This window comes from Phocoena phocoena, chromosome 7 (assembly GCF_963924675.1).
Source record: "Phocoena phocoena chromosome 7, mPhoPho1.1, whole genome shotgun sequence".
NCBI lineage: Eukaryota > Metazoa > Chordata > Mammalia > Artiodactyla > Phocoenidae > Phocoena > Phocoena phocoena.
The window spans coordinates 87,102,430-87,173,142 of NC_089225.1; the positions used below are offsets into that span (position 1 = coordinate 87,102,430).

The following is a 70,713-nucleotide window of genomic DNA, read 5'->3' on the forward strand; positions in this document are numbered from 1 at the left end:
AGGAGGCTGCCTGGGGAGCCACAGAGCCAAACCACAATGACTCAGTGGGGAGGGAGCTCGAGGAGTAAATACTGTGACTTCATTCACTACCCCCACCCCAGCCATGGATCTCTTGCTGCTATCACCTAGTGGCTTGACTCAACCAGAAGTCTCCTGGGGCACAGAGCAGGTGAAGAAAGATGAAGATATTATATGGAGAGATGGATGGGGAATGTTCAGAATACCAATTATTTCAAGCACAGTGTGTACCACATTCAGAACAAAGGGTCTCAAACGCTCCCAGGACGACCCTCTGTAGAATGTAAGAACCTGAGGCTACTCCCCTTCAAGAACATGGACTAGGCAGGAGTTAAGTTACACTTGAATTTCTGTTATCATGAAGCTTTTACTATATTATTATCACCCTAGGAATAAAAGTGTGGTAGATGGAAGATAACTAGAGATTTTTGACACTATTCTCATTGAGAAATGGAACCTATGTCTGCTCCCCTTGATTTCAGGTGAGTTCTGACTGCTTTGATGAGAAGAGTATTGTGGAAATGGCAGTTTCCAGGTGTGCCCTTAAGAGACTGGCAACTTCCATTCCTGTCTCTTGGGACATTGACTGGAGCCCTGAGCTGCCATGTAAGAAGACTAACTGTCCAGAGGCTGTCATCAAATAAGGAAGCCTAAGCTAGCCACGTGAAGAAACCCCCTGGAGAAGGATAGAGGGATCAAGAGAGAAAAAGAGATACCTGATCAGCTTCCAGTTGCTCTAGCCTCCCAGATATTCAACTCACTGCAGGTGAGGTCCCAGGCATTCTGGAGTAGAAATGGGCTGTCCCTTACTGTGCCCTGTTCAAATATAGTAAAAATAAGTTGTTGTTTCAAGCCACTAAGTTTACTGTGCAGCAATAGATAACTTGAACAGAATTTGGTCCTTGGGGGAATTTCCTGGTGGCCTGGTGGTTAGGACTCTATGCTTCCACTGCCGGGGCCCAGGTTTGATCCCTGGTTGGGGAACTAAGATCCCACAAGCCATGTGGCACAGCCAAAAAAGAAGAAGAAGAAAAAAAGAATTTGCTCCTTGGAAGTGGATGCTGTCCTAACAAACACCTAAACCATATGACACTGGCTTTGGGACAGGGTGTCAGGAAGAAGAAGGAAAGGCCATGAGGAGACTCTGGTGAGGGGGTGAAGGACGATGGAGGCTGGAAAACAGAGGACCCTTTAAATGTAGTGGCACAAAGTGTGGCAACACTGTCACCTGTAGGAAGGTGAAAAATACAAAGGCTGCTTAATTAACTCATGGGGTCGGTGGGGGAGATGTCCAAGTGGAATGTATAAAGTGCAAACTGGCTTTTCCTGGTGGCCTATGATAAAATACAAGATGGGAGAGATGATCTAATGCAGAAATCATTCACGTTTTTGGCAGAATTGGAAGGAAACACAAAGAAACTAAGATTCACGGGGTTCTGAGATAAAACTGTCTTTCACCCCCAGTCACTCCCATTAAAAGATTCTTAAACAAGAAATGCCTTCAGGGCTAAGATCAAATCCAGAGTGTGCCTATAAGATGCTTTGTCAGAGAAATTCAGGGCAGGCCTGGGAGTACTTCTAAGAATCTTAAGACCATGTCTCATAGGCCATCTCAGTAAACCATGGAGGTTTCAGGAATTTTAAGGGTCTCAAATTAGGCCCATACCAGTCTCAAAGAAGGCCCTGGATTTCTTGAGTGTAAATGGACAACACTCTACCTCACAGGACTGCTGGGACTATTGAACAAAATAACATTAATTCATTTGAAATATATGCTGAGTGTCTACTCTGTGCCAGGCACTGTACTAGGGTTTGCAAATTCCTGATAGATACTAATCTTCAGGATTCTGGAAGAAGAAATTGGAATTCCCAGGAGTTCTTGGGAATCAAAATCATAAATTATTCTGTATTTTTCCATAATACCTTCTTTACATGTTTTTAAATAATGAATGACTCTATAGTAAACAGTGAACCATTTTTCTGTGAAAGGGTTATACTAAAAGTTTCTGACGTTTTCTGCAAAAAAGAAAAATGTAATAATAAATGCATGGTTTATTATTATGGACATATATATTGATGCAAGATTATACTACATTTTGTAAAAAAAATTAATAAACAGAAACCTCAATTAAAATAGAGTCAGGGGGCTTCCCTGGTGGCGCAGTGGTTGAGGGTCCGCCTGCCGATGCAGGGGACACGGGTTCGTGCCCCGGTCCGGGAGGATCCCACATGCCGCGGAGCGGCTGGGCCCGTGAGCCATGGCTGCTGAGCCTGCGTGTCCGGAGCCTGTGGTCCGCAACGGGAGAGGCCACAACAGTGAGAGGCCCGTGTACCACAAAACAAACAAACAAACAAAATAGAGTCAGGAGACCAGAAGGGAGAGCTGTCATGCCATAGATGATAGCTGAGCCCAACAAGAGGAAGAAAGACTCCTCTCTTTTTCCTGGCAAGAGCTCAGCCAGTGAGAGACTGTCACAACTCAGCCAATGAAAAGCCACTAGACTTCAAACTCTCAATTCCTCCAATGAACTCTTTGTTTACTATCACCCCTCCCCCCTTCCCACCAGCTTCCTTTTCCCTCTTTAAAACAGTTCTCCACTCCACTTTTGCTGGGGACCGGTATGTGCACCGTGGTTGCAGACCCCAAATTACAATTCTTTGCTGACTTCAGATAAACCTATTTTTGTTGGAGGTATAACTGCAGTCTATTTGTTTTAAGTCAACAATTTTAGTGACATGTAAAAATGATCTCTACCTGATATAGACATTTGATAATAGAAAACATTAAAAGAAGGGAATATCACCACAAAACAAATGCCAAATAAAGTGATTTTCGAATTTGAAAAATAATACCACAAACATTTAAATTTTAAGAATTATCATTCTTCTTTTAATTTTTAAAAAAATTATATTTATTTATTTATTTTTGGCTGTGTTGGGTCTTCATTGCTGCCCATGTACTTTCTCTAGTTGTGGCGAGCGGGGGCTACTCTTCCTTGCAGTGCATAGACTTCTCATTGCGGTGGCTCCTCTTGTTGCAGAGCACGGGCTCTAGGCGCACGGGCTCGGTAGTTGTGGCTTGCAGGCTCTAGAGTGCAGCCTCAGTAGTTGTGGCGCATGGGCTTAGTTGCTCCGCGGCATGTGGGATCTTCCCGGACCAGGGCTTGAACCCGTGTCCCCTGCATTGGCAGAAGGATTCTTAACCACTGGACCACCAGGGAAGTCCCATTCTTCTTTTAAATTGAAGTATAGTTGATTTACAATGTTGTGTTAGTTTGTGGTGTACAGCAAAGTGATTCAGTTTTACATGTATATATATTCTTTTTCATATTCTTTTCCATTATGGTTTATGAAAGATATTGAGTATACTTTCCTGTGCTATACAGTAGGACCTTGTTGTTTATCTATCTTGTATATAGTAATCTGTATCCCCCATCCCCTTTCCCCTTTGGTAACCATAAGTTTGTTTCCTATGTCTGTGAGACTGTTTCTGTTAAAAATGAAATTTTAAAAACACATAAAGCATGAATTGCCCTGATTGTCTTGGTCTTTGTTTTATGACAAATATTCCAGATATTGAATGTTCTTTCATTTTGTGTTGACAGTTGAATCGCTGAGAGTATGTCTAGAAGCGTCTTCAAGTTGGTTGTTAAGGTACATGTTGTTTGTTTATTATAAATTCATTCCCTTTTTAAAATGATTAATATATTGTCTTTCTCTGATTTTGATTTTTGCCCTTGAAGTTCATATTATTTTTGCTAATTCAGATTTTAGACCAGTTTCAGACTTCATGATGGTTAGTCCACAAAAATATATACTCTTCTTTGCATTTCTTCTGAGAAGGCATATTCTCCTTCACAAAAGTCTTTCCAGTAATGATTTTGCTAATTGAGCGATTTTGTTCTTGTTTGCCAAAGCAAAAATCTGTCCACCTAATATAAACTACTAACATTGCTTAAATGTTTAATGAGGGGTATTAGATCTCTTTTTCTGAATTAAGCAATTTGATTCTAATTTTTTTTAAGCAGAATTCTGTTTCTGCTTAGAAGTGTTGCACCATGGTTACTTAATGCTTCAACTGCTAATCAAGCCAGTTTCAAGCAATTTAATATCCCTCTCACAATTTCATAATATTTCTCTTTGCAAATAAGTATTCTAACTTCAGTGGTCCTAAAATCATTTTTCTGATTTAGGGCTTTTAAAAATCTCTTGATTATTATTTGTGTGTGTGTGTGTTCCAGAGTGTTTTGCAGTCCAAAATGACCTGTAAGTTGGTTTTTTTTTTCTTCCCCACTCTTGTTGCAAAAGAGAATTTCTCATTGGAGAAAATGTAAACTGTATTATAATTTTTCTTATTCTAAAAACTGTCAGAAGGACATCAGCTTGCAGATCATACTGATTAGCTCCAGCTACGTCATCTGGGTCTGTGCTAATTGCTTTCATCTTTCTCATGTTCAGAATCTGCACTGTGTATGCTTCCTCTGCTAGTTGTTTTTGATGCTTTCACCTTTCAAGGCTTTAACTAAAACACTTTTGTTACAGCCAAGTGAAGTAGCACAATTGCTGGAAACTTTCCAGATTTTTCCATTACTGCCACGGCATCACTAGTTTTTGATATTCCAGATATTGAATGTTCTTTCATTTTGTGTTGACAGTTGAATCGCTGAGAGTATGTCTTCAAACCAGTAACATCTCCATGCAGATTATTAAAGTTTATTTATTGTAGGAAGAATTATAATATTTTCCCCTGATTTCTCAATGGATTTTTCTCAGAATTCAGGAAAATATCAATGCTCCAAGAATTTCTGGAAAAGAATGGAAACACTACACTCCTCCAGGTGCTGGGGTTACTGCAGTGAACAAGACTGACCAGGTCCCTGCTCTCATGTAAACACAAACGAATGAGCTATTTCAGGTAGTAAAAGGGCGCTGAAGACAATAGGGTGGCGTGTCTGGGGGTGGGTGTGGTATGTTAGTATTGAGGTGTGGCACTATGTAATGGTAAAGCTACAAGGAGCAGTGGTGCAAATAAGTTTATTTCTCTCTCATATAAAAGATACCTAGGGGACTTCCCTGGTGGTGCAGTGGTTGAGAGTCAGCGTGCCAATGCGGGGGACACAGGTTCGGACTCTGGTCCAGGAAGGTCCCACATGCTGCAGAGCGGTTGGGTCCATGTGCCACAACTGTTGGGCCTGCGCTCTGGATCCCGTGAGCCATGATTGCTGAGACAGAAGTGCCACAACTGCTCAGGACTGCGTGCCTAGAGCCCACGAGAGGCCCCTCTCACTGCAACTGGAGAGGGCCCGCACGCAGCAGCGGGGACCCAGCGCAGGCAGAAAGGAAGGAAGGAAGGAAGGAAGGAAGAAAGAAAGAAAGAAAGAAAGAAAGAAAGAAAGAAAGAAAGAAAGAAAGAAAGAAAGAAAGAAGGAAGGAAGGAAAGAAAGATCATCTTTTAAAAAAAAAGATACCTAGAGGCTGGTACTGCATGCCCCTTTCCCACCCCACAGCGCCATTAGCTTTCCAGGCCCCTATCTGCCCTGCTTCCCATCCTCACTGCCATCTCAGCATCCAAGATGTTTCCAGAAGCTGCAGTTATTACATCTGCATTCCAGACAGTAGGAGAGAAGAAAATAAGAAGGGCTTCTTTGCTTCCCCTTAAGGAGGCTTCTAGGAAGTCTCACTCAACATTTCTACTTACAGCCCATTAACAAGACACATGGCCACATCCAGCTGCCAGCACTGGCTAGGAAATATGGACCAGTTTACTGGGCATCAAATGGCCCAGCTAGAGATTGGGGTTCTGTGGGGAAGGGCAGCCAGGAGTGCAAGGTTCAGGAAGTCTTCTCCTAGGAAGTGCCAATTCATCTGGAACTTGAAGGACAAAAAGCCTCTTGATAGAGGATGGAGCAGGACATCTCAGGCAAGGGAAACAGCAAATGAAAAAATGAAGTTATGGGAAATGCGGAATGTTTGGTGACTTCATGGAAATGAGTGGAGTGAGACTGGAGAGCAGTAAGGAAAGGAGGAGAGGAGAGGAGTCCCAGAGACAGACAATGGCTGGACCATACAGGCCTTCACCTGTTGCCAGGAGAGATTTGCTTCATTTAAAAAAAAATTAAAAAGATTTTAATTGCCCTGGAATTACTTTTAAAGGAAAGGAGTGCCATGCCTTAAATGCTTACTGGAATGCTTGGGTGCTAAAGAAATCTTACTCATTAATACACTGGAAATGTCTTGGTTCTGATTTCATCACTGATCATTTAATAGGACGTGACAAATTATCGCTTATTCTGCCTTTGTGTGTTGGAAGGCAACAGGTAAACTTCTTTTTGCTCATTAGCTGCCTCAGTAATATCATGTAGCCGATCCTCAGTGGAGTACTTTCTGTAGGGGCCTGAGGTACAGCAGATGTGAGGGACTTGGGTGTGGAAGGTACTAATGAATAAGCAATAGTAATAGCATATCTGTGACTTGTGGGCAGCTCTTTCAGGATATGTACACGCTGAGAAATATTCCTTTAACCATTGCTTTTCGACTTTTTATCTTTTTTCTTTTTAAGGCCATTAGACATTTGGTAGGAATCTGCTTATACTGTTAGGCAAGACTACACAGCAACATTTACATATGTAAATTGACACTTGATTGTTAGTTTCTGTTAGATATTTTGTGTTTCCCTAACACTGTAGAGTTAAAGTTGAGCAAAAGCTATGAGAACTTTTCAGCCTCGGTTCTGGAATTGTCGCAGATGCCTGTCTGTGGTCGCCCTCTAGTGGCCCAGTTAAGCCTAACATTTAAACGCCACCTGACAATCAATCTTTTCTAATATCCTCATCTACCAACAGCTACTCACCCTTCCGGTCTCAGAGAGGCCTTTGCCAGCGTTACCCCTCCCTCCTCACCGTCTCTTATAAATTGATTTGTGTGATTATTTGATTGACATCCATCTCCTCCCCCCTCTAACTAGACTTTAGTGCCTGACCCCATTCTTCAATACACATGTGTTAATTGAACGAATAACTGAGCAGGGCTTGAATGTCAAGAGCCTTTCATACGTCTTCACTCCAGCCGGCTGCAGTCATTACGAAAAAATATAAGTTCAAGGCTTCTGTGCTGGACATTTACCTAAAGCACCTGATGTTATTTAAATGTTTTTAAAAATTAAAGTATAACATATATACCAAACAGTACACAAATTGTAAGTATACAGTTCAATGATTTTTCACAAACTGATCATACCCATGTAACCAGTCCCCGGATCAAGGAACAGAACATTACCGGAAACCCAGAGACACACCTGTGCCTCTTCTCATCACTACCCTACCCAACATATAGGGTAACATCATCGAATCATTTTGCCTGTTTTCCTAGTTTATAAAAATGGAATCATACACTATGGACATTTTGTATCTGGCTTGTTTTACACCATATTACATTTGTGAGTTTCATCCATGTTACTTTTTGAAAATACACTCCAAAGATCAAAAATGACACTTCCAAAAGACTGCTTAAATGACCCTAAGTGACACAGCCATGTCTCTTAAGCTGAGCACAGTCCCCGCAAACACTTGGGCAGCCAAAGAAACAAGCGATAAAAATGAGATCCAGGTTTTTAAAGCAATGACTCAGAACCCTCTGTTCCTCCCCTCAATTCATTTTATTCCAACTTTTTTTTTTTTTTTTAGATGTTGGGGGTAGGAGTTTATTAATTAATTTATTTATTTTTGCTGTGTTGGGTCTTCATTTCTGTGTGAGGGCTTTCTCTAGTTGTGGCAAGCGGGGGACACTCTTCATCCCGGTGCGCGGGCCTCTCACTATTGCAGCCTCTCTTGTTGCAGAGCGCAGGCTCCAGACGCGCAGGCTCAGTAGTTGTGGCTCACGGGCCTAGTTGCTCCGCGGCATGTGGGATCCTCCCAGACCAGGGCTCGAACCCGTGTCCCCTGCATTAGCAGGCAGATTCTCAACCACTGCGCCACCAGGGAAGCCCCTATTCCAACTTTTAAGGCAATTTTTCTCCTAGTTCAAATGCTTGGACTAATGTCGACACTCTTCTCTGAGTCCCCTGAATTTTTTTCCTTTCTTCCTGTCTTTTGACCTGTATGCTTCTTCTCGTGTGTGTGTGTGTGTGTGTCCCATTTCCTGCTTGATGGTGGATGGAGGATTGAAGTGGGAACTGTGAACCTTAGTGTTGGACATAAAGAAGTGAAAAGGGATCCAGGATGGAAAAAATGGAAGCCAGAAATGACATACAGATGAAACAAATATTGTCTCAAGAAATACTTCCATAATCTGAAGGGAAAATAGATTAATTACAAAGGAATAAAAATCCACTAAATAGGCCATAACTATTAAAGGAAAAAATAAGATTTCGTTTCTCTCAAAGGAAGGCAGCCTAAGCCTTCAATGAACGAACTTCTATCCACATTTATGAAAATATTCAAATACGAATAGCTGCCACTTGGGGGAGAGCCTAGGAATGTGTTTGAAGTTGAGTGGCTCTGTAAGCAGCAGTGTTATTCTAGAATAACTCCATGTGTCTACCTTACAATAAAGTAGAACACTTGATAGTTTAAATATTGGCTTCCTGAACATGCTCATATTTGCTTCTCACAAAAGTCTGGTGAGGTAGATAGGGCAGGAATTCTTATAGGTATTTGAGAGAAAAGGAAACAGGCTCACAGAGCATAAAGCCATGCAACTAACAAGAAGCACATTGGATGGGGAGGTAATGGACAGCACGGTGGCTACAGATAATAACACCATATTGTGTATTTGAGAGGTGCTAAGAGAGTAGACCTTAAGAGTTCTCACCACAATAAAAAAAAAACAACGTTGTAACTGTGTGTGGTGATGGACTAGATTTGTGGTGATCTTTTCACAATATATACAAATATCAAATAATTACGTTGTGCACCTGAAACTAACATAATGGTCTATGTCAATTATATCTCAATAAAAACTAAAATAAAGCACATATGAGACCAAAAAAAAAGGACACTGGAAGTTTGAATTCAAAGATTTTTGACCCCAAATCTAAACCTTTTCTTGCTGCATAATCCTACCGTTACAAGCAGGAGCTTTACAAAGCTTTGGTTTAAGAAATTTACAGAAGTTCAAAGTCTGGTTTTCAAAATGATGTAATAGACTAAAGGACCATATTAGGTGTTATGGTTATGGGGAGACCTGGCCAGTCAAAGGAATGCGATTATTTGGCAGCTCACTCTAAGACTTGCCCTTAGGAGATCAGCAAGTTCATTGCCCCTATTTTTTAGACAGTTCATGGTACAACAATCTTAACTTTACCCAATAATTCCATTCCAGGGTCTACTCACTTTTATCAACAGGATAGTTTGTACCTAATCCTAAATCCTTCCAATAGCAAGTTCAAAAAAAAAAAAAAGCATTCTAAATTCCAAGGAAGAAAAAAAATCACATTTTGCTTCATAAAGTCAAAGTTGACAATGCTGACCTGAGAAAGCAAAGGTGCTAGCAATAGACTCCACTCTCAGCTTGTCTTCCTAGTAATGATGGAGCTGGTAGCTAGTTTGCGCATTTGTTAGCAGGGCTGTTTGCTACATGCTGTGCCACAAATTAAGTTACCAGTTTTCTCTGAATTTTGTAGTGGGTGGCACTGGCACCTGGGGGGCAGGCATCTGTGTTTTTTTCCTGCTTGGAATCCATTCCACTTTCCAGTATCCCTCTTTGCTTAGGTGAGCACTTCTTCATTCTCAAACCTTGTGGTCTTGCTCATTTTATCCCTAACTCCAGGGATACGCTCGGGCTTCATTTCAGCCACTGAGAATATTCTATTCTACGGGCCACAGTGACCAGGTCAGGAAGAGGGAAATTAAATCAAACCTGGCCAGTGAGACTCAAAGCAAAGACTTTGTAAGAACTCCCCTTCGGGATTCTGAGCTACAGTATGCTGTGTGCCTGGAGCTGTGCAGGTCCACCACGCGGAAAGAGCCTGTTGAGAGCAAAGCCAACACAGAGGAAAACAGAGCTGAGGAAGACAGAAGGCTACAAAGAATGACTTCTGATGATCTCACTTGAACGCCTGCATGCAGTCATGCCCAAGGCTTGTTGATAATGTGCACCCACACATCCTTTCTGTTAAAGCTTGTGTGGGTGAGTTTGCAGTCACTTGCAATTGGAAGAGTCCTGCCCAGTGCCATATAAGTGATCTCAGTTCAGACTTATCTGCATTCTGACCCCATGCAGGCTGATCTTTCCTTTCCTATTTTGCAAGAAGACAGAAATGTAACCCAAGTATCAGTCAGACATAACAGCTGCTGCTAATCTTTTTTTTTTTTTTTAAAGAATTTATGTATTTAGAGCCTACCTGGCTCTTTGGTGGGGCTGGTGGCGGACTCTGGGAGGACTCACACCAAGGAGTACTTCCTGGAACTTCTGCTGCCGGTGTCCTTGTCCCCACGGTGAGCCACAGCCGCCCCCCGCCTCTGCAGGAGACCCTCCAACATTAGCAGCTTCTACTTTGTCTTTGGATGTGGGGTATCTTTTTTGGTATTTTCTTGGATGGGAGGGGAAATGAAAAATCTGATAGAGAGAAAGGTTCTTCTTCTTGGCTACTGTTGGAAGCTGTGGGTCCTTGAGCTTCTGCAGACTTTGGAAGAGGGAATCCTTAGCTGAAACATTCAAGAACCAGGGGGTGTCCCAGAGAGCCCACAGAACGATTAGAAGAATCTTTGCCGACCCACCAGAGATCCCTGGATTCCACGTGGAGAACCATCCATCTAAAAAGCGACATCTTGATTTCAGAATCCTTCTTTTTTTAAAATAAATAAATAAATAATTTACTTATTTTTGGCTGCGTTGGGTCTTTGTTGTGGTGTGCGGGCTTCTCATTGCGGTGGCTTCTCTTGCTGTGGAGCACGGACTCTAGGCACGCAGGCTTCAGTATTTGTGGCACGTGGGCTCAGTAGTTGTGGCTCGCAGGCTCTAGAGTGCAGGCTCAGTAGCTGTGGCGCGCGGGCTTAGTTGCTCCGTGGTATGTGGGGTCTTCCCGGACCAGGGCTCGAACCCGTGTCTCCCGCGTTGGGGGCGGATTCTTAGCTGCTATGCCACCAGGGAAGCCCTGCTGCTAATCTTCTACTGAAGGCTCTCTGAGCAAAGCTGGATCCAGGATATTTGGGAGATTAAGTGTAAATCATTAAACACTTATCTTTAGCAAGTGAGATATTTGTTCATACAGGCTTCTTTAAACGGTCAGCTTTATCTCTAATTTTAAGTTTAGGTTAGGTTTTTTAAATGTCTACAAATCTCCATTGTTGAAAATGTAGGCTTGAAAACGTCTGCTAAGTTAAAAACTTATTTGCAAGACTTTAAAGGAAGGGAGAGAAATGCAGCTCATTACAAAATGAGCCTTCTATTCTTGAGGAAAAGGCTCAATGAATTTCAGGTCCATATTTTCTGGTTTGAGGATAAATAATGCCAGTTAATTTTTTTCTTCTCTTACTACTATGGGTATCAAAACTAGAGAAATATGAGTTAATTTTTTTAATTTAAAAATAATTTTTAATTAAAAATTTTTAATTAAAATTTTTTTTAATTAACGGAAAGAATTTTTAATTAAAAATAATTTTTTAAATTAACAATAAAAAAATTTTAAATTTGGCAGCACTGCACGGCATGCAGGATCTTAGTTCCCCAACCAGGGATCGAACATGGGCCCCGACAGTGAAAGCTCTGAGTCCTAACCACTGGATTGCCAGGGAATTCCCAAGTTAATCTTTTTATTTTATTTATTTATATATATTTTTTGCGGTACGCGGGCCTCTCACCGTTGTGGCCTCTCCCTTTGCGGAGCACAGGCTCCTGACGCGCAGGCCCAGCAGCCATGGCTCACGGGCCCAGCCGCTCCGCGGCATGTGGGATCTTCCCGGACCGGGGCACAAACCCGCGTCCCCTGCATCGGCAGGCGGACTCTCAACCACTGCGCCACCAGGGAAGCCCCCAAGTTAATCTTTTTAAAGATTATAGTGGTTATTTGTGGTGCTTTGAATCTTAAAGAAACTCAACTTATGAAAATGCGAGTAACGCATTAACCACACAATAACACAATATACAATAATGATAATACAATAGATATAACAGCAATAGAAGCTTACATATGTTGAGCGTTTATTATATGCCCAGTCCTGTGCTAAAGGCTCACCATGCATTATTTAATTCATGCCTCCCAACAACCCCATCAACCATCTTGTGTAATGAGGCACAGAGTGGCTAAATATTCAATAACTTAGCCCTGGCCTCCTGGTTGCTTATTGGGAAAACCTGAATTCAAACCCAGGGCTGTCTGACTGCAGGGCTTAATTACCAAACTATACTACCTGGATTTTCAATCCTTTCTTTGTTCCTAAATGTGCATAAATTTAACTGAGGGTGTTTTGCTTGCCTGATTGTCATGATTTATAAAATTTTAAATCAGTATTACAAATTGGTGTGGTGGGTGGATTGTTAACATCAGAATGTACAGTTTTAGATTTTCATGAAAACTTGGAAGTTCTGGCCACCTGGCCCCTCCTTTTCCCAAGGAGGGAGGCAGGGATTATGTCCAGCTGCCCCCTGTTGATGGGGCAGTTCCACTCCGAGCTGGCCCAGTTCTCTGTAAATGCTCTTGGGGCTCCCCGGCTTTCCTGCTTCCATCCCTCCTCCCAATTGCCTGTCCTTTGTCTTTAAGGAAATGCAGTTCCAATTGCATGAAGCCTGCTGAATGCCTTCCAGTGTCTCCAATTACCTGAAAGCACTTCATACCCTGCTCCACCCCACCGTTTTTTGGTTTTTTTTTTAACATCTTTATTGGGGTATAATTGCTTTACAATGGTGTGTTAGTGTCTGCTTTATAACAAAGTGAATCAGTTATACATATACATATGTTCCCATATCTCTTCCCTCTTGCATCTCCCTCCCTCCCACCCTCCCTATCACACCCCTCCAGAAGACCAACCCTCAGAATGGGAGAAAATATTTGCGAATGAAGCAACTGACAAAGGATTAATTTCCAAAATTTACAAGCAGCTCATGCAGCTCAATAACAAGAAAACAAACAACCCAATCCAAAAATGGGCAGAGGACCTAAATAGACATTTCTCCAAAGAAGATATACAGATTGCCAACAAACACATGAAAGAATGCTCAACATCATTAATCATTAGGGAAATGCAAATCAAAACTACAATGGGGTATCACCTCACACCAGTCAGAATGGCCATCATCAAAAAATCTACAAACAATAAATGCTGGAGAGGGTGTGGAGAAAAGGGAACACTCCTGCACTGCTGGTGGGAATGTGAATTGGTACAGCCACTATGGAGAACAGTATGGAGGGTCCTTAAAAAACTACAAATAGACTACCATATGACCCAGCAATCCCACTCCACCGTTTTAGTGTCTTCTCTGGCCTTTGTCTCCACCCACTCCTTATATTCTGTCCTCTGGCCATGCTGGGTTTCTCACTGTCCACCCAACGCACCGAGCCCTGTCACGCCTCTGTGTGTTCACGCCTTTCTCGTACTGTTCTGCTGCTATCATGTCCGTCTGCTCTTTCTCAATGGTTAAATTCTTACTTATAATTTAAAACCCATCTCCAATGTTATCTCCCCAGGAGACAGAGAATCCTCCTTGGGAATTCTCCTTACTTACCCAGGAAGAACTCACATATTTCTTCTTCTGTGCCTCTGTAGCCCTTCACATCCTCAGCTCCTACCCAGTTAACCACATTTTACTGCATCAAATTAATTGTGGGTCTCGCTTTCCTACTAGACTCTGAGCTCCTGAAGGCGAAAGGCCCCGTCTTGGTCTTCTGTATTCCCAGAACCTGATACAGCGATTGGCACAGAGTGAGGACTCCAGCAATCTTAGCTCCTTCCCCCTATCTCCTTGATGGCAGTGACTGTCTTACCATCTCCAAAATTTCTCTGCTTAACTCAGCAGCACTGGGACCTGGGACATAAAAAGCACTCAATTAACCTGTTTTGAACTATCCATTAACTCTGTGGCTGGCACGGCAGGTCTCAACCTGTGTCTGACCCCATATTGACCTTAGCCTTCTCAGTATCCCTCTTAGTTAATTTCTCCAGCTGCCAGCAATACCTGTGACCTGCAGGCTCTGCCCTTCTAATCATTAAGCCAATGAGGAGGTCGGCAAGCTAAGACGTTAGGAAGCTTGACTACTCAGGAGCCAACATGTGTTATGGCCAGTAGTTTCAGAAGCAATAGTGGTGAACAAAATTCCAGCTTTCCACCCGACCTCAGGCTACTTCTGCCCACCAGTCTGTCTGTCCCTCTAGTGGGAAGTAGGGCTTGACTGGCCTCACTTCTTGTCTGAGTTTCCTTCTGGGACAGAAACCCGGATCGAAGCAGCATCCTCGGAGCTGTGGGTTCCTGGCACCTAGCCGAATTCTCAGCGTCCATCTTCTTTGCTCCCATCATCCCTTTTATTGACGTAGCATCAGGCACTGCTCCGAAAGTTCTGCCTCCATGTTCTTGTCTGGTTTCTGGGAACACGGATGAGAACCCACTAGCATTTGTTCTTCCCTCTGGAACCTGGTGGCATATGCAGTAAGCCTTCCCTTGGAGTGGGGCGCCCTTCCCTGCTCCTGTCCTCGTGACTGCGGCCAGCTCCAGGCTACCTGCTCCAGCCTGAGCTCAGCCGGCCCTCCAGAGTGGTATCAGCTCTGCCCCTGTGTCTTCTCAGGCTCTACTTCCAAGTTGATCTTTTTCCTTTTGTTTTCTGTCTGCTAAAGATTGATCTTGGATTTCCTAGTCCTTCCTGCACCTATCTAGGTACACTTGCCCTTCTATTAAAAAGCAAAAAAAAAAAAGCCCTTTTTATTTTCAACTCAAGGGAATGAATAATAATCATATGCTACCTGGACGGGTTTTCAGTCCTGGGCTGATAAGATTTCTTTTCTTTTCCTTTTTTTTTAACGTTTCACAGGGAAACCACCCCCATCTCTAAATCTCCGTATTGCAGAAGGGGTCTAAGGCCACTTTCACAGATATGAGCTAGTCCCGTTGCTTCTTCTAAAGCGGTAAAGTGACTCAAGTCCCTTGTTACTAATAGGATGCTTGACTGAAGTGCCATCCTGCATTCGTTTTCCTTTTCTGATCAGCAGCCCAGGGAGACAGGTTTCCTCTGCTCCCTAACCGGAACACTGGGAAGCACCCTTAGGTGCTCTGTGAGAATTATTCCACACGTAGATGTTTTTTTTTTTTTTTCTCGCGGTACGCTGGCCTCTCACTGTTGCGGCCCCTCCCACTGCGGAGCACAGGCTCCGGACGCGCAGGCTCAGCGGCCATGGCTCAGGGGCCCAGCCGTTCCGAGGCGTGTGGGATCCTCCCAGACCGGGGCACGAACCTGCGTCCCCTGCAGGCGGACTCTCAACCACTGCGCCACCAGGGAAGCCCGTAGATGTATTTTTGATCCTTTTGTGGGAGGAGGTAAGTTCCACATTCTTCTATTCTGCCATCTTGATCTCCCTCCTGGAGAGCATCCTTCATGTTTCCTGATGGAGAGCCACTTACCGTCATGTTGCAGCACTTTCCATGCTTTCATTCTCTTCCTTGTTTAACTTGTACAAATAGTCTTTTTTGAGAAGAGCCTGCCAGTGACTTATGGTATCGTGCCCTAGATCTGTGGTGGTTTATCAAACCCCTTCCTCCCCAAATGAAGGCAGGATTGTCATGGAGGACAAACCACTATTGTAACTGGAAGTGGGGGTCTGGCTGCTCGCCGCTCAAAAGCCAATAAAGAGGCAAGATTGGTGGAAAGGAAAGTTTGCTCTGTTTTGGATGCCGGCAACCGTGGGGGAGGGCGGACTCTTGTCCAAAGGCCGACTCCCCACCGCGTCCCCCCAGACAAGCAGGGGGCAAGAGCCTTTATAGACGGAGGGAGGAGGCTACATGTAGAAGCAGCACAGTCAGCTCTGGCCGTCACGTTGAAGTTGGAAATGTGGTGGTCTGACCAGCATCATCTTGATTGTTTTAACAGTTCCAGGATTGGTTTGTTCCCATTTTCCTGAGGTTAATTCTCAGAATTGTGGCAGTTTATGTCTTGACTACAATCTGGTCATCACGTAGTTAACTTCTTCCACCTGGTGGGGCTTTTAGTATCTGTAAGAGCTCACAAGCTCACAGGATATGGCTCAGAATATTCTCTATAGCCCTTGAGGAGGAGCTGAAGGTCCTTGACTGTGTTTGCTGACTGAACTATGATTATTCAGTCTTGTTGGACTGTTTTCCTTTGTTTCTGTACTTTCTCATTTCTCTGATTAAACTTATTCGTTGGCTGAAGTTTTTCCACAGACAAAAGGCAGGCTGAGGACACGGGGGGCTAGACCACAGGGTCCTGCTCCATTTCACTATGAGGCCTGCGAACTCCCTTTCACTGTGGGACCCGTTGGCAGCAGGGAGCCCCCCAGTCACACCCTCCTTTATGGTCTTGCTGGCGACCTTGTCTAAAATGACGGAAGCTGCTATAGCCAGTCTGGTTTCATGAGTGCTGCTTTTGAGTTTCAAAGATCCCTTTTTCCTGTTTCCAGTCCTCTAGGTGGGACCCTTTTCCCGCCTCTCCCTCTGCCTCTTTTCTCCTCATTTAGGATGAGATTACAACCTTTAAGTAAATTATTGCTACAAATGGCACGTCCAGGCAATAGTATACAGTTGCCCCTTGACCGACACAGTCTTGAACTGCTTGAGTCCACTTCTACATCGATGTTTTTCCGTAAACATACAATTGGCCATCTACATCCACAGGTTCTGCATCCAGGGCATCCAATTTCAACCAGCAGCTGGTTGAGTCTTCAGATGCCAAACCCGCAGATGAGGTCGGCCGACCGTGCCAGCCTTTTTATAGGAGGGACTTGAGCATCTGGGCATCTTGGTATCCCCAGGGACTCCTGCAACCCATCCCCTGCAGATACTGGGGATCAACTGTACATGTTTCTGACCCTTCCAACCACCCCCCCCCCCACCCAAGTCTTCCTTTGTCAAAGCGTGTCCTTATCCTGCCGGAGGCAGAGGTGTGTAACCTAATGGTGAACCGCGAGGATTCCGGAGTCAGAGAAATCTGGCTTCAAATCCTGGCTCTGCTCCTTCCATTTGTATGTGGCGCTGGATTAATCATTTAACTGTTATGAACTGGTATCCTTGTTAAATGCAGATACTGCCAGTACCTAACTCATATGGCTGTTGCGAAAAGATTGGAACAAGCAAATGGATGTGAAGTGATTGGCACTGTGCCTGCCACACTGGAAACGCTGTAAATGTTGTCAATTATTATTGGCTACATGGCAGAGAGAAACATTGTCAAAGTAGCAGGACAGCCTTCCAACGCTGTTGTCCTTTCAGCAGCTGTTTGATCCCTGGTCACTGATGCGGGAGTTATATTACACAGTGCCACCAAGTCAGCTGTCCATGTCTGGATGTATATTCCAGATGTTTAAAGAATTTCAATATTTTCCTGTCATAAAGCATCAGCAGAGACTCGTCTGAACAGTACCAATTAAGTCTTATCTCTAAAATTATAATAATGTGTATTATACCTCATGGGGAAGTTTTTTGTTTGCCTCTGAGCTAATGGAGATATTCAAACTGATAGGTCCAATGAGGAAGTGGGTAGAGAAGAGGCTGCTTCCCACCATGTCACCATGTTAAAAAGCTCCCTGGGGCTTCCCTGGTGGCGCAGTGGTTGAGAGTCCGCCTGCCGATGCAGGGGACACGGGTTCGTGCCCCGGTCCAGGAAGATCCCACATGCCGCAGAGTGGCTGGGCCCGTGAGCCATGGCTGCTGAGCTTGCGCGTCTGGAGCCTGTGCTCCGTAACGGGAGAGGTCACAACAGTGAGAGGTCTACGTACCGCAAAAAAAAAAAAAAAAAAAAAAAAAAAAGCTCCCTGTAGGGCAGCAGTTACAATGAATCCTCACTAGCCCAGGACAAGCTGAGACATAATGGTTTAAATGGTTCCAGCTTCTGTCATTAGGATCACCATTGGGTTGGCGCCTGTGTCTCTCCCTTTGATTTTTTTAGTATTTTCTTATTTTCTCGTACCACAAAATGTTCCATACTCATATTTATTTTCCCTGCTCCTGTCTTGGAATTAACCGCTTCTCCTAGGAGCCGTGGTTCCTTTTATTGGAGAAAGGTGCTTAGATATAAAGAAAAAACATGCTATTGTTTTCCCTACACCACACACAATACTCCAAACGCTCTGTACTCTGGTCCCCAAATGTATGGAGGTTCCCCCCATCCTCCACATCAAGCAATTCTGCAGCACTAACTGGGTGTCATATGATATAACTCAATTTTGACACTATCTACCCAGAGATAGCATCAGATCCCGTGGGTTAAGGGCTCAGTCTTACAAGACTGCCTGCATCCTCTTCAGATGCCAATCGCATCCAGGTTATCAACTGTGCTTCTGACCTACTGGCTATAAATTGGAGGTTCCCACAACCTCCTCCCTGAATTTCGTTAATTTGCTAGACTGGCTCAGAGAACTCAGAGAAACAGTTTATTTACTAGATTACAGGTTTATTAGGAAAGGATATTTTTTAATAAAAGGACTTTTAAGAGGTTTTAGTTTTAATTTGTTTAAGGAGTATAAGTAGTGGTTTAAAGAAAAGACTTTTGCTAAAAATAGCTGGTGACGGGCTTCCCTGGTGGCGCAGTGGTTGGGAGTCCGCCTGTCGATGTAGGGGACACGGGTTTGGGCTTTGGTCCGGGAGGATCCCGCATGCCGCGGAGCGGCTGGGCCCGTGGGCCATGGCCGCTGGGCCTGTGCGTCCGGAGCCTGTGCTCCACAACAGTGAGAGGCCCATGTACGCAAAAAAAAAAAAAAAAAAAAGCTGGTGATAAGATCATGGCTATTAAACTCGTTTCTTTCACAGGAAGTGGCTACTCTTTTGTTTCTGAAAATTTCTTAGGAAAGATTTAGTATTCTAAAGAGTCTAAAGTTATATATATGTCATTTGTTGTCACTTAAAAATCTTGGGCAGAACAGCCAGATGGAAGAGCTGCATAGGGCAAGGTGTGGGGAAAGGGGCTCAGAGCATCCATGCCCTTGCCTGGTGCATAACCCTCCCAGCACCTCCACATGTTCACCAACCTGGAAGCTCTCCACACCTCGTCCTTTTGGGTGTTAAGTAGGCTTCATTACATAGACATGGTTGGTGAAATTACTGACCACCTCTCCCTTCCCCACAGGTGGCTGGTGGCAGTGGGGCTGGATGTTTCAAACTTCTAATTACAGGTTGGTCCCCCTGGCTATCAGTCCCCATCATTATGGACTTTCCAAAAGTCAACAAAATTCCCAGGACACAAAATGAGACAAACAGGAAAGCAATAGTTGTTCCTGGGAAGGAAAGAATCAATAACCAATGGGTAGCCCCAAACCAAATTCACGACAGTCACAATTCAAAGAACTAATTCTTACAAATGGTTTCCTCCACTAATCTGAATTTGTAAAGAAAGGTCACATTAAGCCTATGTAAACTCATATTTCCATCTGTGGTTCATTTGCACCAAATTGAACCCAACTGACTCCTACTTTCCACTAGTTATTCCTAGAAAGAATTTCTAGATTACTTTGGTAATTATAGTCATTTATTCTTATAAACCTCTTAGAGAAGAAAAATATGGACCTATAAAGAAAAACGTTTACAAAAGGGAAAATAAGGTTTTGTCCATACTTTACATCTGTGAATAATGGATAATACCTTACAGAAGAAGAGGGTTTCTTGGGATCATCCAGGGACTTTGGAGGCATAAATGTTCACATCTACATATTCAAGCCTCCCGTTGTAGCAGATATCTGTTATTTTTGTCAGCCCTACATCTCTTCTCTTTGAGAACTGCTCCTACACAGGTAGAGCTAGTAATCCCAAGGTCCTATCTCCCCAACACATGGTGGTCATGTGATCAAGGCTGGCCAATTAGAACATGCCACCCTCTAGGAAGCACTCATAGTTCAGGGCTGGCAACTCACCCCTGCAGGACTAACAGGAATCCTTTTAAGAGACTTGATCTAAATGTTCAGGGAGAGAGATGGGGATTTTGAACACTAGTGATCTGGTAATCCTGGATTCCTGTGAACTTCTCATGGGAAAGCCTGTTTAAGGATGAAGCCCACACGAAGGAAAGGATATCATTGCTTGAACCCTTGAATACATTTCGGCATGAAACAGCTGTGACTTCCTAGTTCTAATCCTGTTTCAGTTTAAACTCTTTTTTTTTTTTTTTTTGCGGTACGCGGGCCTCTCACTGTTGTGGCCTCTCCCGTTGTGGAGCACAGGCTCCGGACGCGCAGGCTCAGTGGCCACGGCTCACGGGCCTAGCTGCTCCGCGGCCTGTGGGATCTTCCCGGACTGGGGCACGAACCCGTGTTCCCTGCATCGGCAGGCGGACTCTCAACCACTGCGCCACCAGGGAAGCCCAGTTTAAACTCTTTTGAGTTGACAATCTGTCACTTGCAACAGAAGGCATCTACTCCGCCTCCCTAGAATTGGATAAATAAACTCCCATGAGTAAGAAGGGATGCTCAGAGTTAAGTTCAATTCCCACCTGCACAGAAACACTCTATTATTCGGTGGATGCCTGAGCCCCTCAAGGAACAGGATGGTCACTACCCTGTGCCTATTACATTGCCGCTATTTCTACCTACTTTAAAGTCTTTTTTGTGAGACTGATAGCAATCTCCCCATAAATTATACCCATTGGTGTTGCTTCTGTACTGGACTCAGAAAATTAGTCTGGGCTCTTTTTCATATGGGATCCTTTTAAATATCTGAAAATACTTTTTCTCTACAGTTTCAATAGTCCCAGTTTCTTTACTCTTAGGAGATGGTTTTTAAACTCTTCACAATTCTGGTATCCTCTTTAGAAAATGTGATGTTAGTAATGATACCTTTACAATGTATTGCCTAGAAATGAGAAATTTATTTGACTAGTTTGGAGAACAGTAGATCTATTATTTCCTGTATTCTAGGTACTATAGCTCCCTTACATACTCTTATAATTACATTATTTTTAGCCAAGCTTTGGGCTTCTTGATAATTTTTTAAAGTCCACAACAAGTACAAAATACAATACTTAGGACAATAAAAAGATAAATAAAATGTAACAACAATAGTTAACATTTAATGAGTTACTATATGTCAGGCATTTTATAGCATTATGTTATTATTTACATCTTACAAACGCCCCAGGATGTGGCTTCTATGATTAGCCCCATTACAGTTGAGAGGTTAAGTGCTTGCCTGATGTCTCACAACTAGTGGATGGTAATGTTAGTATCTAAGTCTGATTCCCAAAATTAGCTCTAGAGAATTCAGGAGCAAGGCTTCTAACAGAAAACCAGCTAGAGGGTTATGGTGAACTGTTAACTGTGAAAGCTGAAGCACTTTAACAGTTGTAATGATTATTAGTTAATTTAAATTTGCTGCGTTGAATTCTGTTGCTGCTGCCGCTTTATTTTTTTTTTACTGCTGATGCTTCTTAAAGGCAAAATTGAGTTCTGTGAATCCTTGAATGGAGGATTATAATGGAGGATGAAGGGGGAAAAGAAACATTTTAAATAAAGCCTGATTAAGGGACTTGCCTGGCGGTCCAGTGGTTAAGACTCTGCCCTTCCAGTGCAGGGGGTGCAGGTTCGATCCCTGGTTGGGGAACTAATATCCCACATGTCATGTGGTGCGACCAAAAAAATAAAAATAAATAAAAGGAAAGTTCTTTAAAAAAAATAATAAAGCCAGATTAAGTAAGTATTAAAGAGGAAGAGTTTTCAAGAACAAAAGAGGTGCAAAAAGTGAGCTGTAGGACCTGGAAACCATGGTGAAGAATCTGGTGAGACTTAGTTTAGAATGGACTAGTCTGATTTCAAGGAAAGAAAAGATGATGAGGTACAACAGGGTTTATCTTATTTTCCAAGCCAGGACCCTGAGAGGGTGAGACAGGTGGCCACAAAGTCTGAGTCAGTGGGAACAGGGAAGTTTCCAAGTGGGAGTGTGGTAGACCCTGGTGGGTGTCTGGGATCTGGGCTGATTTGCAGCGGTCCCCTTTCATGTGGTACGTGTGGTGAAAGTTTTCTGGAACTCTTAACAAAGCCCAAAGGCTATGAGAACAGGAGGTATGTTTATGCACTCTATCAACAGTTCCCAATTCCCACCTTTGAGACCAGCATAAGCTGGCAGTGGGATGATTCAGGCAGAAAGACAAACATCGTTTGGAGGATACTGCTCAAAGCAGCCTCAAGACGCAAGCTTGGGTGTTATTCTAAAGAGCCACGGTCGTGGCTTTCAAATGCAAGGATGGGCAGAGGAGCTGCCCTACACACTGTTCATCATCTCTGAATACACCTAGATTGATCTGCGACTTTTTAAGACCAGTGGGTTATGAACAACCATATATGTCTGTAGACACTGAGAGAGGGATAGAGACACAGGAAGTCAGCCAATGACATGTGGCATAGCTGTCCCTGTTTTCTAAAAGAGATGAATCAATATTCTGGTAAAAGAACTACTCATATACAATGGTAAGAAAAAATGTAAAGGATGTAAAAAAGAGTTGGTTGAGAAATCATAAGTAAATAGGTGTTGAGCTTGAAGGTGAAAGTGAAGGAAGTATTTGAACAAGGGTATGGGATCTATCTTACCCATGAACTCAAAGTTTCATAAATTAGAAATGGATCTGTCAGATGTTGGGAGATGGAGGAGAAGACATAATCTCTGTGAAAAGGCACAAACAAATGCTGGATTCCCTTCTCCGAAGGGCCACAGGCGCTCCGGTGAACACAGACCAACCAACGTGCCTTTCTTCACCTTCTCTTAGGAAATACCTATGCTGTGTCACAAAGCTCTCAAACACTGCTATTTGAGTACAATTTACACTTACTTAATAAGCTCTTCGGCTAAGTTATAAGTTTATCTTGCCTACACGGCATAACAGTATATTTAAAAGGTGCAAAATAATCTCTTAGTAATTGTGATGTTGCGACAAACTTTTAAACCATAACTGCCTTCCTTCTGGTGAGCACTGGGTGGTGCTCTCATCTAAGAGGAAGTAAATCTAGGCAGTTGTGCACCAGGCCTCTGTCGCTCTGCCTACCACAGCTTTGAAGTCCTTAATCTCTCTCTCTTAGTAATTCTAAATGTGGGTGCATAGGCACCCTGGTATTTTTTGTTTGTTTGTTTATAACAGCTTTATTCATAATCACATTTATGTTCAAACTGAAGGAGATTTATAGATGTATACAGGGCATCCTGGTATTTTTAAGTATTCATTACAATTTTCCAAATTTCCTTGAAGAACCTGTATGTAGTGCTTTTTAGTATAATGGGCAAAAAATTAAAAGTGATATAAAACAATTAGATTCCACTTCTCTAATTATATTGGCATTGTTCCTGCTGACTTCAATGTTTCTGGATGTATCTGGTCTGAAGAACTAGCTAAAAAGTCATTATGTTAAAAACAAACCCAAAAAACCTCTGTTTATTGTTTAACATTTTATTTTATTATTTTTTTAAATGAAAGATAAAACTTTTATTGTGTAAGTCACTGAACTGTTGGTGCTCTTCGTTACAGCATTTAGCTTTCCCTGACCCATACATTCTTCTTTGTCTTGTGCTCTTAAAGCTGGAGTGCACCCCAGGCCTCTCCACCTACACACACTCCCTTGGACATCCTGTTCAGGCTTATAACTTTCAATACCATCTACCCACCAATGACTTACAAAAGTAGATCTCCAGCCCAGCCTCTCTCCTGAACTCCAGGTTAGTATAACCAGTTGCCTGGTTAACAATTCCACTTAGATATTCACAGACACCTCAAACTCATCTTGTCCAAAATGGGACCTCCTGGTTTTCCTCCACAAACCTGCTCCTCAGCAGTTCTCCCTGTTTGGGTTGACTGCAACTCCTTCCTTCCAGTTGCTCAGACCAAACCTCTCTCTCACCTCCACATTGAATCCAGCAAGAGTTTTTTTTGGCTCCACCTTCAGAATATGTTCAGAATCTCACCACTTTTTACCTCCATAAATGCCACACCCTGTCCTGAGACACCATTCTCTCACCGCTAGTATCTCTCTGTTTTCTTCCTCTCCCCTTCCTCTTTCTTTTTATTTTCAAGCTTCTTCAAATAACCTTAGCAATTAATCCTAACAGAAGCAATGCATATGCCCAAACAACGTATTCAATATACTAGTTTTGTTCTTAGAGAAAAAAGTTGTTTTTTAACGAGAGCTGGAAGGGCCGAGGAGAAAGTAACTAAGTTAAGAAGTTATTGGAATAGTTTTGATGAAAGGTAATGTGAGAAGGAGTGGCAGTGAAAATGTAAAGGTTTTAAATAGCTTGTGTTGATTATTACACAACCACCTTTTCTTTTTTAAAAAAAATTTATTTATTTTTGGCTGCGTTGGGTCTTCGTTGCTTGTGTGTGGACTTTCTCTAGTTGCGGCGAGTAGAGGCTACCCTTCGTTGTGCAGTGCGGGCTTCTCAGGTGGCTTCTCTTGTTGCGGAGCATGGGCTCTAGGCGTGTGGGCTTCAGTAGTTGTAGCACACGGGCTCAGTAGTTGTGGCTCATGGGCTCTAGAGCGCAGGCTCAGTAGTTGTGGCGCATGGGCTTAGTTGCTCTGCGGCATGTGGGATCTTCTCTGACCAGGGCTCAAACACGTGCTCCCTGTGCCACCAGGGAAGCCCCTACACAATCACATTTTCCAGTTGACAGGTCTGAGTAGGCAGCTAGCTTCAGCCTCTTGGAGGAGAATGGGGTCACATTGCTTGTGGAGGAAGAAGCAGTGTTAGTCTTCTGTACTAATGCTTCTCCTTTACTGGTTTTTGCTTATGTGGATTTGAAATAATTTTGCTTGTTCCATTTCTCTCCTTTTATTTTTTAAAATGCTTTTGACTTTAGAGCTCAGGTTCTAGATGCTGGTTCTGAGCCTACTGACAATATCACTTCTGTCTCAGCCAAGGTCTGATGCCTAATGCTGTTTCCCTCCCAGGTCTGGCCTTAACTATCAGACCACCTTCTCTCTTACTTCTCTGGGCTCTTCATACTTTGGTCAACTCAAATTACTCATTGTTTCCCTCGTATGTGCCATGCTTTCTTCCCTGTGGGACAAGATTAGTTCATGGTGTTTCCACAACATTTATATCCATTTCTCCCAAATCCATAGAACCTAATAATAATGATGATGATGATAATAATAATTGTAGACAGTTGGTGAGCACTTACCATGTGCCAGGCACTGTACTTAGTGTTTACAGGCCTTATATCATTTTAACCTCACACCATGCAAGGGAGGGACTTTTACTATCCCTGTTATACTGACGAGGTACACTCTGCCCCGATCCTTTCAGGCCTTCTTTGCAGCTCTGAGTGCCCAGCTTCGGCAGGCTTTGCTGCTAACGCTTGCCCTGCAACCTTCTGATGATTGCCCCTTACCAGCCAGTGAGGAGAGTCCAAAGGCTCTGGGAGTTTTGTGTCTCCCTTGCCCTGTGATCAATGGCAAAGGGGACTGTTGTCAGATAACCAGCCCCCAGGTCCTTTGCCTCCAGGTGGGAGAAACTTGGAGGTATGATCCATGCTCTGAGGCTCTCCAAGGGATCTGGCTAAGTTGGCATTTTCTTCCCCATCTTGCCTCTTCAACTCCCTCACCTTTCCTTGTGGGAGCACTTCCCCATAAGTCACTTTTCCTGAATCCTTGGTTCATGATCTGTGTCTGGGGGAACCCGATCTGAGACTCTTGCCTGTCTCGTACAAGATATAGTTGAGATTCAAACTAATGCAGTCTAACTGCAGTCATATTTTAGAGTTCTAATCCCTTTGTTATATTGCCTGTCATGTCGGTGTGATCATCTGTTTCAATCTCTTTTTCCTAGCATTCTGTTAGAAATTTTACCAGAAGAATTTTGGAGCCGGGTCTTTGATACTTGATAATAAGCCGCGTCTTTGATAATTCTCAGTGTGGTGGTGGGAATTCAAAGTCCTTCCTAGGGATGGATGAAGTTGCAGTAGGAGCATCTCAGATACTCTGACAAGTATCTTGGGCTTCTTCCTCAATGCTCCCACAGTCGTGTAGACATACATGCAACAACCATGCTGCTGGGATAATTAGTTTAAAAATTCTCTTGGATATTCTGCTCCCTCACTAGACTGTAAGTTCTTGGAGACAAGGACCCACTTCTGCTCATTGTTGTTTCCTGGTACAGAGCCCAGTGTCTAAAAATGGAGGTGTTCAATCTTTTCGGATGTAATTCTGTAGTACAGAAAACTAGATTTAGAACTGCAGTTCTTAAATTTCATTTGCATATGAATCACCTGTGGGGTGGGGTTTAGGATTCTGTCTTTTAACTGGTGTCGCAGGTGATCCTCAACCCATTACTGATACTTTGAAAACACTAATGTACAAGGTCCAGATACTCAGTAATAACTAAGGGACACTTATGTTGTAAGTTCTTATTATATATCAGTTGCTTTGTGCCTGGCATCGTTGTAAGAGAATTACGGCTATTAACTTAATTAAGCCACATTTAACTTCTATGAAGAGAAAAGTATTATTACCCCCTTTTTTACAAATTAGAAAACTGAGACACAAAAATGTTAAAAGTGCTAACTTGCTCCATTGCCTATAGCTAGTAAGTGGATGTGGACCCAGGCATTCCGGCTCCAGAGCCTGTCCTCTTAACTGCTTCCCCACACCACCCTTTCCGCTGATACATGTAAGAAAATCCACGTTATCCCCAGCTTTATTTTTGCTGAGCCTTTCTTTCCAAGGAATCTGAAAGGAAAAGAAAGCTACATAACTGCAGGAGACACACAGGAAATATTTTATTAGCTTCCAGATGGAGAAAACGGTAGAGGAAAAATATTTCAGTAGAAATCCACGGCCCTCCTCAGGGAGCCCACTCTGGCATCCAGGGCCCCCCAGTCGTGGTAGCTCCTGTAGTCCCCCGGCCTCACTAGGTACTGCCGCCCGCGGTAGTCGGGCATCTCATAGAGGACCCACCAGCCCTCCAGCACGTGAAGGGAGCGGATCTCATTGAAGTGGAAGCGGTCGCGGAGCGAGGAGCAGTCTTCCGTGAGCTCCGCCATCTGGCCTCGGTAGTCCTCTCGCTCGTACATCCTCAGCCGGTGGGAGCTGGTCTGGGTTCAGCAATCAGCAGATGGGAAGGGTCAGAAAACCTAGCCTTTAGCAACCAATCACTCACACCGCTGGGGGAATGGGCATTTTTTTAGTCTTTTCTATATCAAAGATGACACATTAAAAAGACAACCAACACCAGGGCCACTGGGTATAGTTGGGTAGATTGCACACTGCAAAACTGAAGAGGGGCCATTCACACAGATCAAGATATGCATGGTGCTCCATAGTTTTCTAGGGCCACAACCTACATGAATCATATTTAGTCCCTACTTAGTACCATTCTTAAGTGACAATTTTTATATATAATTTGTGCTCTCTCCTTTATAGACTTAAACGGTGGTCTGGAGCTCTCCTTGGAGGATATAAAAATAATTAGATATTAAAATAAAAAGACAAATATATCCCTGGCAAAAGGCATTATTTTCAATCTCGATAGCATTAGAAGAGGCTGGGAAGAGAGGAAGTCGAATCGCTTTCCCCAAAGTGAAGCACAGGTGGTGGCAGTCCAGCCCAGGCAACTCCTTAATCCCTTCCTTTCTGCCTTGAGTCCTGCTATTCTAAAATCCTGAGAAGCAAGAGCCATCGTAACGATTAGGTTGCAGTTCTCACCTCTAATATATGGTCTGGCAAAACACTTTTAGGTAATTAATAAAAATAGAAGCTCAAGATCATGAAGGAGGCCTGTCTAGATCAATAGATTATAAAACCTTTAGAAAAATATAAGGGCAGGCTGTCAGTCCTGGGCAAATCCTGTCTGTCTCTTCCTGAGCACTTGTTCTTTTATCTGCTTGTTCCTTCGCAGCAGGTACCCACTCAATTCCTTCTTCCTTCTTCCACCATTAAATCCTTGTTAGGAAAGGTTCTCATAAGCAATTCATTCTGAGGTATAAAAAACTGCTAATAAGGTATCTTCCATGGTTTGCGAAAGATTCACGTGTGCGTTATCTAATTTGATCTTCACAACAGCCTGACACACGTGGAGCAACCATTCTAAGTCTTTTCTTCTTTTAAGAGAAACTAATGACTAGAGCTTTCAGGCTGTAATCAAAGAGGGCTGGAAAGTAAAAGCCCAGATTTCCAGGCTCCTAATGCCAGTCTGGGTCCTATCAAGGCTTTCAACCCTCTGAGGGGATTTCAAATTTCCCGAGTGGTACATTTTCCACAGGACTCTGTCATAGGCAAATTAAAGTCTCCCTAACTGTGGAATTCCAGGCTGCTTGGGCTTTACTTGGGTAGCAGTGGGCTTTGCAGGTGCTACTAGAATCACATTGTTGGTTATTTGTTTTGCCTAATCAAAAAGCAGAACTTGAGGCACCCTTGATATTCATAATGGTTAATATTTGGAGGAGGGGGTAGTTTGCCATGTGCTGGGCAATCTCCTTTTGACCTCATCACAGTTCGATGAGCCAACTGCCTTTATTAACCCCGCTTTACAGATGAGGAAGGAGAGAAGTAGCCCAATAACTAGCCTAAGGGCACCTGGGTGTGAGGAGTTCACCTGTTGCTTATTCCTCAGCGGTGGCACAGACGCTCTAAACTAATGCCGTGCACCACTTTTGCCCAGTAGAGGTGAGCTTAATTTTAGCAAAGGAGAATACAATTTCAATTAAGAGCATTGCATCACTCAATTTTTCGGTGGAAAGAAACCTTAAAGACATTAATAAAGGGAAAGAGAACCCGGTTAGAGCCAGCAAAAGCAGGCCACCGTCCTGCAGCCTGACCACTGTGTCTGGAGCACTGGTGTGACCCGAGGGCACGGCAGGCCCAGGGGAACCGGACTCACGTGGGGGATGAGGCGGCAGGAGCGGACGGAGTCGTTGAGGCCCATCCACTGCTGGTAGTCGGGGTAGTCGCCGCGCCGCAGGAAGTACTGTTGGCCCTGGTAGTTGGGCTGCTCATAGAGCATCCAGCATCCGCTGTCCACCCGGATGGAGTTGCAGCGGCCGAAGCAGGGCTGCAGGTTGGCGTGGTCGCTGCTGCACTCGTAGTGGCGGCCCTGGAAGCCCCGGTCCTCGTAGAAGGTGATCTGCAGGGAAGGGAAGGACAGGGCTCAGAGGCCTGGCCTCCAGCCTGGCTGCGGGCCCCTCCCGCCGGCGCGGGGCTCACCTTCCCCATGGCTGCTGGATGCGGGGATGCGAGTTCAGTGCGGTGGGGCGGGCGCGCGGGTCTATATAGCAGGAGGGCTGCTGCGTTGGCAGGAACGACACAAAAGGGGCCCCCGCGTGAGGAGGATTTCCTCTCTCTCTTCTATATAATGACGGCGGGGGTGGACGGGGGACTTATTGTATGTTTTCTCTTAGACTCTCCAGAGCTTTCGAACTGATGACCCGCGTAAAACTGTCACTTGGTGCCTCTGGGGCCTTTAAATGAAGCCTATTCAGGAGATTGGAAGCGAGCAAAAGCGCCTAACGGGGTTAATGCTTGTAATGAAACATTTTTTAACCTTTTTGAATTTCGAAGTGATCTCTTTTTGAGGAACAACACCGGGTAGTGACCGGGTCAGAGGTCAGGATGGGCTCCAGCGGGAGGCGTTTAGATGAGAGAGCATTTCCTTGGTGTGAGGATGTGGGACGTGGGATGCACCTGCCTTCTCCGCAGGACGTCTGAAGGAGGATGGGATTCTCCTCTAAGAGAAGCTCCTACCAGCCTCCCCGCTGATGAGCGGGTGCAGCAGACAACACACCGGAGGAAAGGTGATGGGGGTTGGACCCCGAGGAAGCCCTCTTTAAGCACCTGGCTCGGCTCTGCTCCCTGGAGACTGGACCAGGGCCGCCTCCAGACTCAGCTGCTGCCTCCGGCCCACCGGCTGGAAGCCCGCAACTTTGGAGTTCATGAGGGGACTAACGGGTGGTTATTACTCACACTGTAACTTTTTATTTAACCAATAATTTTGCAAACCAGGTGCTAAGGTTAATTAGTTCTAGCTGCTGAAAATTCAAGTTAACATGCAAATGTAACAGATTTAAAATCCTACAATCTTGGGAAGATTCTGCCTTCTCTACCTTCCCCAGCCCTGGGCAAGCCTGGTTGCTCCTTAGTTAATGCTCTGGTTCCGGGCGCTAGAGTCTTCCTTCCTTACCACCCACCCCCCATCCCCCCAGCAGCTTCTGGTGCTCCACTCTTTAGAACAGGATTTCACAACCTCATGCTATTTGCATTACTCTCAAGGTTATGACAACCAAATAATATTTTCAGACATTGCCAAATGTCCCCTGGGGGAGTGAAATCAACCCCGGTTGCAAACCACTGCTTTAGAAGGAGCTGGTCCTCAAACAGATGTAACCGTGATACACCTGTCTCGTTCCTTAGTGTGGATTCTTGCTATTTAAGTCTAATGCTAATAAATTGTTTGCCCTGAACAATTTTATTTGAAACACATAAATTTAATAAGCCTGATTCACATTCTTTCTTTTAAAAATTCTAATTTTATAGAAAATTGGAAACTACAGAGAAGTAGAAAGGAGGAAAAAATTCAAACCATAGTACTGTATTTTAAAGATCACTGTGGATGAATATTTTAAAACCTCCTTTCAGTTCTGCAAGATGAAAAAGTTCTAGAGATCTTTGCACAAGGACATCCATGTAGTTAACACTACTGTACTGTGGTTAAAAAATGGTTAAGATGGGCTTCCCTGGTGGCGCAGTGGTTAAGAATCTGCCTGCCAATGCAGGGGACACGGGTTTGAGCCCTGGTCTGGGAAGATCCCACATGCCGCGGAGCAACCGGGCCCGTGAGCCACAACTACTGAGCCTGCGCGTCTGGAGCCTGTGCTCCACAACGGGAGAGGCCATGACAGTGAGCGGCCCGCGCACCGCGATGAAGAGTGGCCCCCGCTCGCCGCAACTGGAGAAAGCCCTTGCACAGAAACGAAGACCCAACACTGCCAAAAATAAATAAATTAAATTTTAAAAAAAAAAAAAAAAAAAAAAAAATGGTTAAGATGGTAAATTTAATGTTACGTGGTTTTTTTTGTTTGTTTTGTTTTGTGGTACGCGGGCCTCTCACTGCTGTGGCCTCTCCCGCTGCGGAGCACAGGCCCCGGATGCGCAGGCCCAGCGGCCACAGCCCACGGGCCCAGCTGCTCCGCGGCATGCGGGATCCTCCCGGACCGGGGCACGAACCTGCATCCCCCGCATCGGCAGGCGGACTCTCAACCACTGCGCCACCAGGGAAACCCTGTTATGTGTTTTTTGTCACAATAAAAAAGTCACCTTATTCCTCCCCTACAAAAAAAACCTTCTCAATTTTCACTTCTTTGATCTAATACTTTCATTTCTAAGAATTTGTCCAAAGGAAATAGCTAAAGGTACATGAAAATAGTATGCACAGTGGCGTTTTATCAGACCACTGTTTATAATATAAAAAATTAGATACAAATAAAATGTCTACATAAGGCATTAATTAGGTAAGTTATAGAACATCTCTTTGATGAGATGCTACACAGCTACCAAAAATCATGTTCTCAAAGAATTTATTTAATGATATGGAAAATGCTCACCATATGTTAAAATTTTAACATGAGTATATTATACACTGAAAACTACAAAACATTGCTGAAGAAAAGAAGATATAGGGGCTTCCCTGGTGACGCAGTGGTTGAGAGTCTGCCTGCCGATGCGGGGGACACGGGTTCGTGCCCCGGTCCGGGAAGATCCCACATGCCGCGGAGTGGCTGGGCCCGTGAGCCGTGGCCGCTGGGCCTGTGCGTCCGGAGCCTGTGCTCTGCAACGGGAGAGGCCACAACAGTGAGAGGCCCGCGTACCGCCAAAAAACAAACAAACAAAAAAAAAACAACAAAAAAAAGAAAAGAAGGGGCTTCCCCGGTGGCGCGGTGGTTGAGAGTCTGCCTGCCGATGCAGGGGACGCGGGTTCATGCCCCGGTCCGGGAAGATCCCACATGCCGCGGAGCGGCTGGGCCCGTGAGCCATGGCTGCTGAGCCTGCGCATCCGGAGCCTGTGCTCCGCAACGGGAGAGGCCACAGCAGTGAGAGGCCTGCGTACCGCAAAAAAAAAAAAAAAAAAAGAAAAGAAGATATAAATAAATGGAAAAACATCTTGTGTTCATGGATTGGAAGATTTAATATTGTTCAGATATGAATACTTCCCAAAGTGGTCTACAGATATAATGCAATCCCTATAAAATTCTAATGTTATTTTCTGTGGCAGTAGAAAAACCCACTCTAAAATTTATATAGAATCTCAAAGGATCCCAAATACCTCAAACAATCTATCTTTGTGTGTGTGAAGCCATTTTTAATTTTTATTTATTTATTTAATTTTGGCCTCACCGAGAGGTTTGCAGGATCTCATTTCCTGGACCAGGGATTGAACCCGGACCACCACAGTGAAAGCGCTGAAGCCTAACCACTAGACCACCAGTGGACTCCCCCAAAACAATCTTGAAAAAGAAGAACAAAGCTGGAGAACTCACACTTTCTCATTTCAAAACTTACTACATAATTTACAGTAATCAAAACAGTGTGGTACTGGCATAAAAACAGACATACAGACAAATGGAATAGAATAGAGAACACAGACACAAACCTTTACACATATGGTCAAATGATTTTTGAGAAGGTTGTCAAGACCATTCAATGGAGAAAAGACAGTCTTTTCAACAATGGTACTGGGAAAACTGGATATCCACATGCGGAAGAATGATGTTGGACCCTTACCTTACACCACATACAAAAACTAACTCAAAATGGGTTAAAGAACTAAAACTATAAAACTCTTAGAAGAAAACATAGAGGAAAATCTTCATGAGATTAGAATTGGCAGTGATTTCTTGGATATAACACCAAAGCATAGGCAATAGATAAATTGGAGTTCATCAAAATAAAAACTTTTGTGCATCAAAGGAGACTATCAACAGAGTGAAGAGGACACCAATAGGATGTGAGAAAGTATTTGCAAATCACATATGATAAAGGATTGATATTCAAAATGTATAAAGAACTGCTATAACTCAACAACAATAAAACACCCACCTCCAAAAAAAAACCCAATTGACAAACAAGGCTTGAATAGACACTTCTCCAAAGAAAATAATACAATGGCCAATAAGCACATGGAAAGATGCTCAACATCACTAATCATTAGGGATATGCAATCAAAACTACGATGAGATACTACTCCACACCCATTAGGATGGCTAGTATAAAAAGCAAAATCAAAACAGAAAACAAGTCTTAGAGAGGATGTGGAGAAATTGGAAAGCTTGTGCATTGCTGATGGGCATGTAAATTGGTACAGCCACTGTGGAAGACTGTATGGTAGTTCCTTAAAGATTAAACATCAAATTACCATATGATTTAGCAATTCCACTTCTACGCATATACCCGAAAGAATTGGTAGCAGGGAGTTGAACAGCTCTTTGTACCCCAATGATCATAGCAGCATTCTTTATTACACCCAAAAGGAAGAAACAATTCAAATGCCCATTTAAGAACGGATAGGTACGCAAAATGTGGTATATGCATAGAATGGAATATTAATCAGCATTAAAAAGGAATGAAATTTTGATAAATGCCACAACGTGAACAAACCTTGAAAACACTATGCTAAGTGAAATGAGCCAGACACAGGACAAATATTATATGATTCAATGCATTTGAGATACCTAGAATAGTCAGATTTATAAAGAAAGAAAGTAGAAGGGTGGTTACCAGGGGTTGGGGGAAGGTGGGAATGGGGAGTTATTGTTTAATGAGTACCGAGTTTCAGTTTGGGATGATGAAAAATTTCTGAAGATGAATAGTGCTGGTGGTTGCACAATGATGTGAATGTGCTTTATGCCACTGAATTGTACACTTAAAATGGTTATAATGGTAAATTTTATGTTATGTATATTTTACTACAATTTAAAGCATCTTCCATGAGCAACAAGAAAAGAGGGGAATCAATATGAATTTTTTCAATATTAATTTCTTGATTTCAATAATGCTACTGTGGGTTAGGACTCCACGCTCTCACTGCCAGGAGCCCAGGTTCAATCCCTGGCTGGGGAAGTAAGATCTCACAAGCCGCACAGTGCAGCACACACACACACACACACACACACAAAATCTACTGTGCTTGTAAGAAAACATTAAAATCGGATAACTCCTAGTGGTTGAAAGGGAATTAAAAAGCATTTAAAGCAGAGTTTATTTTAACTTACTTATAGTCCTCTTACTTTATAAGAAGGGAATAATTAATATAATTAATGTCTTAAATTTTTTTTTACATTTCCCTTCTTGGGCCTTCTTCCTCTTTCTCCCTTTATTCATTCCATTCTGACTATCTTATGCCACCAAAGCTTACATTCAAGAACTGATAATATTTCAAGGTCCTCTTTAATCTTGGGAATTGGTGCTCTGGGCACAGTTGTGCTGTAGGCAAAGCTTGTTGGTTGATTTCCTTCACCCAACCTTCCTTGTGTATTGCCCTGCTTGCAGCTAGCAGCTATGGTTTCCAGGGACACCAGCTTCAGGTTGATGATATGGTGGGAGATGGACAAAACTTGGGGCCCTGACGATATGGTTGAGCTGCTGAACTAACCATTCCTAAATTCCGTGCTACCCTAGGACTTCCTATCATGTGAGCTAATAGATTTCCACATTGCTTATCCATTGCTATGGTGTTTTGGCTACTTTCAGTCTAATGTATGCTAACTGATTCAGATCCATTTTTGGCCAAGGGATTGGGGTGAATTCTGATCAAGCTTTGGAGATGAGTAGCTTACTGGGTAGAAGGTGGGGAAAAGTAATCCGGGTGAGGAAAAGATGTGAGCAAACTCAGAGATTGGATGTGATTGGATGACTTGGATGAGATTGGATGTGATTGGATGACTTAACGTGATTGGATGACTTGGATGAGATGGAGTAAAGGACAACTGGGGTCAGGTAATAAGAGAGGAAGTAGGTAGGCTGGGGCCAGTTTCTTGAAAAAGGTAGAATTTTTCCCTGTGGGCAGTGGAGCAATATCAAAGGTTTTTAATCAGGGAAATGACTTGATCAGATCAGTCTTTGAGTACAAACGTAGTCGCCACTCCTTTCTAAGATTCTAGCAATGAGAGTGCAAGTAAGAAAACAAGCAGTAGAAGCACTAATGTAAGTGAATATAGTGTTATACTTCCCTATAACCTTACACAGGCAATATACTAACACACACAGATATACACACATATGGAGAGTATATGTATACAGTTATATAAATATATATAACTGTGTGTGTATCATGTGTGCATTTATATAGACAGAGAATGCAGCTTGGGATTATCCTATATATTTAATTCAGTTCCTTGTTGGTTGGTTGCTTACCTCATGGTAAGAATCTGTAAGCTGGTGCTGTCGTTATTTTGACAAGCACCTTCCTGATTCCACAATGGAAAAGCACTGATTTTCTGAGCTGTGAGTTCTGAATTCTGATGCCACTTCTATTATTAACTGTTTGAAATTAGAATTGAACCTTAGTTTACCTTACATAAAATGAGTGATCTAGGTTAGATGACCTCCAGGTCTGAAATATGTTAAACACCACATTACTTCGCTGTAGTGACTTGCTTTCTTCCCTCCCTCCCTCCCTTCTTCTTGGCGGGGGGGGGGGGGGGGGGGGGATGATTTTCCATTAGGAATTTCTTTGAGACTCTGAATAAAGTTCTAAACAGTCACCTCGGAAAAAGTCACATATACTCTGTGTCAGCTAGAAATGTGTATTGAACTACAAATAAAAGAACACCCAATGGTGGTGCCATAATCAAATGTGGGTTTATTTTACTCCCATTACAAGAAGTCTCAAGGTAAAGGGTTGCTGGCATTGTGTGATGGTTAATTTTATGTCGACTTGACTGGGCTAAGGGATGCCCAGATAGCTGGTAAAACATTATTTCTAGGTGTGTCTGTGAGGGTATTTCCGGGAGAGATTAGGATTTGGGTCAGTATACTGAGTAGAGAAGACCATCCAATCTGTTGAGGGCCTGAATAGAACAAAAAGGAGAAGGAAGGATGAACTCCCTCTTCCTTCTGCCCTCAGACATCAGCATTCCTGGCTCTCAGGCCTCTGGACTCAGACTGAATTATTCCACCAGCTTTCCTGATGCTCTAGCTTGCAGATAATGGGACTTCTCAATTTCTATAATCACATGAACCAATTCCTATAATAAATCTCCTCATCTATATCTATATAGATCCTATGGGTTCTGTTTCTCTGGAGAGCCCTGACTAATAAACATTGATTCAGGGGCTTGACCACATCAAGGCCAGCATTTCTGAAACTGTGACATTTCTCTCATACTTGTCAGCTCTTGAGTGTAACATGTCTGAAATAAGAGGGAGTTGTGGCACCAGGGCAGCTGCTCCCTTTCATTAGGAAGGCAAGAATTTTTCCAGAACCATCTCCTCTCTCCCCATCAGCATTCCTCCACTGAATGTTTCAATGTCCAGAGAGTGTCATGAGACCAGTTCGGCATCAAAATCAAACGGGAAAGAAAAAAAAAAAGGCAAAATAATGAAAGGAGAAAAAAAAAAAAAAGAGTCCGCCTGCCAGAGATTTGTGAACTCAATTTTGCATACAATTTAGGGAATTAAAAAATCTTCTGAAGCCCATTGTAGCCAGCTTCAGAATCCCTGATTTAAGAAGTGGGTCACACTATCTCTGAACCTCAGCTTTCAGATCCTCACTCCTCAAAGAAAAACTGAAGAGATATCTCACTATCTAGTTTGAAGAAGCAATGTGTTTAAAGGCCAGAGAATCAAATAAGATAATGTATTATGAAGTGTTTTGTAAACTGTAAAGCTCTGCTTCATTTGAAAGCATAGTTCTATTGTGAGAATTTTCTTTGTTACCCGTAGATCATACACCTTGATTTCCACGTGCATCTCGTGTGTATGTGCGTGGTGTGTGAGTGTATAAATAAAATAATAAATGTAGGACAAAAGGAAAAACACAAGCAAACCATTGCCAGGAAAACAGAAAATACTTTATTACTTTCCAGATTGAGAAATGATGCACTTATTTTAGTAGAAATCTATGACTCTCCTCAAGGAGCCCACTTTAGCATTCACAGCCCCCCAGTCATGGTAGCGCCTGTGGTCCCCCGGCCTCAGCAGATACTGCCTTCCCCGGTAGCTGGGCAACTCATAGAGGACCCAGGAGCCCTCCAGCACATTGAGAGAGTAAATCTCATTGAAGTGGAAGCGGTCCTGAAGAGAGGAGCAGTCCTCAGTGATCTCTATCATCTGGCCTCTGTAATCTTCCCTCTCATAAAGTCTGATCCTGTGAGAGGCAGCCTGGCCCATCCGGAGGTGGAAAGAGGAGAAAAGCAAACCATGAAATGATTCCAACACATTCATGCCATTCAGTTTGGTGAGGACCAGCTCAAGCCATTTTCAAATATATGGTAAAAATGAATTATTTCTGAATCTTTGTATACTCTTCATTTTCAAAGGTGGAGATTCAGTACCTTTCCAAGATCATAAAGTGTGACTAAAAATTAAGAAGGAAATCTCACTCTTTAATATATTCAAATATTTCCCAGGATGAACTGTTAATCACGCTCAGGACACTGTACCATAGAGAAACCCAGATCTTTAACAGCTTATTACTATTTTTGCCATTTTGAAGAATTATTTTAAATTTTCAAGCATGTGTCTTTGAACAGTAAAGTCCGTTTATGAAATGAATTACTCTACATTGAGTTTAAAATAAATCTTGGAAAAATCACCAAGGGCTTAGATGCTTTTGTTTCTGTGGAAAGCAAAGTGAAACATCTGAAATCTCTCAGTTACATACTTGATTTTCATTTAGTAATTTATGAATAGAATGAGGAAAAATGGGAAAGAAAAATGAGTAAGCCCAAGGACTAATTTTTTAAAAACCTTAGTGTTTTAAGACACCTATGAACTATATGTAGCCTGTGTATAAAATCTCTGCATTGCTCTCTACTGAGAAAAAGTACTTTTATTTGTACAGGTGGGGAAAACCAAAACATGCAATTGGGAGGCAAAAAGGGGAAAGAGTCTTACAAGAATGAACCCTTGTAAAATTTTCCTTTTCAACTCCTGTCAGCTCAGAAACTAACTAGCACCTAATTATTTTTCTGTTGGGTATTAGTGTTTTTTCTACAACTCCATTGTAAATGATTCCAGGTCAGAACCTCTATTTTATACATGCCTGGGGCAGCGGATACATTCTTACTCAATAAATATTTGTTGATTAACTGGTACCTGGGCAACAATTTACTTCTGTTCAAGGCAAATTATATTTAACTAATATACCATAGCTTACCTTTTCCCCAAACTCTCAATTATTCTAAATGATCACTACTCCAAACGTTTAACCTTTGCTTGAAACTATCCATTCTGGGTCCAAAGTGAACCAGAATGATATGGAACTGGACTCACGTGGGGGATGAGGCGGCAGGAGCGGACGGAGTCGTTGAGGCCCATCCACTGCTGGTAGTCGGGGTAGTCGCCGCGCCGCAGGAAGTACTGGCAGCCCAGGTAGTTGGGTTGCTCGTAGATCATCCAGCTGCCGCTGTCCACACGCACTGAGTTGCAGCGGCCCAAGTAAGGCTGCAGGTTGGCGTGGTCGCTGCTGCACTCGTAGTGGCGGCCCTGGAAGCCCCGGTCCTCGTAGAAGGTGATCTGCAGGGAAGGGAAGGACAGGGCTCAGAGGCCTGGCCTCCAGCCTGGCTGCGGGCCCCTCCCGCCGGCGCGGGGCTCACCTTCCCCATGGCTGCTGGATGCGGGGATGCGAGTTCAGTGCGGTGGGGCGGGCGCGCGGGTCTATATAGCAGGAGGGCTGCTGCGTTGGCAGGAACGACACAAAAGGGGCCCCCGGATGAGGAGGGGATTTTCGTGTACTCTTTTTTCTCTTTGCTGTCAGAGTCCATGGGGCTCATTGTGGGTTTTGGTCCCATTCTCTCTGGAGTTTCTATCACTAGCTGATGCTATTGAGACAGTTTGGAAAAAAAAAAAAAGTAATTTGGGACATTGTCTATTTAATAATAGAAGTAGAACTTCAGCCATTTCATATATAGTCCACTCTTTTATTTGTATGGGTTGGGGAAAAACAAAACAAAAAAAGCGGTGGAGCAAAAAAGTCAGTCTTAATACGGCAAATATAAATTGATCTGTAAGAAGTATGTGCCATAATATTGAATACTAATGGTTAATAAGAAGGAAATGACCTGTACTGAATACTGAAAATTTCAAATTAGTCTTTTAAGAGAGCTTCCTCATTAAAGGGTACAAGAAATTGGAATGTTTTACCAAGAAGGTTCACAAAATTTCAAACTTTCAGGCTGGTAAAAAAAAAAAAAAAAAAAAACAGCAAATGCAGATCTTTAGTATTTGGTCTGATTTTGTTGCAGTCATACGTGGAAGTAGACTGAAGATTGGAGGTTTTATCTTGGTTACTTGTAATTCAACAGGGAGAATAGTTTTAAGATGATTAATCTCAGACAGAAGAACGAAAAGGGAAATTTCTAAAAGCTTATGGAAATAAGAAAAAGTAATACTTTTAAAATACAAAATCAGATTACCTCTTAGGTTATTTATAAAAGAAAACCAAATTCCTAAGAAACCCATTTCTGGTAGGATCTAGATACACGTTTGTTCTATGGGGAACAAGAGTACACAAAGCTTTTGACTTAGAGGAAATTAATTGCACGAACACAAAGAGGAGCTATAGCTGGAATGGTGTAGCGAGAGGGAGGAATAAACATCTAGAAGCTTGGACTCTAGGAAGACTTTAGAAAGTATTTATCAGCCTGGAAGAGGATAGTCTGACGGACTGGAAAGAGCGCTGGAGGGGAAGATGACCTATGCCTTTAGCCTCTTTGATGTTCAAAGAATTAGTCACAGTCCTATGTTGACTCATTGAAATACTTTGTCTTTCCTTTGGGTCATAAATCTTTGTAAGTTGATATTTATCAATTAGACACCAACTATGTATAATATGGTGTTTCAGTTCTTGTTATCCAGTATGTAAAGGCATGTATTTGCAGAGTTACTTATGTTAGCCTAGTGGAATATATGCAGCCAGAATCTAAAGAATAAAAATCATTTTAATTAAAAATGAAAAATAATAATAAATTTTAAAAAAACCATCATTTTGCTCAGAGCTGTTTCTGTGGGGAGTGTGTTCATGGGTGAAAACAGTAGAACATGAGAACCCTAATGCAGAGTCCCAGAGAGCGTCTAGAGGAGCAGCATGGGGGTGTCAGTGGGGACCACCACTTCAGCTGACATGCAGCTACAGCCGAAATTTAGGATCCAACTGGAGGACCAAAACAAGGGCACTTTGGGCTTGGCTTTTTCATTAACCGGGAAGAGGGAAGGCTTTATTTCAGCCTGGGGAAAGAAATCGGGAAAACCCCCTACTCTTCTCATAGAATTGAAATGTGAATGCCGTGGGCCAAAATGTGGCTTAATTTCAGTGCTCTACAGAAAATTCTGGGAGTGACAAATGTGTATAAAACCTAAGTCCCAAATTGTACTTAGTGTGCTAAGTGAACATAGGTTGAGACCTGACACTCCTTGCACCTGTGGCACAGAAGCAGCGCTCTACACCAGTTGCCTGGAATGAATGATGGCAACTGTCTTTGCAGGGAGAACAAGAGAGAAGAAACACCCTGTTGTCCTGAGCTCTGGTCCAGGAAGTAACCCTTTGTCACTCTATAAATATTCACATGGTTTCAAACAAAAGTGAAGAAAAAAGAGACTAGTTCAGGTTCAGATTTTGCTGCATGCAGGGTTAATGATTTGTGTAGCTAGTGTAAATAGTCTACAAAATGAAGTGTATAAGAAATACCACTTTCCTTATTTTCTGTAACTCAGAATATTTTATGAATCTAAGTCTCATTCCACTGGGATGGAGAGAAAATTTAACTTTACTCATTGTTGGGATTTCCTCTCCTCACTTACCCAGGCTCTATGGTTGGGTTTCGAGGGATTACATGGTACCAAGGCGTTTCATGGTGGGGGAGGATTCACTGGAAACTACTGTGATGTCCATTGTTGGTGGATCTCCCCAGTCTTAAAACCAATGTGGAAATAAGAACAGCCTTGAGGGCTGTGGACTTGGAGATGTATTTTGCTTGGCTGACGCAGTGTTTAGATGTTTTTGGTAATGCTTTAGGTTGGTTCATTCTTTCCACAGTTCACCATACTACCCATTACTCCTTGTCATCTTTTTTTTTTTACATCTTTATTGGAGTATAATTGCTTTACAATGGTGTGTTAGTTTCTGCTTTATAACAAAGTGAATCACCTATACATATACATATGTTCCCATATCTCTTCCCTCTTGCGTCTCCCTCCCTCCCACCCTCCCTATCCCACCCCTCCAGGCGGTCACAAAGAACCAAGCTGATCTCCCTGTGCTATGCGGCTGCTTCCCACTAGCTATCTACCTTATGTTTGGTAGTGTATATATGTCCATGCCTCTCTCTCGCTTTGTCACAGCTTACCCTTCCCCCTCCCCATATCCTCAAGTCCATTCTCTAGTAGGTCTGTCTTACCCCTAGGTTTTTCATGACAGTTTTTTTTTCTTAAATTCCATATATATGTGTTAGCATACGCTATTTGTCTTGCTCTTTCTGACTTACTTCACTCTGTATGACAGACTCTAGGTCTATCCACCTCATTACAAATAGCTCAATTTCGTTTCTTTTTATGGCTGAATAATATTCTATTGTATATATGTGCCACATCTTCTTTATCCATTCATCCTATGATGAACACTTAGGTTGTTTCCATCTCCGGGCTATTATAAATAGAGCTGCAATGAACATTTTGGTACATGACTCTTTTTGAATTATGGTTTTCTCAGAGTATATGCCCAGTAGTGGGATTGCTGGGTCATATGGTAGTTCTATTTGTAGTTTTTTAAGGAACCTCCATACTGTTCTCCACAGTGGCTGTATCAATTTACAATCTCACCAACAGTGCAAGAGGGTTCCCTTTTCTCCACACCCTCTCCAGCATTTGCTGTTTGTAGATTTTTTGATGATGGCTATCTGACTGGTGTGAGATGATATTTCATTGTAGTTTTGATTTCCATTTCTCTAATGATTAATGATGTTGAGCATTCTTTCATGTGTTTGTTGGCAGTCTGTATATCTTCTTTGGAGAAATGTCTATTTAGGTCTTCTGCCCATTTTTGGATTGGGTTGTTTGTTTTTTTGTTATTGAGCTGCATGAGCTGCTTATAAATTTTGGAGATTAATCCTTTGTCAGTTGCTTCATTTGCAAATATTTTCTCCCATTCTGAGGGTTGTCTTTTGGTCTTGTTTATGGTTTCCTTTGCTGTGCGAAAGCTTTGAAGTTTCATTAGGTCCCATTTGTTTATTTTTGTTTTTATTTCCATTTCTCTAGGAGGTGGGTCAAAAAGGACCTTGCTGTGATTTATGTCATACAGTGTTCTGCCTATGTTTTCCTCTAAGAGTTTGATAGTTTCTGGCCTTACATTTAGGTCTTAATCCATTTTGAGCTTATTTTTGTGTATGGTGTTAGGGAGTGATCTAATTTCATACTTTTACATGTACCTGTCCAGTTTTCCCAGCACCACTTATTGAAGAGGCTGTCCTTTCTCCACTGTACATTCCTGCCTCCTTTATCAAAGATAAGGTGACCATATGTGCGTGGGTTTATCTCTGGGCTTTCTATCCTGTTCCATTGACCTATCTTTCTGTTTTTGTGCCAGTACCATACTGTCTTGATTACTGTAGCTTTCTAGTATAGTCTGAAGTCAGGGAGCCTGATTCCTCCAGCTCCGTTTTTCGTTCTCAAGATTGCTTTGGCTATTCGGGGTCTTTTGTGTTTCCATACAAATTGTGAAATTTTTTGTTCTAGTTCTGTGAAAAATGCCAGTGGTAGTTTGATACGGATTGCATTGAATCTGTAGATTGCTTTGGGTAGTAGAGTCATTTTCACAATGTTGATTCTTCCAATCCAAGAACATGGTATATCTCTCCATCTATTTGTATCATCTTTAATTTCTTTCATCAGTGTCTCATAATTTTCTCCTTAGGTAGGTTTATTCCTAGGTATTTTTTTCTTTTTGTTGCAATGGTAAAGTGTTTCCTTAATTTCTCTTTCAGATTTTTCATCATCAGTGTATAAGAATGCAAGAAATTTCTGTGCATTAATTTTGTATCCTGAAACTTTACCAAATTCATTGATTAGCTATAGAAGTTTTCTGGTAGCGTCTTTAGGATTCTGTATGTATAGTATCATGTCATTTGCAAATGACAGCTTTACTTCTTCTTTTCTGGTTTGGATTCCTTTCATTTCTTTTTCTTCTCTGATTGCTGTGGCTAACACTTCCATAACTATGTTGAATAATAGTGGTGAGAGTGGACAGCCTTGTCTTGTTCCTGATCTTAGTGGAAATGTTTTCAGTTTTTCACCATTGAGGACGATGTTGGCTGTGGGTTTGTCATATATGCCCTTTATTATGTTGAGGAAAGTTCCCTCTATGCCTACTTTCTGCAGGGTTTTTATCATAAATGGGTGTTGAATTTTGTCGAAAGATTTCTCTGCATCTATTGAGATGATCATATGGTTTTTCTCCTTCAATTTGTTAATATGGTGTATCACATTCATTGATTTGTGTATATTGAAGAATCCTTGCATTCCTGGAATAAACCCCACTTGATCATGGTGTATGATCTGTTTAACGTGCTGTTGGATTCTGTTTGCTAGTATTTTGTTGAGGATTTTTTCATCTATGTTCATCAGTGATATTGGCCTGTAGTTTTCTTTCTTTGTGACATCCTTGTCTGGTTTTGGTATCAGGGTAATGGTGGCCTCGTAGAATGAGTTTGGGAGTGTTCCTCCCTCTGCTATATTTTGGAAGAGTTTGAGAAGGATAGGTGTTAGCTCTTCTCTAAATATTTGATAGAATTCGCCTGTGAAGCCATCTGGTCCTGGGCTTTTGTTTGTTGGAAGATTTTTAATCACAGTTTCAATCTCAGTGCTTGTGATTGGTCTGTTCATATTTTCTATTTCTTCCTGATTCAGTCTTGGCAGGTTGTGCATTTCTAAGAATTTGTCCATTTCTTCCAGGTTGTCCATTTTATTGGCATAGAGTTGCTTGTAGTAGTCTCTCATGATCTTTTGTATTTCTGCAGTGTTGGTTGTTACTTCTCCTTTTTCATTTCTAATTCTATTGATTTGAGTCTTCTCCCTTTTTTTCTTGATAAGGCTGGCTAATGGTTTATCAATTTTGTTTATCTTCTCAAAGAACCAGCTTTTAGTTTTATTGATCTTTGCTATCGTTTCCTTCATTTCTTTTTCATTTATTTCTGATCTGATTTTTATGATTTCTTTCCTTCTGCTAACTTTGGGGTTTTTTTGTTCTTCTTTCTCTAATTGCTTTAGGTGCAAGGTTTTGTTTTTTATTCGAGATATTTCCTGTTTCTTAAGGAAGGATTGTATTGCTATAAACTTCCCTCTTAGAACTGCTTTTGCTGCATCCCATAGATTTTGGGTAGTTGTGTCTCCATTGTCATTTGTTTCTAGGTATTTTTTAATTTCCTCTTGGATTTCTTCAGTGATTACTTCGTTATTAAGTATTATATTGTTTAGCCTCCATGGGTTTTTATTTTTTACAGATCTTTTCCTGTAATTGATATCTAGTCTCATAGTGTTGTGGTCGGAAAAGATACTTGATACAATTTCAATTTTCTTAAATTTACCAAGGCTTGATTTGTCACCCAAGATATGATCTATCCTGGAGAATGTTCCATGAGCACTTGAGAAAAATGTGTATTCTGTTGTTTTTGGATGGAGTGTCCTATAAATATCAATTAAGTCCATCTTGTTTAATGTATCATTTAGAGCTTGTGTTTCCTTATTTATTTTCATTTTGGATGATCTGTCCATTGGTGAAAGTGGGGTGTTAAAGTACCCTACTATGAATGTGTTACTGTCGATTTCCCCTTTTATGGCTGTTAGTATTTGCCTTATGTATTGAGGTGCTCCTATGTTGGGTGCAAAAATATTTACAATTGTTGTATCTTCTTCTTGGATCAATCCCTTGATCATTATGTAGTGTCCTTCTTTGTCTCTTGTAATAGTCTTTATTTTAAAGTCTATTTTGTCTGATATGAGAATTGCTACTCCATCTTTCTTGTGGTTTCCATTTCCATGAAATATCTTTTTGCATCCCCTTACTTTCAGTCTGTATGTGTCTCTAGGTCTGAAGTGGGTCTCTTGTAGACAGCAAATATATGGGTCTTGTTTTTGTATCCATTCAGCCAATCTGTGTCTTTTGGTGGGAGCATTTAGTCCATTTACATTTAAGGTAATTATCGATATGTATGTTCCTATTCCCATTTTCTTAATTGTTTTGGGTTCGTTATTGTAGGTCTTTTCCTTCTCTAGTGTTTCTTGCCTAGAGAAGTTCCTTTAGCAGTTGTTGTAAAGCTGGTTTGGTCCTGCTGAACTCTCTCAGCTTTTGCTTGTCGGTAAAGGTTTTAATTTCTCCATCAAATCTGAATGAGATCCTTGCTGGGTAGAGTAATCTCGGTTGCAGGTTTTTCTCCTTCATCACTTTAAATATGTCCTGCCAGTCCCTTCTGGCTTGCAGAGTTTCTGCTGAAAGATCAGCTGTTAACCTTATGGGGATTCCCTTGTGTTTTATTTGTTGTTTATCCCTTGCTGCTTTTAATATGTTTTCTTTGTATTTAATTTTTGACAGTTTGATTAATATGTGTCTTGGCGTATTTCTCCTTGCATTTATCCTGTATTGGACTCTCTGTGCTTTCTGGACTTGATTAACTATTTCCTTTCCCACATTAGGGAAATATTCAACTCTAATCTCTTCAAATATTTTCTCAGTCCCTTTCTTTTTCTCTTCTTCTTCTGGAACCCCTATAATTCGAATGTTGGTGCGTTTAGTGTTGTCCCAGAGGTCTCTGAGACTGTCCTCAGTTCTTTTCATTCTTTTTTCTTTATTATGCTCTGCAGTAGTTATTTCCACTATTTTATCTTCCAGGTCACTTATCCGTTCTTCTGCCTCAGTTATTCTGCTATTGATCCCATCTAGAGTATTTTTAATTTCATTTATTGTGTTGTTCATCGTTGCTTGTTTCATCTTTAGTTCTTCTAGCTCCTTGTTAAATGTTTCTTGCATTTTGTCCATTCTATTTCCAAGATTTTGGATCATCTTTTTTTTTAATTTTTTTTTTTTTTTTTTTTTTTTTTTGCATTACGCGGGCCTCTCACTGTTGTGGCCTCTCCCGTTGCGGAGCACAGGCTCTGGACGCGCAGGCTCAGCGGCCATGGCTCACGGGCCCAGCCGCTCCGCGGCATGTGGGATCTTCCCAGACCGGGGCACGAACCCGCGTCCCCTGCATCGGCAGGTGGACTCTGAACCACTGCGCCACCAGGGAAGCCCCTGGATCATCTTTACTATCATTACTCTGAATTCTTTTTCAGGTAGACTGCCTATTTCCTCTTCATTTGTTAGGTCTGGTGGGTTTTTATCTTGCTCCTTCATCTGCTGTGTGTTTTTCTGTCTTCTCATTTTGCTTATCTTACTGTGTTTGGGATCTCCTTTTTGCAGGCTGCAGGTTCATAGTTCCCATTGTTTTTGGTGTCTGTCCCCAATGGCTAAGGTTAGTTCAGTGGGTTGTGTAGGCTTCCTGGTGGAGGGGCTAGTGCCTGTGTTCTGGTGGATGAGGCTGGATCTTGTGTTTCTGGTGGGCAGGTCCACGTCTGGTGGTGTGTTTTGGGGTGTCTGTGGACTTATTATGATTTTAGGCAGCCTCTCTGCTAATGGGTGGGGTTGTGTTCCTGTCTTGCTAGTTGTTTGGCATAGGATGTCCAGCACTATAGCTTGAGTGAAGCTGGGTGTTGGTGTTGAGATGGAGATCTCTGGGAGATTTTTGCCGTTTGATATTATGTGGAGCTGGGAAGTCCCTTGTGGACCAGTGTCCTGAAGTTGGCTCTCCCACCTCAGAGGCACAGCACTGACTCCTGACTGCAGTACCAAGAGCCTTTCATCCACACGGCTCAGAATAAAAGGGAGAAAAAGTAGACAAAAAGAATTAGTAGAAGTAGAAAGAAAGGAGGGAGGGAGGGAGGGAGGAAGGAAGGAAGGAGGGAAGGAAGGATAAAAAGAAAGATAAAGTAAAATAAAATAAAGTAAGATAAAATATAATAAAGTTATTAAAATAAACAAATAATTATTAAGAAAGAAAAAAAAAAACGGACGGATAGAACCCTAGGACAAATGGTGGAAGCAAAGCTATACAGACATAATCTCACACAGAAGCATACTCTTACACACTCACAAAAAGAGGAAAAGGGGAAAAAATCATAAATCTTGCTCTCAAAGTCCACCTCAATTTGGGATGATTCATTGTCTATTCATGTATTCCACAGATGCAGGGTACATCAAGTTGATTGTGGAGATTTAATCCGCTGCTCCTGAGGCTGCTGGGAGAGATTTCCCTTTCTCTTCTTTGTTCTCACAGCTCCCAGGGGCTCAGCTTTGGATTTGGCCCCACCTCTGCGTGTAGGTCGCCTGAGGGCGTCTGTTCTTCGCTGTGACAGGACCGGGTTAAAGGAGCCGCTCACTCGGGGGCTCTGGCTCACTCAGGCTGGGGGAGGGAGGGGCACGGAGTGCGGGGCGGAGCCTGCAGCGGCAGAGGCCGGCGTGACGTTGCACCGGCCTGAGGCGCGCCGTGCGTTCTCCCGGGGGAGTTGTCCGTGGATCATGGGACCCTGGCAGTGGCGGGCTGCACAGGCTCCCCGGAAGTGGGGTGTGGATAGTGACTTGTGCTCACACACAGGCTTCTTGGTGGCGGCAGCAGCAGCCTTAGTGTCTCATGCCAGTCTCTGGGTTCCGCGCTCTTAGCCGCGGCTCGCGCCAGTCTCTGGAGCTCTTTTAAGCAGCGCTCTTAATCCCCTCTCCTCGCGCACCAGGAAACAAACAGGCAAGAAAAAGTCTCTTGCCTCTTCGGCAGGTCCAGACGTTTCCCCGGACTCCCTCCCGGCCAGCTGTGGCGCACTAGCCCCTTCAGGCTGTGTTCACGCCGCCAACCCCAGTTCTCTCCCGGTGCTCCGACCGAAGCCCGAGCCTCAGCTCGCAGCCTTGCCCGCCCCGGCGGGTGAGCAGACAAGCCTCTCGGCTGGTGAGTGCCGGTCGGCCCTGATCCTCTGTGCGGGAATCTCTCTGCTTTGCCCCCCGCACCCCTGTTGCTGTGCTCTCCTCCGCGGCTCTTAAGCTTTCCGCCTCCGCCACCCACAGTCTCCGCCCGCGAAGGGGCTTCGTAGTGTGTGGAAACATTTCCTCCTTCACGGCTCCCTCCCACTGGTGCAGGTCCCGTCCCTATTCTTTTGTCTCTGTTTTTTCTTTTGCCCTACCCAGGTACGTGGGGGGTTTCTTGCCTTTTGGGAGGTCTGAGGTCTTCTGCCAGCGTTCAGTAGGTGTTCTGTAGGAGTTGTTCCACGTGTAGATGTATTTCTGGTGTATCTGTGGGGAGGAAGGTGATCTCCGCGTCTTACTCTTCCGCCATCTTCCAGGAAGCCTTACTCCTTGTCATCTTAAAGAAGGTTGTTTCACTTATAGGCATACCTCATTTTTTTGTGCTTTGCTTTGATGAGTTATGCAGATACTGTGTTTTTTACAAATTAAACATTTGTGGCAGCCCTGCATTGAGCAAGTCTAGCAGGGTCATTTTTCCAATGGCATTTGCTCATTTAGAGTCTCTGTATCACATTTTGGTAATCTCACAATATTTCAAACTTTTTCATCATTATTATATTTGTTATGGTGAACTGTGATCAGTGATCTTTGATGTTATTATTGTAATTGGGGGCACCATGAACTGCACCTATATAAGACAGAGAACTTAATCCATAAATGTTGTGTGTCCTGACTGCTCCACCGACAGACTATTCCCCATCTCTCTCCCCGCCTTGGGCCTCCTTATTCCCTGAGACACAGTAGTATTGAAATTAGGTCAGTTAATAACCCTACAGTAGTCTCTAAGTGCTCAAGTGAAAGGAAGAGTCACGTGTATCTCACTTTTAATCAAAAGCTAGAAATGATTATGCTTAGTGAGGAAGGCATGTGCTAGTTGAAAGGTAAGACAGGGTGAAAGCTAGGCCTCTTGCCCCAAACAGTTAGCCAAGTTGTGAATGTAGCGGGAAAATTACTGAAGGAAATTAAAAGTGCTACTCCAGTGAACACACTAATGAAGAAACTGAAACAGCCTTATTGCCTATATGGATAAAGTTTGAGTGGTCTGGATAGAAGATCAGACCAACCACTACATTCCCTTAAGCCAAAGCCTAAACCAGAGCAAGGAGAACCTAACTCTCTTCAATGCTATGAAGATTGAGAGAGGCGAGGAAACTGCAGAAGAAAAGTTTGAAGTTAGCAGAGGTTGTTCATGAGGCTTAAGGAAAGAAGCTGTCTCCATAACATAAAAGTACAAGGTGAAGCAGCAAGTGCTGTTGTAAAAATTGCAGCAAGTTATCCAGAAGATCTAGCTCAGATAATTAATGAAGGTGGCTACACTAACCAACAGATTTTCAGTGTAGATGAAACAGCCTTATATTGGAAGAAGATGCCATCTAGCACTTTTATAGCTAGAGAAGAGAAGTCAATGTCTGGCTTCAAAGCTTCAAAGGACAGGATGAGTTTCTTTATAGGAGCTAATGCAGCTGGTGACTTTAAATTGAAGCCAGTTCTCCTTTACCATTTTGAAAATCCTAGTCTTTTATAATTATGCTAAATTTACTCTGCCTGTTCTCTATAAATGGAACAACAAAGCCTGGGTGACAGAACGTCTTTTTACAACATGGGTTACTGAATACTTTAAGCTCACAGTTGAGACCTACTGTTCCATGAAAAGATTCTTTTCAAAATATTACTGTCAATAACAATGCACCTGGTCACCCTGGAGCTCTGATAGAGATGTACAATGAAATTAATGTTATTCTCAGGCCTGCTCATACAACATCCATTCTGCAGCCCATGGATCAAGGAGTAATTTCGACTTTAAAGTCATATTATTTAGGAAATATATTTCATAAGGCTATAGCTACCATAAATAGTGATTCCACTGATGGATCTGGGCAAAGTCAATTAAAAACCTTCTGGAAAGAATTTACCGTTCTAGATGCCATGAAGAGCGTTCATGATCCGTGGGAAAAAATCAAAATATCAACAATAACAGGAGTTTGGAAGAAGTTGATTCCAACCCTCCTGGATGACTTTGAGGGATTCAAGACTTCAGTGGAGGAAGTAACCACAGATATGGTGGAAATAGCAAAAGAACTAGAATTAGAAGTGGGCCTGAGGATGGGACTGATTTGCTGCAATCTCATGATAAAACTTTAATGGATGAGGAGTTGTTTCTTATGGATGAGCAAAGAAAGTGATTTCTTGAGATGGAATCTATTCCTGGTGAAAATGCTGTGAAGATTGTTGAAATGACAACAAAGGATTTAGAATATTACATGAACTTGGTAACATGAACTTGGTAAAGCAGTGGTAGGGGTTGAGAGGATTGACTCCAATTTTGAAAGAAACTCTACTGTAGGTAAAATGCTATCAAAGAGCATTGCATGCTACAGAGAAATTGTTTGTGAAAGGAGGAGCCGTCAATCAATATGGCGAACTTCATTGTTGTCTTATTTTAAGAAACGTCCACAGCCAGCCCAGCCTTCAGCAACCATCACCCTGATCAGTCAGCAGCCATCAGCACGAGGCAAGACCCTCCACAGGCAAAAAAGATTACAACTTGCTAAAGGCTCAGATGATGGTTAGCCTCTTTTAGCAATAAAGTATTTTTTATTTTTTTTATTTATTTATTTTTTGCGGTACGCAGGCCTCTCACTGTTGTGGCCCCTCCTGTTGCGGAGCACAGGCTCCAGACGCGGAGACTCAGCGGCCATGGCTCACGGGCCCAGCCGCTCCGCGGCATGTGGGATCTTCTCGGACCGGGGTACGAACCCGTGTCCCCTGCATCGGCAGGCGGACTCTCAACCATTGCGCCACCAGGGGAGCCCTAAACATAACTTTTATATGCACTGGGAAACCAAAATTTCATGTAACCCATTTTATTGTGATATTTGCATTATTGTCATGGTCTGGAACTGAACCCACAGTGTTTGTGAGGTATGCCTGTATTTATATCATCTCCCTGACCCTTGAAGGTATTGAGTTGCAACCTCAGACAAGAGTCTTCAAACTCTGCTCAGTTTCTACTAGTTTTTGCCAAATAAAAAAGCCTATGAATCAAAGCAATATTCTCAAGCATTCTTTCTTGCTCTGAACCACACTTTATTAGAAACTTGTGTATTTGAGAGGATTGAAATATTCTTTTTAAATGTATTTTTAAAAAATATAAAATGATGTAATAATGGATAATGCTTAGGTTTGAATTTTTGTTTTGTTTTTAATTTCAAATGCCCTTGCTTGGCAAAATAAAAATCGGCAGTCCTATTTAAAGAAAATTGGTCTGGGAAATCTAAATTAATAAGAACCCCTCGATTTAAAAAATGTGAAAATATGATGAGCAAGTTTTGGGGGGGTCTTTTCTTTTTATAATATTGATACTTCAAAATCTTATCCTAGAGTTATTCCAGAAATTATCCCTCCAAGGGAGGAGGGACAAATTAGGGGTATGGGATTAAGAGATACAAACTACTATGTATAAAATAGATAAGAAACAAGGATATATTGTATGACACAGGGAATTATAGATATTATCTTGTAATAAGTTTTCAAGGACTATAATCTGTAAAAATACTGAATCACTATGTTGTACACCTAAAACTAATATGGTAAATCAACTATTCTTCAGTAAAATAGATCTAACAAAAAAAGAAAGAAAGAAAGTAAGGAAGCAAGAAAGTTATCCCTGCGTAGAACTTCCCACATTAGGATAAGCATAGCAGTAAAGGACATGCTACAGTCCCATCCTTGCTTCTTACTGTGGGACACTGGATGTGGGTTTTTTTAAAATAAATTTTTATTGGAGTATAGTTGCTTTACAAGATTGTGTTAGTTTCTGCCATGCAGCAAAGTGAATCAGCTATACGTACACATATGTGCCTCTTTTTGTGGATTTCCTTCCCATTTAGGTCACCACAGAGCATTGAGTAGAGTTCCCTGAGCTATACAGTAGGTTCTCATTGGTTATCTATTTTATACATAGTATCAATTGTGTATATATGTCAATCCCAATCTCCCAATTCATCCCACCCCCCTGGATGTGTTACCAAGTTTAATTTAGCCCCCATTTTTTCATAAGTGTTGTAAATAAAAGGCTTAATTTGTCCAATATATAAGCTTTTAATGTGATTGAGCTAATTTTTTTTCAACTTCAAGATAATGTCCATCAAATGGAGCTTATACTAGAAAGCTATCATACTCTTCTTGTGTCACATGACATTTTCATTTTAAATAAAGTAGAATTACTCAAGCATTTTCATCCCTGTCTGCTACCACTATCATTAACTATAATGAATCTTTATTCTTCTCAGAATCCTTTACTAAAGATGTATGATTCACCAGTAAAGGCACAAAACCGACTGTAAAAGTGATTGGAACCTCAATATTTCTCTTTTGGAATTCTAAAGAAGAAAAAGTCCACTTCTTGTTGGGTTGCAAGCTCCCTGTGATTTTGTGTGAGAGAAAAAAAGAGAGAGAAAATAAGACATTTATAAAATGTTTGGATTGTTATTAGAATTGCTATATGTGCGTCTTAAGCGTGTTTAGCATAAGAAAAAGGCAGATTTTGTAGTTCTGGATTGTTAAAATTTCTCCTGAAGGACAGGAGAGACGTTGGAGGATTCCAATGGAGGCTTGTACCTCAAGACCAGTGGGCTCTAGAAAGGAATAAAGGGGCAGAAATTTAGGGGGTGGAGGTGGGGGTGAGGTGGGAGGAGGGGCGAAAAAAAAGGAGGTTAGCTGGAGGAGGTCATGGTAGAGAAACAGTGACCTGTGCCTTCCTGGTCTCCCGTTCCCCAGCCAAAAGGCCAAAGGCTGGAACTGGCTACTCCTGCGATGCAACATTTTGTCTGCTGTGTCAAAAACAGTTTTTTTCCTATTCACAGGAAACTGTTTTCATTGGCGGTGTTGTTCCAAAACAGGAAAAAAAAAATGTCACAGAAAGGTAAGGTATGTAATTAAGTTCTAAATGTGTATGTCATGCCAAGAAAACACTTTCCCTCCCCAAATGTTAAGGAATAAAAACACATCTCACGGGAAATATATCAATAAATATTGCTCCATTTTTCCCCCTAGAAATGCGTCATGGGATGCCTTAAAACTTCTTAGCAACAGTACTTGATAAGCAAATGATTACATATGTATTATTTAGCACTTGGGAAGTACTTGACCAAAAAAAGTGATTTTGTATTTATTGTTTAGTGTCAGTATTTAGTATTATTTCTGTGTAGAGTTCTGTGGCGGTAGGGACAATGCCTTCTGTTTGTTTGTTTTGTTTGTTTTTTCATCCCCAGTGCTGTACACAGCAAGCCTATGGTAGGTGCTCAGTAAATGGTGATGCCCCTAACTCAAAGAAGTGTAAACATAACTAACTCCTTGGTGGCTAATAATTGGGCAGTCCATTAAAAGAAAAAATAACTTGCACTGTGAGTGGGCAGTCTCACTTCTAGGTCTCTATCCTCCAGAAACTATGGCATGTGTCGATAAAGGTACATGTATGACAATATTCGTTGCAGCCTTGTTTGGAAAAGCAAAATTGGAAAAGCCCAATCACCAGTGAATAAATGGTTAAATAATCTAGGGAACCTCCAACAATGGAACACAATGCAGCCATTAACAGAATAAGGTACTGACCTAGATAGATGTCTATACCACATTACATTTTATTGACAGAAGCAAGTTGCAGACTAATATGTACAGCATGATTTCATTTTTGTAAAGAAATAAAAATATGTGTTTCATGAGATATCTATATAAATGAGGGAAAATTCAAGAAGGGTACCCACCAAATGTGCAGAAGGGCTAGCGATGAAGTGTGGGATCAGAGGGACCCCTCCACTTCTTTCTTTATAGGATGTGTAAAGTAGTAAGATTATGGGCGACTATCACTTTGGAGGGAACACTTCAAGTTAAAAATAAACTAATTTTCTACTGATGAAAGAATTTTCTTTTTTTTTTTTTTTAATATGCAGGGCTTCCCTTGTGAGCAAGCAGATTTTACTTCAATCAGAGGGCTTTAGAAATTATGTCTTTCTTCAATGTGCCTTTAAATTTGAGGCTGCTTTTTTGTAGCAAAGAACTTTTTATTGTTTGTGGTACACTATATCAGGCAAATCTATTTTAAATATTAATGTGTATCTCATTAATTTATTTGCATTAGCTGAGCACTGTGAACAGCTGTGCAGTTTCTAAAATTCACTCAGTGTTTGGTCCAGCAGCTATACTGGCCAAGAGGTGCACCCCGGTCGGGAACTGTTTTAGAATAAGAAGGAGGGTCTTCACCTGAGTCCAAAAGTATGGCAATGGCTGATGGCAGCCCTGGCATTAGTTATATATTACTGTGCTTGAAAGAAAACAAAAGTATAATTCCTTATAGAGTCTAATCAGACTTTTTCCAAATGAGCTGCCCTCACCACTCATCTGTGACTCTGTGGCTTACAACTACTTCTTGGGTCTGATGGAAACTCCTGGAATGCTCTTCCTTAGGCCCTCAGCTGAATGCCTCCCTTCTCACCAGTCACCCTCTCCCATTTCTCTAGCTTTGATCTGCCTTTATTTCTCAGACAGGCTCTCTCCTTTCTCCACCCCCACTTCTGAGCCTTGTTCAAAATTCATTCTACCTTGATGCTCTTCTAGAACAGACCCCACCTCCTCTTATCCACTCCTCAACCTTTAAGAGGGAGTATTTACAGGTGAATTAATTGGCACACAATGAAAGAAAAACAGAAGCCAGCGATTGCCAACAATACAGACTAAATACTTTATTAGGTTCCAAATGAGAAAATGGTAGTGTGAAACTATTTTAGTATAAATCCACCACCCTCCGCAAAGAGCCGGCCTTAGCATCCATGGCCCCCCAGTCGTGGTAGCGCCTGTACTCTTGGGGTCGCAGTAGGTACTGCCGGCCGCAGTAGTTGGGCATCTCATAGAGGACCCAGCAGCCCTCCAGCACGTGGAGGGAGCGGACCTCATTCAGGTGGAAGCGGTCCTGGATACAGGAGCAGTCCTCGCTCAGCTCCACCATGAGGCCTTTGTGATCCTCTCTCTCATACAGCCGCAGCCTGTGGGAGCTTGTCTGCTTGGTCCACAAAGAGAAAGAGCAGAAAAAGCAACCAAAGAAGAGATGAACTTGGCAGGTTGGGGCATGAGGTTGTCAGTGTCAAAACTGAGACTCTGAAATTGCTGTGAATGCTTCGTATGGATCTGTGTTCTACTAGCATTTAACAAATGCTCATTTTCTACTTCTTGTGTGAGAGATGGAATTTTTAAGAAGTTCAAGGTCTGGGTTAGAATCCATCACAAGCTCAAATATCTTGATTCCTAATTCTTAATTCCATAATTTCTTGATTCCTAGGTGATAAACCTACATTTTGGGGGAAAACGATAAGTATTTTGCCTATATTTTAATATGAGTATTATCTCCAAAAGTTATGTACATATACACATAAATTTACCACTAAAACAGGATTTTAAAAAATCACATCCTTTGGTGGAAAATTTGTGTAAATAGTCTGAAACCAGAATTCAACTGATTTTCCAAATTAAGAAAAATTACCTTTTCCAAAATTGGAAGATAGCTTTGAATAGCCTATATTAACAACAGAGTTTTCCATTTTTACTGGTCTGCAGTGGAAACTATCTAATTTGTTCATTATCAATTCCTTTACTATAGGTAAAAATTAATTTGTTAGAAATACTGCCTTCTTATGCCTAAACAGCTTCCCACTTGCAAGTTTGTTTTATATTCCATTGTGATATTACATTTGTCACAGACAAGCTTTGACTGACCTAATGGCAGCAAAGATTAAAAACAAAACTGACTCTTTCCCTAAGTGAATTCTTCCTTATATTCTCTGCTGTTTTTGTGCCGGGATCTACCTGGGCTTTGGCAGCTACCCAAAGCCCACTTAACCTTAAGGTGTATTTAAAGGAAAACTTCCCTCGCCCTAACACCCATCACTAACAGAGTGAGGACACTTAGGTGGCATGATTGAAATCAAGCTGAACTCACTTGGGGGATGAGACAGCAGGAGCGGATGGAGTCGTTGAAGCCCATCCACTGCTGGTAGTCGGGGTAGTCGCCTCGCCGCAGGAAGTACTGGTGGCCCTGGTAGTTGGGGCGCTCATAGAGCATCCAGCAGCCGCTGTCCACCCGGATGGAGTTGCAGCGGCTGAAGTAGGGCTGCAGGTTGGGGCAGTCGCTGCTGCACTCGTAGCAGCGGCCCTGGAAGCCCCGGTCCTCGTAGAAGGTGATCTGCAAAGGAAGTATAATTCAAAATTAAATCATTTGCTCCCCGTAATAGATCTTGTATAGAGGCATTTTTCCCCGCTCCATTTTATTTCACTTGTGTTCCGTTTACCTTCCCCATGGCTGGTTGACACGATGATGTGAGTTCAGTGTGATGGGGCCCCGGCAGCGCAGCGGGTCTATATAGCAGGACGGCTGCTGTGTTGGCAAGAACAACACAAAAGGGGCCCCGGGGGTGAGTAAGGGGGTTTTATGGATCCCTTTTGCATGCTGCATTCAGTGGAAATGCCTGTCTAGTCTGCCCTCATTCTCTGGTATATTCTAACGCTGTCTGTTCGGGCTCTGGATGAGTCCCTAGAGTTGCTTTTATTTGGATTCTTAGTGTTTTATAAATTTATCAGCACATCAGTCTGAACTTTTGACCTGAAACTCACATCTCTATACATATGATTCGTTTATGCCCTGTGTATTTTGCGGGAAAGAAATCCATGTCTTCATGGAAGTGCCCCAGAATCCCAGAGAGGCTGTGGGTGAAGCAGAATGCCACAAGCACTGATTTTCCTGGACCACGGAGAGCCCTCTATCTTAAAACTGCTTTCTTCATAGGACTTGTCAATCCAGTACAGGACACAAATCTGGATTCTCATTTTTGCTAGTTTTGACAATGCTTTAAGGCATAGCTTTTAACTTCCTCTTTGGTGAGGACGCTTCATATAACTGGAAACCAGCCCCTTGTAGCCGACTTGTGATAAGAACCAAAAGAAAGGTTTTTATGACCACTGGGTTCAAGACTGAGAAGTATATTGCTTTATAGATTGCTTTCCCTTTACCAGGGGAAGGCAGTAAAGTCTCGTGGACTCAGAATGTCCACTTAGTAGCCACATGAACTTGGCAAGCCACACAACCTCTCAGAGCAGGAGTTATTTTATAATACTTATCTCATGGGATATAGTATGTTGAATGAGAGACAGAGAGAGAGAGAAAGAAAGAGAGAGAGAGAGAGAGAGAAAAGAAAGAGAAAGGAAGGAAGGAAGGAAGGGAGGGAGGAAGGGAGGGAGGGAGGGAGGGAGGAAGGAAGGAAGGAAGGAAGGAAGAAAAGAAAGAAGGGGTCTGCAGCCTCTGATATTTGAAAGCTGGTCTGGCCCTCAGAGCTAGGCCATATTTCCCTATTAGACATAAACAATCTCACAGAATACCAACTGAGGCCAGGTTACCCTGAGACCATGATGAAATGAGACAAAATAAGGCGATTTTGTAATTTTGTCTCAGCATAGGCGAAAACAAAGCGAATGTGCTACCTACAAAACACCAGACACAGGCCCTCTCTCAGCCAAAATGATTAACTGCTACTTCTATATCAATTGCAGCTTAATCCTTGTTCTTGGCTCCCTTCCCCATGCGTAGAACTATTAAGATATCCAATCATAAAATTACCCTTGCTGTCTGACAACAACCAATTTAGTGAACTCCTGCTTTTTATTTTATTGTTTATTTTATGTCTTTTTGGCTGCACCGCTCAGCATGTGGGGTCTTAGTTCCCCGACCAGGGATTGAACCTGTACCCCCTGCAGTGGAAGTGCGGAGTCCTAACCACTGTACCACTAGGGAAGTCCAACATCTACCTTTTTAGGCACTTCCCCAAGTCACCCAACCAAAGTACAAGTCCTATCATAGTTCTTTCTAACCCTCTTACGGAGACAGTCCATGCTTCCCCATGGTGTATGTTCTCTCAGTCACTGTAACCAGTAACAAACCCCTTTGTTTCACAACAGGTGTGTCTGGTGGCTTTTGGCTAAAGGACATTGACCTGAATAAATGGGATTATGTGTTTAATGTGTTTGGCACATACTTGGCAGAAATGAGCATTGAATAAACTTTTTTTTTTTTGCGGTACGCGGGCCTCTCACTGTTGTGGCCTCTCCCATTGCGGAGCACAGGCTCCGGACGCGCAGGCTCAGCGGCCATGGCTCACGGGCCCAGCCGCTCCACGGCATGTGGGATCTTCCCGGACCGGGGCACGAACCCGTGTACCCCGCATCGGCAGGCGGACTCTCAACCACTGCGCCAGAAGGGAAGCCCTGAATAAACGTTTGATATTAGTAATAGTGAGACATTATTAAGGATGACTTCAGCCCATTTGTCTCTCTCAAAAATGTTCAATCTTCTCAAAGATGCCTGAAAAATGTCTCCACCACAAAGCTGTTTTGTGGTAAAAATGTAGATTTGGAATGAACTTTAGAAATCATCTAGTGTTCTTCAAACTCCAGGGTGCATTAAGAATCACCTGTGCTTATTAAAATGCTAATTGCCAGGCTCTACCCGCTTCTGAGACGCTGCATCGTTAGATCTGGAAAGGACTCTGGGAATCTGTATTGTTAACTGGCAGCAGCAGGTCGTTCTTGACCAAACTTTGAAAAACACTACTCTGATTTATTCCTTCTTCTTTTCTTTTCCGTTCTTTTCTTTGTGTGTGTGTGTGTGTGTGTGTGTGTGTAGCTGATTTACAGTGTTTTGTTAGTTTCAGGTGTAGCGATTCAGTTATACATATATTTATATCTATTCTTTTTCAGATGCTTTTCCCTTATGGGTTACTGAGTATAGTCCCCTGTGCTATATATGAGGTCCTTGTTGTTTACTATTTTATGTATAGTAATGTGTATATGTTAATCCCAAACTCCTAATTTATCTCCCCGCCCCTCCGCCCTGCCATCCATCTTTACTTTTGTATTCTCACTAACTGGAAAAATGAACTGGCCTGTAACGTTTACTCAATAAATGTCTGGGGCATATGAACGTTATTCCCTCGTCTGAAATTCATCGTTGTAATAGTCCACGGGACCTCTTTCAAAGGCTCAGCACAACAGGCCTACACACTCGCATCAAAGTTCAGCATTTGCAACTTTCAATGTGTAGGATGACATAAGCACCCTGCATTTGATCTATTTAATGGGCATTTATAATAGGCGAGATGAGTAAGCAAAAGAGAGAAAACAGAACTGTGCTGTCCCCTAAGCCCTCTGCTCCTTCGTAATTCTAATTTTATGTCTCCTGAGATGCCAAATTACTGTTACAACAGCAGTGTCCGATTCCAGAGTTTTGCTAGTGTCTGAGGTCCAATCAACTGTCCACCTTACTACCCACATGCTTGCTTCCTAGTATTAATAATTAACGTAGCATTTGTATCATATACGTGCTTGGTTAAATGAGAAGAGGTCATTTGGCTGGTGGCCATGTAGACCAAACTCTCCCAAACAAGGAGACTGGGTAAGGACCTGGAGATCACCATCATAGCACCAGCCTCTGGTTCTCTTTCTCGGCTTGTCTTTGATGGCCATTCAGTAACTGACGTGAAGACAGGAGGCAATCATTGACCCACCTCTGCTTAACTCCTATGGCATTCCTCTAGGAACAAATGAATTTTCATGTTAAAAATGTGAAATAAAATTCATATTTTATAGTAAGGCAAGAAAAATATCAACATAAAAATTCTTTTCTGCCCTTGGCCTCCCCTCTCCCCCCCGCATTGCATATCTGCATTATACATCAACCAAACCTCCCCCATCATCAAGAATGCCTGCTCAACCATAAACAGCAACATTCTCCTAGCACCAAAAAGGCAACTCCTTAAAATATAACATTCCTTCTTTTTGGTTTTCATTTTTAAATAAATATTTATTTATTTTTGGCTGTGTTGGGTCTTCCTTGCTGTGCGCAGGCTTTCTCTAGTTGTGGCGAGCGGGGGCTACTCTTCATTACGGTGTGCGGGCTTCTCATCGCTGTGGCCTCTCTTTTTGTGGAGCACGGGCTCTAGGCGTGTGGGCTTCAGTAGTTGTGGCTGGAGGACTCTAGAGCATACGCTCAGTAGTTGTAGCACACAGGCTTATTTACTCTGTGCCATGTGGGATCTTCCTGGACCAAGGCTCGAACCTGTGTCCCCTGCATTGGCAGGTGGATTCTTAACCACTGTGCTACCAGAGAAGTCCAACATTCCTTCTAGAGCTTGTAAAGGGTCACGTGACCCACCATGATGGCACTTAAATCTGGATTATGTAAACTGTCAATAATATGTCATTTAATGTACATCCCTCTGTCTCAGTAACTTATATATACACTGTGTCTTGACTTGTAACAGGCAGAACAGTTCTCAGAGCTTCCTGAGGTGCTCTTCCCAGGTTATAATCCTCAAATTTGGCTCGAATAAAATTTTCCAATTTTTTCTTAAATTGACTGATTCATTTTTCATCGACAATAACAATACGTCTCGGGACTTCCCCGGTGGTCCAATGACTAAGACTCTATGCTCCCAATGCTGGGGGCCAGAGTTCGATCCATGGTCGGGGAACTAGATCCCACATGCACGCTGCAACTAAGAGTTCGCATGCTGCAATGAACATCCTGCGTGCCATAACTAAGATCTGGCGCAGTCCAAAATAAATAAACAAAAATAAAATAAATATTTGAAAAAAAGAAACAAAAACTATATTCCTTCTTGTTTAAGCAAAAGGTGGTTGTGATTGTCAGTTTTGTTTTAACAAACCCACAAAGAAGAAAATTTGAACTCCAGAAGTCCAGAGGAATTGGAATAAGACACCTTCTTACATCAGGACCTACCCCTTGAAAATGGGGAAGGGAAACTGGAGAGGGAACACATAGTGAGGAGAACATTTTGAGGGTGTAGCTCAATAGAGTGGGGTCTTGACACTTTTATGGAATAGCTGCTACTTCAGTTTCTGTGCTTGGTGGAACTTTTATAAGGTTAGTCCAGAAGACACTGTGGATTCAAAGGGAGAAAAGAGGAAAAAAAGGGAAGAAAAAGCTTTAAAATCTGGACTTATAACAAGCTAGGATATATAGGAAATACTAGTGTATTACTATTATTTGTACTATTATTTGTACTATTATACAATAATACACAAATACTAGTGTATTACTCATTCCTATATATGAGTTTCCTCATATATAGGAAACACTAGTAGTGTACTAGTGTAGTACACTAGTAAGTACTAGTGTAGGGTATGTAGGCTGATACCAGGGTTATCGAATTGTTGGTTCATCTTCATGGGGAGAAGGTTAGTGGGATCCTGTAGGGTATCCCTTCCCTGCTTTCACCTCAGACACTCATCTCTTCAAGGTCCCAGTGTTTAGAGAGAGGATAGAGAGAATGAGGAAGGGTAGATTAGGAGATAGTTTGGGCATAATGTCTTCCCCCGGCAACTCCCCACTGTTGACTTTTTCTTTAAGTTGGGATTAGAGGGTGGATAGCATTCTCTTTGCCTGTGCCCCAGGAAGGGAAGCAACTTGCAAACTTCATCAATGAGATCCAGGGTCTCTGGTTTTATGTGCCTTCAGTTCAGGTGTTTCATATAATTTCCATGTCTGATGCCTGTGAGTTTATGCCTACTAGGCAAATAATGTAAAACTTGGCACTCCAAGAAGCTTTTGGCTTTCTCATTCATGTTTGCTGTATTATTATTGGCAAACAGAGGACCCTGGCTAATGTCTCCAGGAAGCCAACACTAGTTTTGGGAGTTTAAAAGTTAAAGAACTGAGATTTAGGAACAATTAATATCAAATAATACAAGAATCTATTTTCCAGGGAAGGAGCCTTTATAAAGAGCCTTACCATGTGCCCCAATTTGCCTTGAATGGTCCTGGTTCATGCCTCTTGCTCCAGTGTAATCCTTAATAGAACACACTCACTCTCAAAAATGACTCAGGATAAGCAACAAATTATATGCTTGTCCTGGTAATAAGCCACTTGGGTGGTGGATATGGAGCCCTTGATGTGTGAGATGGAAGGAGACTCTACAGAGAATGAACAAACATGTGGGTACATCTAAGGACAGAGAAGAGAGGAGCAAGGAAGGGAAAGACCAGGCCACCCAGCAGCAGGTTGGAGCTTGCAGACTAGAGCAGGGTCATCCAATATTAAACTTGATATTGTTGTGCTGTTGTGATCTAAACTTGCATCTCTCCCCTCACAACCTCTATAACAAAGCTGGCTGCACACATTAATGCTTTATGTGAGAAATGGTTCAGGAGTTCAAGGAAAAGGCACTATGTCCCCACTTTGGGTCAGTGTGGATCCACTCAATGACAAGGCAGGAGTTCAGAGTGGAGAGTAACTGGCAAAAGCATAAACAACTCGTCTCCGCATAAACAACTCGTCTCCTCTCCAGAATTCCAAGAAACATTGGGTATATGTGTGTTGGAAGAAGTGGGTACATAAGTCTCCCACCTGCTGTGAGATGAGCTTTGAGCCATTTATTAGAATCTCAAAGGATAGGGTACTTCAGATGAATTTTGACCTGAAGCTGTCAGCTTCACTGGGGAACTTTATAAGAAACAGTCCTAAGAACCATATTTAATTATCGCAGGATGTTATTGAGGATGTTGTTTACTCAGTATCTTCTTTACTAGGACCCACAAGAAAATTTTCTTTTAGGTTTCAGTACTGGGAATGGTTAGGCTAGTCTTGAATAATTAATTTGTCTTATGGATTCTGTCAGTCACGGAACTGATCATGTTTCCTTCTTTGTCTTGGCTGCTGGATCCAAATCTGGTTCTAACTTCAGCCACCAAAGAGCCTTTATAGCACCCAGTTTGGGCTCAAACTTCACTCCTGGCTCCATCTCTTCTTCTCAGGCTTGCATTTCTTCCAACCCAATTTTTTCATTCACCTATTTTTAATTTCTTTAATTTATTATGTTGTAATTCTTTATTAGTGACCTTAATCTATGTTTTTAAAATAAAGAAAACAACTCAATCAAACAAGCAAACTTCTCCAGAAAATTTTAGTGCCCTATTTTTGATTTAGTATTATTTTTCTTTATTATTATTTTTCTTTTTGCTGCATTGGTCTTCATTGCTGCATGCGGGCTTTCCCTAGTTGTGGCCAGCAGGGGCTACTCTTCATTGCGGTGCCCCGGCTTCTCATTGCGGTGGCTTCTCTTGTTGTGGAGCATGGGCTCTAGGCACGTGGGCTTCAGTACTTGTGGCATGCGGGCTCTAGAGCTCAGGCTCAGTTGTTATGGTGCACGGGCTTAGTTGCTCCGTGGCACGTGTGATCTTCTCAGCCCAGTGATTGAACTTATATCCCCTGCATTGGCAGAAGGATTCTTAACCACTGCGCCACCAGGAAAGTCCCTTATTTTTCATGTATGGTCACAGTACTTTACTCCCATTAAAATGATGAGAGGCAGAGACTTCCCTGGCCATCCAGTCGTTAAGACTCCGTGCTTCCACTGTAGGGGGTGTGGGTTCGATCCCTTGAAGGGGAACTAAGGCCCACATGCAGTGTGGCCAGAAAAAAGAAAAAAATGATAGGAGGCAGAGTTTTCCTATGTGCATATGGTTTTTGGTAAAAATCCTGAAAATTTTGTACAAAGCACATACAGCAAAGAGACAGTGAATTCTATTGGGAAATCTCATGGAGGTACGAGGTATTGGAAATGGGAGAAAAGGGATGGAGGCTGTTAGAAGGATAAGGAGTGCAGCAGGTGAGAGGACCAGTTCATTTATTTGTTTGTTTATGGAGCTAAAGTAAGAGTCTAGATGAGAATGGCTTTCCTTATCAATTAAGACTTGGACTCTATGGGGAAGATGGTGGGGATAACCTGGAGGGGTAACTTGAGGTGTTTCAATAAGTACTTGTTTATTATTGTAACTGTTTATTTATGTAACTTGTTTATTATTGTAACTTGCAAGATTAACCACAAATGGGTTGAGCCCAGTTGAACTGAACTTTGAGCCCACATGGCCTAGCCTTTAAAAGAATGCTGGCAATAATATCCTCTACTCAATTCCCCTTTTAAGAGGTTGTTCCCCATCTTGAAAACATATGTTATCATGTCTGGTCAAGTGCCATTATTGCTTTTGAAGGCCTAATAGATTAAAAGAAAGGCAGGACTCTATTAGTGCCAGAAACACAAGCTAAATCTTTTATTAGATTCTAAAGGAGAAAAGTGGAGAATGAAAATATTTCAGTAAAAATCTGTCACCCGTCTTAGAGAACCAGCTTTGGCATTCATCGCCCCCCAGTCAAGATATCTCCTGTACTCCCCTGGCCTCAGGAGGTACTGCCTTCCCCTGTAGTTGGGCAGCTCGTAAAGGACCCAGGAGCCCTCCAGCACATTGAGGGAGTGGATCTCATTGAGGTGGAAGCGGTCCTGAAGAGAGAGACAATCGTCTGCGATCTCTGACATTTGTCCTCTGAAGTCATCTCTCTCATAGATTCTCATTCTGAAAGTGCCGGAGTGCTAGGGTGGAAGACAGAGAAGAAAAAGTAAGTGAACACAAATAGAGAGAAATTAAAGTTCCCTTAGTCCAAGTCTGCTTTCACCACAACCATGTCATAGAGTTAAGGAGCCTTCCTGGTCCCCAACGCCCACCCGTGAATCTTACGGTGGATGGGCTAAGCTAGGAATAGAACTTAGCAGCTCTTCAACTGCTATGCACCAGTCTGTGTCCTTGGGAATTTAGGTTTGTCTACAATAAAATTGATCATTTTAGTGCTTCTTATTAGAGAACGTCCCTCTCAAAGGAGAAAAGTGAGCATCATTGGAAAGTGAAGCCTCATTTGATATATTACCCTTGTTATATAGGAATCAACATTTAGCTATTTTCTGTAAGACTAATGTTGTGGTTTTCATGCATACTATGGATTATTAAGCCCTTGCAAAAAAGTAAGATGACACATCTTCCCTACCTCCATTTTCATAACTTCATTTTCAGTTCAAATTTCCACCTATGTGACTCTTAAGCTTCCTTTCTGGCCTCCTACCCTTCACTTCCTCATTCCCTCAGCAGCAGGAATGGTCTTCTTGCAGCTCTGTTTGGATGACACCATATCTCATGCTCCCGCACTTCTACACATTCTTCTAAGAACTCTGCCATCACTCTCTAGGAAAGACTGAATCTCAAACTGTAGTTTTGGATGTGGCCTTTCCTCCAATTTCTACCTCTAGGTGAGCTAATAGGTACCGCCTACAAAATCAGAATAGAAGCCAGGGTGCCTGTCTTCTCTAGGAGGATAATCAATTAGAAAAGTAAGCCAAAGCAAGCAAAAGTATTTTTATCAATTAAACAGAACCAGATTGTATTTATAAGTTGTGATATATTGGATTTCTGTGTTGATATGGTGTGCAATGACCACTTTTAGAAATTATATCTTGGAGTGGGAGTTTAGGGTTAGCAGAGGCAAACTGTTTTATATAGGATGGATAAACAACAAGGTCCTACTGTATAGCCCAGAGAACCATAATCACTTTCCGGTGAAAAACCATAATGGAAAAGAATATAAAAAAAAGAATGTCTGTATGTATGACTGAATCACTTTGCTGTACAGCAGACATTAACAGAACATTGTAAATCAACTATACTTCAATACAAAAAAAAGAAATTTTATCTCGAACAGATGATAACTTCAGTCTCTTCTGTGTTCTGCTTTTTGTTAATGAGTCTTTTCATTTTTGATTCCATTTAAAACATGAAACACTGGGAATATATGATTTTAAAAAAACCACCAGAGTTCATGAAAAATGGCTTGCTATCTGGGACACCCTTCTAGAATGGACTGCATGCACTGGGCTCACTCCCCCTTTCTGCTCTCCATTTGGAACCGTTTGGTTGAAGGATGACAGTTTTTAATGGCTTTGATTTCCAACGAGAGGAAGGCAAAGACAGAGCCACACTCACTGTGGGGATGAGACGGCAGGAGCGGACGGAGTCGTTGAAGCCCATCCACTGCTGGTAGTCGGGGTAGTCGCCTCGCCGCAGGAAGTACTGGTGGCCCTGGTAGTTGGGGCGCTCATAGAGCATCCAGCAGCCGCTGTCCACCCGGATGGAGTTGCAGCGGCTGAAGTAGGGCTGCAGGTTGGGGCAGTCGCTGCTGCACTCGTAGCAGCGGCCCTGGAAGCCCCGGTCCTCGTAGAAGGTGATCTGCAAAGGAAGTATAATTCAAAATTAAATCATTTGCTCCCCGTAATAGATCTTGTATAGAGGCATTTTTCCCCGCTCCATTTTATTTCACTTGTGTTCCGTTTACCTTCCCCATGGCTGGTTGACACGATGATGTGAGTTCAGTGTGATGGGGCCCCGGCAGCGCAGCGGGTCTATATAGCAGGACGGCTGCTGTGTTGGCAAGAACAACACAAAAGGGGCCCCGGGGGTGAGTAAGGGGGTTTTATGGATCCCTTTTGCATGCTGCATTCAGTGGAAATGCCTGTCTAGTCTGCCCTCATTCTCTGGTATATTCTGACGCTGTCTGTTCGGGCTCTGGATGAGTCCCTAGAGTTGCTTTTATTTGGATTCTTAGTGTTTTATAAATTTATCAGCACATCAGTCTGAACTTTTGACCTGAAACTCACATCTCTATACATATGATTCGTTTATGCCCTGTGTATTTTGCGGGAAAGAAATCCATGTCTTCATGGAAGTGCCCCAGAATCCCAGAGAGGCTGTGGGTGAAGCAGAATGCCACAAGCACTGATTTTCCTGGACCACGGAGAGCCCTCTATCTTAAAACTGCTTTCTTCATAGGACTTGTCAATCCAGTACAGGACACAAATCTGGATTCTCATTTTTGCTAGTTTTGACAATGCTTTAAGGCATAGCTTTTAACTTCCTCTTTGGTGAGGACGCTTCATATAACTGGAAACCAGCCCCTTGTAGCCGACTTGTGATAAGAACCAAAAGAAAGGTTTTTATGACCACTGGGTTCAAGACTGAGAAGTATATTGCTTTATAGATTGCTTTCCCTTTACCAGGGGAAGGCAGTAAAGCCTCGTGGACTCAGAATGTCCACTTAGTAGCCACATGAACTTGGCAAGCCACACAACCTCTCAGAGCAGGAGTTATTTTATAATACTTATCTCATGGGATATAGTATGTTGAATGAGAGACAGAGAGAGAGAGAAAGAAAGAGAGAGAGAGAGAGAGAGAAAAGAAAGAGAAAGGAAGGAAGGAAGGAAGGGAGGGAGGAAGGGAGGGAGGGAGGGAGGGAGGAAGGAAGGAAGGAAGGAAGGAAGAAAAGAAAGAAGGGGTCTGCAGCCTCTGATATTTGAAAGCTGGTCTGGCCCTCAGAGCTAGGCCATATTTCCCTATTAGACATAAACAATCTCACAGAATACCAACTGAGGCCAGGTTACCCTGAGACCATGATGAAATGAGACAAAATAAGGCGATTTTGTAATTTTGTCTCAGCATAGGCGAAAACAAAGCGAATGTGCTACCTACAAAACACCAGACACAGGCCCTCTCTCAGCCAAAATGATTAACTGCTACTTCTATATCAATTGCAGCTTAATCCTTGTTCTTGGCTCCCTTCCCCATGCGTAGAACTATTAAGATATCCAATCATAAAATTACCCTTGCTGTCTGACAACAACCAATTTAGTGAACTCCTGCTTTTTATTTTATTGTTTATTTTATGTCTTTTTGGCTGCACCGCTCAGCATGTGGGGTCTTAGTTCCCCGACCAGGGATTGAACCTGTACCCCCTGCAGTGGAAGTGCGGAGTCCTAACCACTGTACCACTAGGGAAGTCCAACATCTACCTTTTTAGGCACTTCCCCAAGTCACCCAACCAAAGTACAAGTCCTATCATAGTTCTTTCTAACCCTCTTACGGAGACAGTCCATGCTTCCCCATGGTGTATGTTCTCTCAGTCACTGTAACCAGTAACAAACCCCTTTGTTTCACAACAGGTGTGTCTGGTGGCTTTTGGCTAAAGGACATTGACCTGAATAAATGGGATTATGTGTTTAATGTGTTTGGCACATACTTGGCAGAAATGAGCATTGAATAAACTTTTTTTTTTTTGCGGTACGCGGGCCTCTCACTGTTGTAGCCTCTCCCATTGCGGAGCACAGGCTCCGGACGCGCAGGCTCAGCGGCCATGGCTCACGGGCCCAGCCGCTCCACGGCATGTGGGATCTTCCCGGACCGGGGCACGAACCCGTGTACCCCGCATCGGCAGGCGGACTCTCAACCACTGCGCCAGAAGGGAAGCCCTGAATAAACGTTTGATATTAGTAATAGTGAGACATTATTAAGGATGACTTCAGCCCATTTGTCTCTCTCAAAAATGTTCAATCTTCTCAAAGATGCCTGAAAAATGTCTCCACCACAAAGCTGTTTTGTGGTAAAAATGTAGATTTGGAATGAACTTTAGAAATCATCTAGTGTTCTTCAAACTCCAGGGTGCATTAAGAATCACCTGTGCTTATTAAAAATGCTAATTGCCAGGCTCTACCCTCTTCTGAGACGCTGCATCGTTAGATCTGGAAAAGACTCTGGGAATCTGTATTGTTAACTGGCAGCAGCAGGCCGTTCTTGACCAAACTTTGAAAAACACTACTCTGATTTATTCCTTCTTCTTTTCTTTTCCGTTCTTTTCCTTGTGTGTGTGTGTGTGTGTGTGTGTGTGTGTGTGTGTGTGTGTGTAGCTGATTTACAGTGTTTTGTTAGTTTCAGGTGTAGCGATTCAGTTATACATATATTTATATCTATTCTTTTTCAGATGCTTTTCCCTTATGGGTTACTGAGTATAGTCCCCTGTGCTATATATGAGGTCCTTGTTGTTTACTATTTTATGTATAGTAATGTGTATATGTTAATCCCAAACTCCTAATTTATCTCCCCGCCCCTCCGCCCTGCCATCCATCTTTACTTTTGTATTCTCACTAACTGGAAAAATGAACTGGCCTGTAACGTTTACTCAATAAATGTCTGGGGCATATGAACGTTATTCCCTCATCTGAAATTCATCGTTGTAATAGTCCACGGGACCTCTTTCAAAGGCTCAGCACAACAGGCCTACACACTCGCATCAAAGTTCAGCATTTGCAACTTTCAATGTGTAGGATGACATAAGCACCCTGCATTTGATCTATTTAATGGGCATTTATAATAGGCGAGATGAGTAAGCAAAAGAGAGAAAACAGAACTGTGCTGTCTCCTAAGCCCTCTGCTCCTTCGTAATTCTAATTTTATGTCTCCTGAGATGCCAAATTACTGTTACAACAGCAGTGTCCGATTCCAGAGTTTTGCTAGTGTCTGAGGTCCAATCAACTGTCCACCTTACTACCCACATGCTTGCTTCCTAGTATTAATAATTAACGTAGCATTTGTATCATATACGTGCTTGGTTAAATGAGAAGAGGTCATTTGGCTGGTGGCCATGTAGACCAAACTCTCCCAAACAAGGAGACTGGGTAAGGACCTGGAGATCACCATCATAGCACCAGCCTCTGGTTCTCTTTCTCGGCTTGTCTTTGATGGCCATTCAGTAACTGACGTGAAGACAGGAGGCAATCATTGACCCACCTCTGCTTAACTCCTATGGCATTCCTCTTGGAACAAATGAATTTTCATGTTAGAGATGTGAAATAAAATTCATATTTTATGGTAAAGCAAGAAAAATTTCAGCATAAAAATTCTTTTCTGCTCTTTGGCCTCTCCTCTCCCCCCCCATTGTGATTCTGCATTATACATCAACCAGACCTCCCCCATCATCAAGAATGCCTGCTCAACCATAAACAGCAACATTCTCCTAGCACCAAAAAGGCAACTCCTTAAAAGATAACATTCCCTCTTTTTGGTTTTCCATTTTAAATATTTATTTATTTTTGCCTGTGTTGGGTTTTCCTTGCTGTGCGCAGGCTTTCTCTAGTTGTGGCGAGCGGTGTCTACTCTTTGTTACAGTGTGTGGGCTTCTCATCACTGTGGCCTCTCTTGTTGTGGAGCACGGGCTCTAGGCGTGCGGGCTTCAGTAGTTGTGGCTTGTGGGCTTCAGTAGTTGTGGCTGGAGGACTCTAGAGCGTATGCTCAGTAGTTGTAGCACACAGGCTTATTTACTCTGTGCCATGTGGGATCTTCCTGGACCAAGGCTCGAACCTGTGTCCCCTGCATTGGCAGGTGGATTCTTAACCACTGTGCCACCAGAGAAGTCCAGCATTCCTTCTAGAGCTTGTAAAGGGTCACGTGACCCACCATGATGGCACTTAAATCTGGATTATGTAAACTGTCAATAATATGTCATTTAATGTACATCCCTCTGTCTCAGTAACTTATATATACACTGTGTCTTGACTTGTAACAGGCAGAAC

General features: G+C 42.5%; 4 protein-coding genes across 7 annotated transcripts; all 4 read right to left on the reverse strand.

Annotated features, from left to right (window-relative positions):
- Window positions 1-26,833: 26,833 nt before the first annotated feature.
- On the reverse strand, window positions 26,834-29,377 carry LOC136125438 (gamma-crystallin F). The gene is made up of 3 exons (XM_065880179.1): window positions 29,280-29,377; window positions 28,957-29,199; window positions 26,834-27,172 (listed from the first exon to the last, which is right to left on the reverse strand). The coding sequence occupies exons 1-3, from the start codon at window positions 29,286-29,288 to the stop codon at window positions 26,900-26,902; spliced, it is 525 nt and encodes a 174-aa protein (XP_065736251.1). The 5' UTR covers window positions 29,289-29,377; the 3' UTR covers window positions 26,834-26,899.
- A 7,737-nt stretch (window positions 29,378-37,114) lies between these two features.
- On the reverse strand, window positions 37,115-38,910 carry LOC136125350 (gamma-crystallin D). The gene is made up of 3 exons (XM_065880132.1): window positions 38,882-38,910; window positions 38,559-38,801; window positions 37,115-37,445 (listed from the first exon to the last, which is right to left on the reverse strand). Exons 1-3 carry the CDS (start codon window positions 38,888-38,890, stop codon window positions 37,173-37,175), a joined length of 525 nt encoding a protein of 174 aa, XP_065736204.1. The 5' UTR covers window positions 38,891-38,910; the 3' UTR covers window positions 37,115-37,172.
- A 16,249-nt stretch (window positions 38,911-55,159) lies between these two features.
- LOC136125476 (gamma-crystallin C) lies at window positions 55,160-56,726 on the reverse strand. 2 transcript variants are annotated; one of them, XM_065880216.1, is made up of 3 exons: window positions 56,718-56,726; window positions 56,369-56,611; window positions 55,160-55,432 (listed from the first exon to the last, which is right to left on the reverse strand). In XM_065880216.1, the coding sequence occupies exons 1-3, from the start codon at window positions 56,724-56,726 to the stop codon at window positions 55,160-55,162; spliced, it is 525 nt and encodes a 174-aa protein (XP_065736288.1). The 2 variants fall into 2 exon arrangements, with proteins under 2 accessions (XP_065736288.1, XP_065736287.1); XM_065880215.1 differs by having other exon boundaries at window positions 55,160-55,435.
- Window positions 56,727-64,587: 7,861 nt separating this feature from the next.
- On the reverse strand, window positions 64,588-66,672 carry LOC136125338 (gamma-crystallin B-like). Of its 3 annotated transcripts, XM_065880115.1 has the most exons (4): window positions 66,651-66,672; window positions 66,296-66,544; window positions 65,352-65,359; window positions 64,588-64,846 (listed from the first exon to the last, which is right to left on the reverse strand). In XM_065880115.1, exons 1-4 carry the CDS (start codon window positions 66,657-66,659, stop codon window positions 64,588-64,590), a joined length of 525 nt encoding a protein of 174 aa, XP_065736187.1. In that variant the 5' UTR covers window positions 66,660-66,672. The 3 variants fall into 3 exon arrangements, with proteins under 3 accessions (XP_065736187.1, XP_065736186.1, XP_065736185.1); XM_065880114.1 differs by lacking the exon at window positions 65,352-65,359 and having other exon boundaries at window positions 64,588-64,863; window positions 66,302-66,544; XM_065880113.1 differs by lacking the exon at window positions 65,352-65,359 and having other exon boundaries at window positions 64,588-64,863.
- Between the last annotated feature and the right edge of the window lie 4,041 nt (window positions 66,673-70,713).

Bases quoted from the DNA above. Each gene is read 5' to 3' on its own strand.
- LOC136125438 (XM_065880179.1), bottom strand. The intron at 27,173-28,956 runs GTGAGTCCGGTT...TGCTGAACCCAG, and splicing joins CCTGCCGCCTCATCCCCCAC to ACCAGCTCCCACCGGCTGAG.
- LOC136125350 (XM_065880132.1), bottom strand. The intron at 37,446-38,558 runs GTGAGTCCAGTT...CGGATGGGCCAG, and splicing joins CCTGCCGCCTCATCCCCCAC to GCTGCCTCTCACAGGATCAG.
- LOC136125476 (XM_065880215.1), bottom strand. The intron at 55,436-56,368 runs GTGAGTTCAGCT...TTGTGGACCAAG, and splicing joins CCTGCTGTCTCATCCCCCAA to CAGACAAGCTCCCACAGGCT.
- LOC136125338 (XM_065880113.1), bottom strand. The intron at 64,864-66,295 runs GTGGCTCTGTCT...CTTCCACCCTAG, and splicing joins GTCTCATCCCCACAGTGAGT to CACTCCGGCACTTTCAGAAT.